Source organism: Pholcus phalangioides, unplaced genomic scaffold (genome assembly GCF_987345545.1).
Source record: "Pholcus phalangioides strain wild (caught in Gottingen) unplaced genomic scaffold, Ppha-v1.0 ptg000037l_1, whole genome shotgun sequence".
NCBI lineage: Eukaryota > Metazoa > Arthropoda > Arachnida > Araneae > Pholcidae > Pholcus > Pholcus phalangioides.
This window is the reverse complement of record NW_028301624.1, coordinates 1-72089: the sequence shown is the minus strand read 5'-3', so window position 1 is coordinate 72089 and position 72089 is coordinate 1. Positions and strand designations below refer to the sequence as shown.

General features: G+C 35.7%; 2 protein-coding genes and 1 long non-coding RNA gene across 4 annotated transcripts; 1 reads left to right on the top strand and 2 right to left on the bottom strand.

The window, feature by feature from the left end:
- Nucleotides 1-20129: 20129 nt before the first annotated feature.
- On the top strand, nt 20130-63345 carry LOC149065854 (uncharacterized). Of its 2 annotated transcripts, XR_016195587.1 has the most exons (8): nt 20136-20382; nt 27536-27669; nt 32581-32721; nt 42065-42089; nt 47407-47538; nt 52782-52845; nt 53083-53204; nt 61703-63345. It is a non-coding gene; the product is annotated as an uncharacterized LOC149065854 (long non-coding RNA). The 2 variants fall into 2 exon arrangements; XR_016195588.1 differs by lacking the exon at nt 42065-42089 and having other exon boundaries at nt 20130-20382.
- LOC149065855 (uncharacterized) lies at nt 39659-40923 on the bottom strand. Its single transcript, XM_089253313.1, has one exon. It carries the CDS (start codon nt 40836-40838, stop codon nt 39747-39749), a length of 1092 nt encoding a protein of 363 aa, XP_089109439.1. The 5' UTR covers nt 40839-40923; the 3' UTR covers nt 39659-39746.
- A 3646-nt stretch (nt 63346-66991) lies between the features above and the next one.
- Nucleotides 66992-71251, bottom strand: LOC149065853 (uncharacterized). The gene is made up of 3 exons (XM_089253381.1): nt 71009-71251; nt 70391-70669; nt 66992-68581 (listed from the first exon to the last, which is right to left on the bottom strand). Exon 3 carries the CDS (start codon nt 67979-67981, stop codon nt 67088-67090), a length of 894 nt encoding a protein of 297 aa, XP_089109507.1. The 5' UTR covers nt 67982-68581; nt 70391-70669; nt 71009-71251; the 3' UTR covers nt 66992-67087.
- Between the last annotated feature and the right edge of the window lie 838 nt (nt 71252-72089).

The window sequence follows — 72089 nt, the reverse complement described above, 5'->3', positions numbered from 1 at the left end:
ACGGATAGCGTGCGGAACCTTTATCTTGAAAATAAAAGAGCATTCAGAGAGTATAAAAGTGGACGAGGTTACCTATCATTGTTTACTGATAAAAGAATACTGTTGAAGAAAGCGATAAAGGATAGTAAAAAGGAAGTTGAATCTAGGTTGGCAGATAACATTGTCTCTGACCCAAAATCATTTTTTCGATACGTCAATAATGGATGTAAGGGGACAGTTGGTCCCCTCTCGATAGGAGGCTCTAGGGTAGAGAGCAATGTAGCCATGTGTAGTGCTTTCAATGACTTTTTCGCGTCGGTTTTTAATGGAGATAATGATATTCGATATACGGGTGTTGTATGGGGTAATAAAACCCTGAACGATATTCAAGTAGAAGACGTGGAGGTCCTAAATCTTCTAAGAAATGTATGTGCAAGCAAAGCACCAGGACCAGATGATATCTATCCCAGGGTCCTCAGGGAAGGTGCTAATGAATTGTTGGGGCCAGTCGCACAGATATACAGCAGTAGTGTTGCTGAGGGTATCGTCCCGAGAGATTGGAAACTGGCTAACGTTGTTCCGATATTTAAGAAGGGTAGTAGAGAAGTGGTGTCAAATTATCGTCCAGTGAGTTTGACGAGCTCCCTCTCGAAAATTTTGGAAATTATCATCAAAAGGCAGTTTGTGAAGTGGATAGACGAGAATAATGTATTGTCGGATAATCAGCATGGGTTCAGGAAGGGGAAGTCATGTGTAACTAACCTCCTTTGCTTCTATGATTACGTGACTAAGGCTTTGGGTAAGAGCAAAAATGTCGGCGTTGTTTACCTTGATTTCCAGAAGGCATTCGATCGGGTCTAACATGGCAAACTCTTGAAGCGTTTACACGAGATTGGAATAGGGGGCAACTTGCTGAATGGGATAGAATCGTGGTTAAGACATAGATCGCAACGAGTTATGGTGAACGGGGAATTCTCTGGTTGGACAGACGTCACAAGTGGAGTTCCTCAGGGAAAAGTCCTTGGCCCCATACTTTTTTCACTTTTTATCGACAAACTCGATCAGGGTATCGATGGGATTACTAGCGAATTCGCAGATGATGTGAAGCTAATGGGGGTAATCGGGAATGAAAGCGATAGGGAGTTGCTCCAGACCAACTTAAACAGGATTGCAGCATGGGCAAATGAATGGAGCATGACGTTTAGCGTAGATCGACCGACTAAGGCTACGCTAATCGCACGGTCGCTCATTTTGGTTCGAACAACCCACGGTTCCCTTGCGAGTTGAATGGTGTCACTATCCCGGATGCAACTAGGGTCACCGACTTGGGAATTCTCATTGACAAGCGACTTAAGTTTTCTGAACATTGTTCAGCGGTGGTCAAAAAATCGAATAGAATGCTTGGTCTCATTTTCAAAAAGGTCTCTTCGCATTTTCCTAAAGTCATTCTTCCGCTTTTTTGAGGCTTAGTTCGTCCTGGACTGGAGTATGCTCTAAGGTTTTGGAGACCATACCTACAGAGGGACATAGACTTGGTTGAAGGGGTGCAGAGAAGATCTATGCGTGTCCTTATTGGCACCCAGGGCTTGAGTTATGAAGAGAGACTTCATTTTTTGAATATGTTTACATTGGATGAACGCAGGTGTCGAGGAGATATGATCGAAGTGTTAAAAATTTTCAATGAGATGGATAGGATGGACCATGGACTTTTAGTACACCGCCAATCGACTGCTTTTACAAGGGGACACCAGTATCGATTGGTGAGGGACAATGCAAGGTTATGGTGTCGCAGGGAATTTTTCTCTAATAGGGTTATTAATAAATGGAATAACTTACCCCCGTAGGTAGTAAATTGTAACACAATTGACACGTTTAAAAAGAAATACAATAAACATGTCGGGGTAAATCGAGAAGATATCCATTCTTAGAATAAGACAACCATAAGTATTCTTTATGGTCATTGTATAATATTTTATCATGTTTATAATTTGTGTTAATTGCATTTTTAATTGGGTTGCTGTATTTTTTAAATATATGACATCCATATTTTTATGGGCATCTTTTTATCAGCCACCTCGTTGGGCATTTTGTCTGTTTTGGCGTTGTATTTGTACGTATCATCTCTTTGAAATTCAGATTTGAATGAGCAAAAATCGTAGGATTTGAAGATCAGCGGGATCAAAGGGAAGGGGGTATGCAATGTCTATCGATTAATGTCTATCTGCAATGTAATTGCAACGATTAATTAACCAATGCAATCGTAGCTTCCACTTTTAGTGAATTACTGCCCGCCGGAGAAACACGTGATGCAGGGGTGGCCAAGCCGTCGCGCGTGTGCCGCAATTGGAACGCCATAGTATTAAGAGTGGCACGCGGACGCTTAAAATACTAATTATATGATAACTTTATATTCAATGTGTTTCTATTTGGTTTTTTCTTTTTGGTCATAGTTGCTGGATGTCCCACGTGTACGTGATTCAGGATCGTCCGCATGAGGGGACAGCCATTGCATAATGCAATTAGCAATGTATATCCATGAATTCTCAGGGGGTGGGGTAAACCCTATTGCAATTTTTCTGGGGAAGGGAGTGGCAAATATCCTGAGACCTCAGGTTAAGGTATTTCAGAATTTAGAACTCAAAAGAGTGATAAACCGAACATTTTTACGAAAATAAGACAGCCAAACAATATTTTGCAAGGACGCAGACCGTATTAAAATACGTCAAGTGGCACGTGCATCGATAGTTATCTCGATTATGGTACAGGTTGGGAAAACAAGTGGTTGGCCACCCCGGTAAAATGCATGTAACGAATTGGGAAATTTCATTGAAAGAAGATAGAAAAAAGAATTGATTGCATTAATAAAAATAGTAATAGAAAATGAAGCACCCGAGGAGTAGAGAATTATCATCTCTAAGCGCGTTTTTGAAATAAATAAGAAGTCTTGAAAGAAAAAGAAAAGAAAATTCTAACAGAATATCGGTGCCTCTAGACCAGTGTTTCTCAACCGCCGGGCCGCGGCCCGGTACTGGGCCGTGACATCATTCTTACCGGGCCGCGACTGATCTGCCATTGCCTTTCCCCCATTCATGCTCTGTTAATCATGTGTTTGACCGGGCCTTCCACTTACAAAAATAAATGAAACCGGGCCGCGGGCTTCCAAAGGTTGAGAACCACTGCTCTAGACTGAAGAAATTCCGGGTAAAAAAAAGTGTTCACATGCTACAGATTAAAGCATTTCTCTGGTACAAGATATTTTCCCTTTTACCGGGGTCTAATACACACAATGAGAATAACATAGTGTATGAAACAAAGATTTTTTTTAACAGCTGGCTGTTGCGAAGTTGTTATTTTGGAAAGAGAGAAAATTCAACTGCCCCTGCGGGGAATCGAACCCACGTCCTTTCACTTTCCGGTTGAACGCCCTAAACGTCATCCTTGTATAATTCGCCATCTGGTGGCAGCGTCAGCAGTTGTGAGCTTGGCCTGAGTCTGGTCCGGCCGTCCATGTACGGTCCCTTTCAGTGTACACGAGCCCCAAGGAAAGATTGAGAGATTCGTTGCCTCTGTAGTCTAGTGGTCTAGGGCGTTCACCCGGAAATTGAAAGGACGTGGGTTCGATGGGGCAGTTGAATTTTCTCTCTTTCCAAAATATATCTTCGCAACAGCCAGTTGTTAAAAAACCTTCGTATGGTAGCGGACAGTGACGTCATCCTTGTATAACATAGTGTATATATATACATATACACTATGCGAATGTAAATTCCTTCTGTAATGGCGTGCTTTTTTTTGTTTTTTTAATACCATCTACGTATCTAACGTAATAGTATCTAGAAGTTATTGATTTTTTGAGTTACGTAAAATAGAGATAACGAGTTGCCATCTCACAAGAATGAAAATTCTCAATGATAACTGGAAGTGAAAGTGAGAAAAACGGACAGAAACGGAAAGTTATGAAACGATGGCTGGCGACGGGGCACAGTTTTATGCAGATGATGATGAGGATAACGGCCACACATAGCCCTCCATAAATATATAAATAACGAAGAAGATTCACAACTTTTTTTTCTGTTCTCGTGGTATTATATGTAAAAAAGAATCTTGAAAGAGAGAATATTTCGTTTGCAACGCATTTCCAAGATGAGAACGAGACTCATCAGTGAGATTCCTGAATAAAGATTGTACTATATCCAGGAATCTATGGCTTACTGTGTTTTACTATGTGTATCATTGAACCAAAAAAAAAACAAAAAGCTCAGCTCAAACCACTGGTAACACTATCATTCTCCAGAAAATCACGTTGTGTGTGTGAACAAAAAAATAAATTTTGAATTTATTTTTCAACTATATTGCCTTCACTTAAAGATACATGTATGTGAGGATATTTTTGTTTCCTCGAACAACTTTGGATTTACTGGGAAACATCAGAAACAACGAGACAATCTGATCTGCATCACTTGATCCGTATGATATACGATTGCATCATTTTATATTCAAGTCAGAAATGCGTGTTGGTTGCAGTGAGCAATCGAACGTCATAAAAAAGACGGTAAAAAGACACTAACGAGACATTTCTGTATATATATATATATATATATATGGAAGGAATAGAATAGTTAAGGAATAGAATGGGAACATCTCTATTTCCACCAAGCAAAGAAAGGTTTGAGAAATAGTGGCATTTACAATATGATTCATAAGACGGAGGAGAGATTCGTGTCATTTATGGAATGTCAAATCCTACGTAATGGTGTCGTCACCAACTTTGATGGTGTTGAAGTGGCTTAATGAAATACTGATAATTTTTGTACTTTAGAAATTGTCGTTTTCTTTTCTTCTCGTCCAGTTTATGAAGGTTGATGAAATGAAAAGATGACGAGATTTCCTGATGAATAGAAATACACCAGAAATATTTCTTTCGGCCTGAAGGCAGAGATCCCTCAGTTAAGTAAGCAGATATACGTATACGCGTTTTGGGCTATGAGAGCAATCAATCCTTTACATAAAGCTGGGCAGTGTTCTCGGTGAACGGGAGCAGACTTTTCCTTACAGCCCCCCCCCCTCCCTGAAAGAGTTATTACTATGCAAAACAAATGTAAACTTTTCTGGGGGGGCCCAATTCAGCTCAGGGCTCAGGGACAGTTCCCCAGTTACCCAGTCTAGTTACAGCCCTGACAAATCATCAATCTACGTTCTTTTAGATGCTTTTCCAGCAAGACAAACAAGTGAAGGTCCACGTAGAGTGGTCCGGACTGCGGGGTGAGGGGGGGGGTGTTTTGGTACTTCTCAGCGAAAATTTGAAGAATACCTAGAGGATGGCCAAGCATTGGCGTACGTAAAGGGAATTATAGTGTTATTTTGCTGGAAAAAATGTAAACACCCCCCCCCCTGAGAAGAAAACAAATTGAACCCTCCTTCCCCCCCCCCCACTCCGCCGACACAGTTAATTCTGCTTACGCCTTCGTGGCCGAGCATAACAGATTGAATAAGATAGCTTAGAGCCACGGATGATCAAGTTCATCTGCGGTCGAAGAAGATAGTTCAGGAAAACGCTCCCGAGTGGTCCGCGCCGGCATACTTCATAATTATTCAACCGTTGTCGGTTACATATTAGTAATATCTATATGGGTTCAATTAAAAATATACCTTCATACTTAGGTTCACTATACATCATTCAAGAAAATACGGAAAATTGTGATTGTAAATACGGGATATCGCTAAATTTTGCCAAAAAATGCTATTTATTGCCTTTAATGCAATTTCATTATTTAAATTTCATTTTACTTTTGAAATCGCTGAAAGGTGGGAAAATAAAGGACTGCTGAAAGCACAGTAAACATAATGTATTTCATGAAAAAATATTCAAATAATCTGATGACCATATTTCATTTAGAAAAATACGGTGAACTAGGATATTAAACAGGATAAAATACGGGACATAACCAATTGTCATAAAAATGTTGCCGGAAGTAGGCACAATCACTGATTTTTATTAAAATTGCTGAAAAACTGCGGAAAAACCGTTGAATCTGAAAAATATGTGAAATGAATATCTACATGTTTTGCCATAATTAGCATGGTCTAATTTATACAGTGCATTATGAAAACGCTGTGTATTCACGACTTTAGTGAATGCCACAAATTTAAATAAAAGCAACGTTGAAAAAAAACGAGACAAACGTATAAAAAAAAATTGAAACAATCAAAATTACAGGAATATCCTGCAATACGGGACACACAAGTGGTCCGTAAAACTGTTTCAGAAATTTTACTGGTCCTTTTGTTCAGAAAAGTTAAGAAACACTGCTCCAGGCCATTCGCATAATCACCGACTTTTTATTTTTTCTCCATGATAATATGCAAGTAACGTCACATTTCACTATGGCTATTTCCTTTTGACATCACAGACCATAAAGGGGCGTTTTGTAAGGCCATGTGCGTTAAATCACTAACGATTATCATTTTGGAAACTTATTGTGGCAATATGTTTTATCCCCCTAATGGACGATTCCCGTTTCTTTCAATTATATCTACATATGCGAGGAAGTTTTACGATCCGAATGATTCGAATCGCTCACTGATCTTTCGGTGAATTCATGTCTGTCATCTAAATTATAATTTCAGAAAATTTGTATATTCTTCATCCTTTATCTATCCTTCCCACAGATCAATGTATAGCTCTACCCTCCCAGACTCTTGGCAACAGACCATCAGTTTCTAGTACTTTTTAGTTCTTCATTGCAATGTTCACGAACTTTTTAAAAACGCAACCTTCCTGTTAAAAAGAATTTATTTCGGACTCCCCCCCCCCTCCCTCCCGCTCTACCTCCTGCCGTAGTTAACTTCATTTTTCCACGAAAAAATACGCCAACTTGACGATGAGCAAGTGGTTACATGGCCTCCTTAGGGTGTACAGAACTCTGAAGGTCGATATTATGTTAGGAATCCGGCATAACTCCAAGAGTTCATATATTTAAGACCCAAATGTAATAAAAAACCATCCGCTGATTATAATTACGCCGCTCAACTCTAGATCCAATTATACCTTTGACAAGAAGATATTCACGCGCGCGCAACTTCTTGCGTGCCCATACATATCGATACATGAGATACGTCAAAAACGTTCATCAAAATTAAAAATGTGATATGCAATAGTATACAAAATTTCATACATTTGAAATACATTTCAATATACAATAGTATACGAAAAAATTCCACCAATTTGGCAAGCGTAAGTTAAACATAATCAGTTACCTTAGAAGTTGTCAATTATAAGTGGAGCTTACACAAAAGCATTGCGTCATACAGATTAAATCAATATGGTCAACAAAACCTTAAACTAAAGTACAAGGTTCACACAAATTTTCAAACTAGCACAGAATCGATTATTGGCCAAATAGGATAAATTTCCAAAGAATTAAAATTCATATCAAAGTACTAGTAATAAACTATAATTAGTTCTGGCTTTGTGGGCAGTTGACACAACAGCCAGTTGTTAAAAACCTTCGTATGGTAGCGGAGAGTGACATCATCCTTGCATAGTTGTGACTTGATGGCCCATTGTTCAACCAATCAGTGCAATGATAATAAGTATTATAAGATTAAATATATTGTTCCAGATAATTTTCCACAAGACTTCGAGGTTGCAAAACAAGAAGCAGTTCGACGGACAAACACAGATTCATTTACAGAACAGCAATTTACACGTAGTTACAAGCTAACCAGAGAGCTAACAACTTTCTCGCAAAGTTTAAACACGACTGACTAAATCTCCTTGTCCTGCCATCTTGTGAGTGCCAGACTATTTATAACCCTTATCGAAAGTTCGAGAAAAAGAACATTCCACAAAATTCTATTTTACAGTTTCCTAGTCATTGGCGCCACCGTACAGTCTGTCTGGAGGGGGGGTTGAACCATTCTCCGGAAGGGCGGGGCTTTCTAGAATGTTCTTCTAGCCCTCCGCCAATCGGACCTTTTTCCGTTTAACCGAAACCGATATCAACCGATTTCGATATTTCTGAGAGCCATCGAACAAATCGCGCCATCTATCGCCTACAGACCGTAACAATATTCTACGGAAATAAGGCCATGTGACAAAAATAATATTCTGTCAACTTGACAGCATTGAAATCAGATGATTTAACATGCATTACGGTAATGAAAAAAATACAATATCTTAAAAAATGTGTATTTAAATATCTACTCTATAATATAAAATCACAAACTCGAAAAGGCCTGTTTCTAAACAACCTAAATTAGTGACGATTTTATGTTACGGAAATGGGTGACGTTTTTGTGTTACGGAAGTCGGTTACGATTTTGGATCGAGTTTTCATTTAACTCCTGAGGACATCGGGAACCACATGACCTGTAGGCATCAAGTTTTGTGCATGTGCCCAGAGGTATGTATACATCACCAGTGCTCCCAACACACAGGGTTCGGGTACCCAGGGCGGGGCATTGGACAGATCTCTTTATGGGGAAATTGACAGGTTTCATTTTGAGTCGAGCGTATATCATGATGCTTCGATTATTGCGATACATCGCGTATTGTGGTGCATTACGTTTTATGCTGTATTGCGGGGCACTGTAAATAGTGGTTCATTGCTATTTTTGGTGCATTGCGTATTGTAATGCATCGCGTGCTGTATTGCTTATTCTAATGCATTGCTTATTATGGTGCTTTGCTTATGTGATGCATCGCGTATTATACTGTATTGCATATAGTTATATGTATTGTGGTGCATCGCGTGCTGTATTGCTTATTCTAATGCATTGCTTATTATGGTGCTTTGCTTATGTGATGCATCGCATATTATACTGTATTGCATATAGTTATATGTATTGTGGTGCATCGCATGCTGTATTGCTTATTGTGGTGCGTTGCTAATTGTTATGCATTATAGTGCATTGCGTACTGTATTTCTCATTGCAATGCAGTGCTTATTGCGTATTGTGGCGCATTGCGTATTGGGCGGTATTGCTTATTGTGGTGTACTGTAAATAGTTGTGCATCGCTGATTATAGTGTATCGCTTGCTCATTGTGTTTCAGTGGTTATGGCGTATTGTGGTGCTTATTGCGATGTATAGTGCTTTATTGCGTATTGAACTGTATTGCCTATTATGGTGTGTATTGCGTATTGTTACGCATTACGTGTTGTAGTGCATCGCGTACTGTATTGCTTATTATATTGTGGTGTATTGCGTTTTGTGCTACATTGCGTATTGTACGTACATCGTGTGCCGTATTGCTTATTATAATGTAGTGCCTACTGTTTATTGTTGTGCACTGCAATATGGTGAATGTGGTGCATTGCGTATTGCTATGCATCAAAGCAGTATGCACATTGTATGGTACATTACGTATTGTGGTACATTGCGTATTGTGGTGCACCGCTGATTTTGGTGCATTGCGTATTGCATGCATTACGTAGTACACGGTGTTCCGCATTGCTTATTATAATGCCGTGTATACTGCTTATTGTGCTGCAGGCCTTATTGTAGTGCACTGCAATATGGTGTATTGCTGATTGTGGTGAATTGCGTATTGTTATGCATCACGTATTGTAGTGTATTGCATGCTGTGTTGCTTATTATAATGCAGTGCTTATTCCGTATTGTGGTACATTGTGTATTGTGCTGTATTGCTTATTGTAATACATTGTGCATTGTGCTGTATTGCTCATTGTAATACATTGTGTATTGTGCTGTATTGTTTATTGTAATGCATTGCGTATTGTAGTGTATTGCTTAATCTAATGCAGTGGTTATTGCTATTGTAGTGTATTGCTTAATCTAATGCAGCGGTTATTGCTATTGTACTGTATTGCTTAATCTAATGCAGCGGTTATTGCTATTGTACTGTATTAGTTATTGTGGTGCACTGCCAATACAATGCTGATTTTAGTGCATCGCATGCTGTATTGCTTATTATAATGCAGTTCGATGCAGTCTGTATTGCGTATTGTGGAAATAGCTTATTGCGATGTTTCGCTGATTGCAGTGCATTGCTGATTTTGCTGGTTGTTGATTTTTACTGTTATGCATTACGTACGGTAGTGCATAACGTGCTGTATTGCTTATTGTAATGCAGTTCTTATTGCGTATTGATGTGCATTGCGTATTATTCTGCTTTGCTTGATGCGATACGTCGCGTTTGCGTATTGTGGGGGATTACATATTATACTGTATTGCTTATTGTGGGGGATTGCATATTATACTGTATTGCTTATTGTGGGGGATTGCATATTATACTGTATTGCTTGTTGTGGGGGATTGCATATTATACTGTATTGCTTATTGTGGGGGATTGCATATTATACTGTATTGCTTGTTGTGAGGGATTGCATATTATACTGTATTGCTTATTGTGGGGGATTGCATATTATACTGTATTGCTTATTGTGGGGGATTGCATATTATACTGTATTGCTTATTGTAATGCATTGCGTATTGTAGTGCATCGCGTGCTGTATTGCTAATTTTGCTTATTGCATATTGGGATGTATTGTTTATTGTGGCGTACTGCAAATAGTGGTTGCATTCCATATTGTAGTGCATCGCGTGCTGTATTGCTTATTGCAACGCAGTACTTATTGCGTGTTATGGTGCATTGCGTATTATTGTGTTTTGTTCAATGCGATACATTGCGTACTGTGGTGCATTGCATATTGTGCTGCATTGCGGTGTATTGTGGTACGTATTATGGTACTTTGCCTATTGCATGCATCGCGTATTGGGCTGTATTGCGTATTGTGGTGCATTCCTTATCATGGTACACTACATATTTTGCAGTATTTCTGATGTTGGTGCATTGCATATAGTGGTGCATTACTAATTGCTGCATTACCGATGGTGGTACATTGCGTTTTGTGCTATATTGTGGTGCACTGCATATAGTGGTGGATTGAGTATTGTGCTTTATGGCCGATATTGATGCTTTGCGTGTTGTGATACACCGTATATGGTGAATCACTGCTTAATTTGCTGTATTGCTCATATGGTGGTGCATTACATATAGTGGCCCATTACTTATTGTGCTGTATTGCCTATCGCGGTGTATCACGTATGTATTGCGGTGCATGGAGTATTCTGTTGTATTTATGATGGCAGTGCATTGCTTATCGAAATCAGTGTGGGAAACTGGCAATGAATAACTATTCGCAGGCATTTGCAGTGCCTGAGGAATATTTTGCTTTATAATTAAAGATGTGACGAGTAGTTAGCTCCATTGGAGGAGTTGGGGGGGGGGGGTAGGACGCCGTAGGCGTCATGGGGACTTTGCTTGCCCCCCTAATATAATATAATTAATATTTCACATACAGGCTCTTATATAGGATCCCCACCAGAAGGAATGAAAATTTGCAATTCCATATATATATGAAAATACCATTTACCAAGTTACAGTCAGTAAAAATTCAGAGCAGAAATATCTTTAAAAATCTAGATAGACATCACACATTTTAGTCAATAATCAGTCACGTCAATTTCTTGCAAGTTTCGGTTCTTAATAATCTCTTAATATCTTAGATTCCAATATTAAAATGATTTTTCATAACACCCATAGTTCAAATCGTTCTAAGGTTATAAATCTTCTGTTCCATTTACATGCAATCTCCTAAACTATGTATACTAGTACGGGGGGGAAATAAAATTAAAAAAACATGTTATTCAATGCAGTGAGTGCACTAAACCACCGCATAAAAAATAAACAAAAATTAATTTATGTCTCCAGCTTGTGACTGGATATAAAGTCGTCTTCGTTTTCCATTGTAAGAAAATTATCAAAAGCGACAGACCTATTATTATTATTATTAAAAAAAAGTTACGTCAATTATAAATGCCATAATGATTCAGCATATGCTCCTATTGAATGTTCACGTAATGAACACCTAATGCACACACAAAAAAAAAATACTACTTTCAAATGCCTAGTTTCCCTGATCAGTAACACCAGGTTCCATTGTGCACATGCTGGTACTTACGAATAGAATATATTTCTAATTTCTATGCATCATTAATTCGTCACGACATAAATATCATTAATTCGCCATACTTTTTAGGCGTCAAAAACAAATATATATATTTTTTAATTTTTAACAACGTGATCAGCACGTATTCTCAAGAGATCGTTGCGATCTGTCCAGGGAATTTGTTAGTGTTAGTAGTAGTAGTTATTAATATTAGTTCCACATGAATTGCATTTAAATATATGCATAATCATTAGATATTTATTTTATTTAATATATGAACCTGTGTAAGGCCTTAGGCTCTAACTTCGCAGGTGCGCAATTCAAACAATCAATAAAATTGGGAAAAAATAGCGGGGAAGCTGCCAACCATTAATATAAAGAGTCAACTATAGAAGACGGAACTTCTTACGTAAGGGTACATGTATACTTAAGATTCAAATCTTATCAATCACTACATCATGGTCATATGACAAAACAAAGAACACTCAAATTATTGCCAGTTCAACTATAATTGCATTTATGACATGAATGTCGCTCTCCACTTGTTAATACAAGATATACGGAAGACTGGATGTTGTGAAGATATTTATTATTTGAGATGTTAATTTTTTAAGGAAGGAAAAAACTCATCTCTGCCTCTACCGGGAGTCGAGAGACCCGGGTTCGACTCCCGGTAGAGGCAGAGATGAGTTTTTTCCTTCCTTAAAAAATTAACATCTCAAATAATAAATATCTTCACAACATCCAGTCTTCCGTATATCTTGTATAATTGCATTGATTCTTTTATAACTTTGATGTAAAATTCTCGAGCAGCCCTGTTTCTAAACAGTATCTTCATATTCAGATTTCTGTTAGGCGCTGGAATTGTGCTTTCCCTTTCATATTTCCAGTACGTATAGTGATACAAGTAGTGTTCTCGTCTTGCATCTCTTTGCCCACAGAAAGCACAGAAGCTCTCTTTATCATGGTGCCACCCCTGGGAATATCCAAAAGCCCCGTGCTCCGTGAGGTACTGGTTGAGATAAAAGTTTCCCTTTTACTCCTCTTCACACAAATTGATGGAGATAAACTATAAGTAACACGTCCTTTTTTTGAGGTTGCCATTTATGGAGCTTATAATTGTTCAACATAGTTTTTAATCTGTGTTTTGGTCAACCCTGTACTTAGGTCAATGTTTAGATTTTCAATGCCTTGTTTGGCCATTTGATTGACTAATTCGTTTCGTACGTTTCTCTGATGGGCACGTGTCCAGTGTAAACGTATTGTAATCTTTTTTACAGTTGCTCAGAATTTCATTCTTAGTCGTAGATACATGTTTAGTAGAGTTGAGTGCCTAAAGTGACGCTGAAATGAAATGCGAATACATGAATGCAAAATATTTTTCTGTTCCGCATTGGATTAATTTATATTTGCATGTGATCCGAACATGATTGAAGGATGATTCTTTCCGGATTAATCCAATAATAAGTCACGTTCGAACTCTCTAAACGAGATGCCACCACCGAACCCATTCCCAGTGTCTAATTCAGGGTTTTCCTCCTTTAGGACACATCCTCCTTTTTGGTGTCATTTCAAGCGTCCTCCTACGTTTTAGAAAACTCGTCTTTTCGTCCTCCTTTTCAGGTTTCCGGAAACATTTTCTTTTTATTTATTTTTTTCCGGCGAATTTTTCTTTTTTTTTCACTCTGAAACGTCTATCTCTTCATTGGCATGAGTGTGTGTGTGTTTTTTCCCCACACATTTTTACACTCTTTGACAAATGCCCTCGAAATTCGCAGATGAATCGAAGTTGCCTCCAAGCAGGGCAGATGCTGTTCTAACCATGGCCCAGCTTACTCCAGGATAACATGAAAAAAAAAAAAACAGTCGGAAAAACAGCTCTGAAAGAAGAAAACTGTAATATCAATTCTTAGAATACCATTGTTGCTCATCAACAGCAGATACAGTGTACTGAAATGAGGAGGGGGCGGGGTTACTTATTCCATTCAGAATAAAGGAAATAGGATGGAAACAACACTAAAAAAATGCTGATTCCTCTGGCAAAAAAAAAATTCAACACTCCCAAAAGATTTAAAAAAACTTCAGAGGGTATAGAAGAGAAACACCTCCTTGCTCCAGGTGAAGTAATAACACTGACCAGAAGGTGGACACGATTCATTAAAAGTCTGTGCTAGACATATATGTCAAAATGTCGGGATGTTTCAGTCCAAGACTATTGTATTGCTTTTGGGCCGTCATCATCCTACTTTTTTCTTTCAAACTGAGCACAACTCAGGTCTATCACCATCTATGGCCGATTTACTACCTAGTGAGCTGTGCCGGAAGTGTAACTGTGTGTGTACCTAACAGTCTTTCCGAATGAAGTGTAATTTTTGAATATTTGTGCCGTTGTAGACCTGGTGCTCTCTGTGGGGAGAGAGCCCTTGCTAATATAGCTCTGGTATTGTGCTCTCTTACTGTGTTATACGGGTCACACAACGCGATTTTACACTGGAAATCAGACTGTTTAAGAGTCCCTGTTACAGTTGGCCTATTCCTCCAGCAACGTTGTTTTCAGTTCTTGGATCATTATGGGGGGGGGGGTGGAAGGGGTGTTGAAGAAATACACTAAAATTGCCTCCCAAGAGCATCCTAGACATACCCTATAGCAGCATTTTTCAACCTATGGTCCGTGGCCCAAAAGTAGTCCACGACGATGGCACAGGTAGTAATCCGCAGGTAGACCTGGTAATTTTATTCCAACTGACCGAAAAATTATTGAATTTTTTTAATTGGATTGTAACTACAAGAATATACTCATGGTTTAAAATAGAAAATTAGACCTTCTTCTTTGGATGACCATATGTCAACAATAAAAAATACGGGAAAAATACGATTCTAAATACGGGAAATAATTGTATCTAAAAAATAAATTTATGAAGAATTTGCTAATTATTGCTGAAACTGCTGAATCACTGAGAAGAATTAAATTATTTTTTTTCCTGTTACTTAGTACATGGCATGTAAATATCAACATAGGGATATTGCTTTCGCATTATATGATAATGAGAAACCGGGACCAACGGAAATCTATGTATATAAAAATGAATGTATGCCTGTTTGTCCTTTATGCATTACTACACCATTCATGCGATCAACATGAAACTTTGAGAAGTTGTTGAGTACACTCCCGCAAAGGTTTCTATCATAGTTTCTTTTTTTGTTTTTTTTTTTTATTTTATTTTCCTTTCCTTCATTTTCTTGACTTTCCTTTCTTCTGAGATCGCAGCAACACGCGACGAGTAAGCTAGTTAAATATAAAATAACGAACTAGGCCCACTTTTGAGGTGGATATTCATGCAATAACATTGATTTCAAATTTTTATTTATATCTTCTCAAGAGGGAAAATGAGAATTAATGTCGCCGTGTGTCTTACATTTGCATCAATCCTAATATAGTTCAGGATGTTTTTAAATTAATTATGGGCCCATATGAATTACATTGAAGAAATTCCGCAGCTTTAATCAAGCATTTTTGGAAGGAAAAACAAGCAGATCGATAACTTGAAGTTGCAAAAAAAAATTCGAAATTTCTAGCTCCCATTAAAAAAAAGAAAAAACGATTCATTTCTATGTTTCTTTAATTTAGATTTGTTTCTTTCATGAATCACACAGTAAGTCGCCATATTGGTTATCTTGTATGTCCTTCAAAATATCCCTTGATCCAAAAAGCCTCATTGCAATTAAAGATACTGCGCATCCTTAATTGCATTACCTCTTGTCCTAATATGGAATAACTTTTTATCTTTTCGAACTAGATGTATCTGCAAAATATCCACTATAAAATCCGCTGAGAAACAGCTATTTCGACTAAAAGTCTTATACATAGAGTGACCATACGTCCCGTATTTCCCGGGACAGTCCCGGTATTTTCTATTTTTTTGGCCGCCCCGACTTTTTAGCGAAAGTGTCCCGGTTTTTCCCGTATTGTACACGAAGCCTACTTCAATCTTTATTCTTTATTGAAGTCAAAGATTGAAATTGTTTTTCAACTCATAAATTACGTTATGATAAATACAACTATAAATGAGAATATTAATCTCCCATATTTATACAAATACAAATACAAATACAACGCCACAACAGGCAAAATGCCCAACGAGGTGGCTGATAAAAAGATGCCCATAAAAATATGGTTGTCATACGTTTCAAAAATACAGCAACCCAATTAAAAATGCAATTAACACAAATTACAAACAATATATACACATGATCAAATATTATACAATGCCCATAAAGAATACTTATGGTTGTCTTATTCTAAGAATGGATAGCTTCTCGATTTACCCCAACATGTTTATCGTATTTCTTTTTAAACGTGTCAATTGTGTTACAATTTACTACCTCCGGGGGTAAGCTATTCCATTTATTAACAACCCTATTGGAGAAAAATTCCCTGCGACACCATAACCTTGCATTGTCCCTCACCAATCGATACTGGTGTCCCCTTGTAAAAGCAGTCGATTGGCGGTGTACTAAAAGTTCATGGTCCATCCTATCCATCCCACTGAAAATTTTGAACACTTCGATCATATCTCCTCGACACCTGCGTTCATCCAATGTAAACATATTCAAAAAATGAAGTCTTTCTTCATAACTCAAGCCCTGTGTGCCAATAAGGACACGCGTAGCTCTTCTCTGCACCCCTTCAACCAAGTCTATGTCCCTCTGTAGGTATGGTCTCCAAAACCTTACAGCATACTCCAGTCCAGGGCGAACTAAGCCTCGAAAAAGCGGAAGAATGACTTTAGGAGAACGCGAAGAGACCTTTTTGAAAATGAGACCAAGCATTCTATTCGCTTTTTTGACAACCGCTGAACAATGTTCAGAAAACTTAAGTCGCTCGTCAATGAGAATTCCCAAATCGGTGACTCTAGTTGCATCCGGGATAGTGACACCATTCAACTCGTAAGAGAACCGTGGGTTGTTCGAACCAAAATGAGCGACCATGCACTTATCTACGCTAAACGTCATGCTCCATTCATTTGCCCATGCTGCAATCTTGTTTAAGTTGGTCTGAAGCAACTCCCTATCGCTTTCATTTCCGATTACCCCCATTAGCTTCACATCATCTGCGAATTTGCTAGTAATTCCATCGATACCCTGATCGAGTTTGTCGATAAAAAGTGAAAAAAGTATGGGGCCAAGGACACTTCCCTGAGGAACTCCACTTGTGACGTCTGTCCAACCAGAGAATTCCCCGTTCACCATAACTCGTTGCGACCTATCTCTTAACCACGATTCTATCCAATTCAGCAAGTTGCCCCCTATTCCAATCTCGTGTAAACGCTTCAAAAGTTTGCCATGTTGGACCCGATCGAATGCCTTCTGGAAATCAAGGTAAACAACGTCGACATTTTTGCTCTTACCCAAAGCCTTAGTCACGTAATCATAGAAGCAAAGGAGGTTAGTTACACATGACTTCCCCTTCCTGAACCCATGCTGATTATCCGACAATACATTATTCTCGTCTATCCACTTCACAAACTGCCTTTTGATGATAATTTCCAAAATTTTCGAGAGGGAGCTCGTCAAACTCACTGGACGATAATTAGACACCACTTCTCTACTACCCTTCTTAAATATCGGAACAACGTTAGCCAGTTTCCAATCTCTCGGGACGATACCCTCAGCAACACTACTCCTGTATATCTGTGCGACTGGCCCCAACAATTCATTAGCACCTTCCCTGAGAACGCTGGGATAGATATCATCTGGTCCTGGTGCTTTGCTTGCACATACATTTCTTAGAAGATTTAGGACCTCCACGTCTTCCACTTGAATATCGTTGAGCGTTTTATTACCCCATGCAACACCCGTATATCGAATATCATTATCTCCATTAAAAACCGACGCGAAAAAGTCATTGAAAGCACTACACATGCCTACATTGCTCTCTACTTTTGAGCCTCCTATCGAGAGGGGGCCAACTGTCCCCTTACATCCATTATTGACGTATCGAAAAAATGATTTTGGGTCAGAGCCAATGTTATCTGCCAACCTAGATTCAACTTGCTTTTTACTATCCCTTATCGCTTTCTTCAACAGTCTTCTTTTATCAGTAAACAATGATAGGTCACCTCGTCCACTTTTATACTCTCTGAATGCTCTTTTCTTTTCAATATAAAGGTTCCGCACGCTATCCGTGAACCATAGAGGGTGTGATGTACAAACACGCTTTTTTCGAACAAAGGGTATGACGTCGTGCAAAACAGAGGACAGCTTCGTACTAAATTCTTCCCATTGACTTACCACCCCTACTGATTCCAACCGGTCTTTGAAAACTTCCGCTAACCTTCTTCGCAAAACATCAAAGTTAGTTCTCCGAAAACAAGGAACCAGTCTTTTGTTATCAACCTTACCCGAGGAAAAGTTACAGTGAAATCTGACGATACGATGATCACTGGAAGAAAACTCTTCCCCCACCGAAACATGTTCAACTAGATCCTCAGAACTAGTAAGAACTAAATCCAAAATAGCAGTACCCCTAGTGGCTTCTGATACATGCTGATACAAAAAATTTTCGAGCACCAACTTAAGAAAGTCTCTTTCATACTGATTTCCAGATGAAAGGTTCTCCCAATCAATACCCGGGTAATTGAAATCCCCTAGTATGAGAACCCTCTTTCGCTTACACATGTAGGAAATTTCATCATGCATTTTGGCGATGTAGTTTTGATCCCTATTCGGTGGATTGTAACAAACCCCAACAATAAGCTTATGACGTCTTTTGTTCTCAAGTTCAACCCATATGGTTTCATTATCACTTCTCTGCACGTTACACTCTCTAGCCTTCAAACATGATTTCACGTATATCAACACTCCACCCCCTTTCCTATCAGATCTATTTCTCAAAAAAGTATCGTATCCGGAGATGTGTAAGAAAGATTCATCCCCATCGTTTGCCCAAGATTCTGTAATGGCTATAAGATCCAAGTCCTCCACAACTATCATAGTTTCTAAAAAATCTTTCTTGTTACCCAAGCTCCTGGCATTTATTAACAAACATTTTAATTTGCCCGGTGGTTTGTTGTCAATCGAGAAGCCATCCAAGTCAGAGGTGGGTAATTCCCCGTCAGTACTGTTGTGATTATCATTAACTAACCCGCATTCCCGACTACGTGGTCTGGGAGTAAAAAACCTGACCTAAGACTATCGTAAACCTCCCAGACCCCTCTCTTATTTAGATGGATCCCATCCGAACGAAGCCACCTATCGGTAAATGCAGGAAGCTCCAAGAACGTGACCCCAAGTGAGGAGCAAATGTCCTTCAGGCCTATATTGAATTGGTGGATCCTACTCCTATATCCCCTACTACCCCTTGGCAGCACTGGAATCACTGCCACATCTGAACCCCCCTCCCTAGCGGATAATAGTAAATCCCGGTATTCTGACAGAGACTCACTAATATTCGCTCCTACCTGATTTGTTCCCACCCACAGAATCACCCGCAAGGGCAACTTTCGGCGATGAAAAACGTCTCGAACGTTGCCAATCTTCCCCCCAGGAAGACAACAGCGCTCGAAACCCTGAAAATCCCTACACACTCGGTTCCCAAGTTCCCTAACCATAGAATCGCCGATGATTAAACCCCTATCACTATCCCCCTCTACCTCATCCACGACCACCCATTCGCCCTCTAAAATGTCGTTGTTCGTGGAGATTGCTTCTTCATCAACAGGTGGCTCGACGACCAGAGGGTCCGTTATAACCGGGCCCTCTAGCACCCTAACTTTTTCCCGTAAAGCTTCGACCTCGAGTTCCAGCCTTTTTCTAACCAAGCACCCTTTACAATTGAAACTAAAATTGTAAGATTTGTCTTGGTGAACGTTTTTATTGTGGAATTCATTTTAATCCACTACAATTTGCAGTAATGCTTCATTTCCCGCCTTTGTGATTTTTCGTAACTTCGGAAATATTTGGCATCTTTGTTCGGTTTTAGCGTCATTTTTGGCGATAATTAGCAATGTCCCGTATTTTCCCGTATTTCGAATCGCGATTTCCCGTATTTCGCTCGAGGAAATATGGTCAGCCTACTTATACAGCCAACAATCATGTGTGATTCAGTAGTCCCAGTGTTGTCTTTCTTACTTATTTAGTGTATCCCTAAGAGAAAGTACTTACCTTTTCTCGAATGGCAACATGCTTTTATTGTTTACTTTTTCAGTAATAATGTCATCTGATTGCCGTCGACAATGATTAATAATTTTTTTCTTTAATGTAGAAAATCTCTACCAGCCGCAGGGAGAGGGCCTTGCTGTAGCCAAAAACCCTGCTAAAACAAAACCATTGATTGATTGATTGATTGACTGATTGCCATCCAGTAATATAAGCTGGATGCTCATTGCAGTCGATAGTCCTGCATAATTCAGTCGTAATGTCTTCTGCCATGTGAGTCTGTTAGCGTATATATTTACGTAAATAAAAAAGTGATTGCATGATGCTTTTTTGATCACAACTGCTGACCTTTATTTCTATTAAGGTATCGGACTACCTTTCTTGTCACTTTTCTTTAAAATGGTTCTCGAGTGAACTTCAAATACATTTTTTTATAGAAAGTGTCTCGAAATGGTGAAAACAGTGACAAATTTTGGTGTATCTATTATATTTTCTATGAAAAAGTGATATTCGAAGTATGATATTCGAAACACGATTGCAAAAATTTTTATTAATGAAATGCTTTTTTGTGATTTTCACAGTGCATTTAGCTAGTAATGTTGCAGGTTGGTTATGAACCAAAATTTAAGGGATTGCATGATATGTTCATAAGTTACACCAAAATATGTTTAAGTACATGTGAATTTTTGAAATTTCATCCTACATTTTGTCTATAAAACACTGTAATTCAAAAAATATATGTGATAGACCATAGATTTTGGTTCATAACCTCAACAATATGTAATACGCGAATAAAGACTTTAAACGTGTTTTACGATTCCAAATTTTGTTACCTGCTTAATCGCTTAATACGTGCAAACAGGCCTTAACTCAACTCTGTACCGAGTAGTGTTGCAATTGTGATTGTACTAAATTTTTTTAGCCAAAATAAAAACAATTCACATTTTTGTGATTTTCATCAAAGGTGTCCTAGCCCTGCCTCTAATCCTAGTTATAATCTACACATTTATTTTTATCAAAAACTTGATTGAAACAGTGTTAAGACCTCATAATAACTTCATGGAGATGGAAACATGTGCTTATACATTTTTATTCATAAGTTAAATAAGCTGATTACACATGTTTTTCAATAATAAATTTCATCTAAATTCAATCATCCATACAGTGGTCATAGTGATGGACTCTCATCGCAAGGTCCCTAGTTCAAACCCCACCGTCGCCGCACTGGTGGTCGGCTGAAGTTGGTTTTCTGTGGTTCTCCAAACTTCAAGGTGTGAATGCGAGTCAATCTCCCCTTTAAAAAGTCTAGCCAAAGACAGCAACAGACGTACAAATGTAATTCAATCATTACACTTCACTTCTGAGATATAGATGGCAGCACTGAAAAATCAGGCACAACACTATTTATGCTCTCAGACTGTTAGGTACATGCACTGACTTCCACACACACATACTTCCGGCACAACTTACTAGGTAGTAAATTGGCCATGGATGGCAATATACCTGATTTGTGCTCAGTTTGAAAGAAAGCCATCCACACAGGAATCGGGAAGAAAGTTTTTTCTTGAAAATGTACACATTTTGTGGTACCACTTAAAGTATTTCAAACACTTTACCAGTTTTAATATATTTATAGTCACGTTTCTTCATTTTATTTTTGGCAGGTTTTGTTAATGATGTTCCAGGCTGATCTTCCAGGCAAAAGTTGATTTCGCACTGTAGATCTAAATGGTTCTGAAGAGTTTTCTGGCACTCATGCAAGATGGCAACTCTGTACATGCAGATTAGGGAGGGTAAATTTCAGGCCCTTTCCCTTACGTAGGGAATTTTGAAGTTAATTTAGCAGGAGTGAAGCCCATTTGGTTCTGATGGCACTGGGCCTCTATCATATTGAGATAGTCAGTAATCACTAATCAAACAAAAATTCGCCGCCTGAGATTCAATAGCATTAAAAAAAAATTTTATTGATTCTTACGAACTGTTCCTATTGTGTTGAATACTTACATTGATTAGGGTTACCTTTCTATACCACCCTATTGGGACATAAAAGTAGTATGGTTCTGAAAATGGTGTTTTGGTTGAACTTTCTTTATGAGTAGTGGAAGCTTTCTTACTTTGTCTTCTTTCTTCTGATATTACAGGATTCCCAGCAAAGTCGGGGAAACAGAAAATGGTCAGGGAAAATGTTAAATATTTGTCAAAGGTCAGGGAAAATTCCTAATATTTGGTAAAAGTCTGGGAAAATCTGAAGGGAAAAAAATTAAAAGGGGGATGAATTCCCATTCCAGTGGTTGGTCTTCACTTTTTCTCCCATAGAAGATTATCTCTTTCAGATCCTCTCTGGGAGAGAATAAGGAAGCCTTATCCACAATCTTTATCTGCTTTTTCCTCTGGATCCCCTACTGAGAAACACTGGTGTACATGAGCAAAATGTCTTATCAGTTGAAGGGTGAGATTTTACATACTGGAAACCGATGCTGGTCAAGGTCACTGAACCTGCTTTTTCAGTAAAAGGATGAAGGGGGGGGGGAGGTCTAAGGAGGAGACACTCTTTTCCATTGTTGAAAACAAAGCCAATACCAGCTCTAATTTCTTTTCTATCTTTTCTGAGAAAATGGTATTCTCTTGTTTTTTTTTTGCTCTCTTTGTATAAGGCTCCTTTCACACGGAGCGGACGCTGGTCCCCATACCCATTCACACGAGCATTAAAGATGCGGGTGAAACGGCCACATCTTTAGTTTGAAATTTGTGCATAAAACTATTTTTTTACAATTTTTGTAATTATTTTTCTCCTTCAACCTTGATTCAGAGAGAGAGAGAGTGCCCATAGGCAGCCTAGAGCCATTCTTCGGTGGTTTAATCTAAAGCCCAATAGAATATGGGAATAAAGATGCCTTCATTCCGATCTTCTCAAGTAGTCGATGGGAGAAAATATCTTAAAAGATTTTCAAAAGATTTTGAAAAAAAATCTGGGTTTTCGGAAAAATATGAAAGAAATTCCAAAAACATCCAATGTTCGAAAAATCCAATCCAAAAACATCCAAAACAATTATGTTCCAAAAAGAAAATCAGGAGATATCTCAAAGACTTTGCAAATAGAAAAAAAGGGAAGGGGTGGAGACTTTTCAAAATATGTGCTTTGAAATATTCACATCACAATTCTGTCTTGGGCTGGGATTACACTATAAAAGTTTTGTAAAAGCTCTTTGATAAAACATGAAAATTCAACCAACAAGATCACCGGTTGCATTTGCTTGAATGCAACCGATGCGCCTATTGGTTGAATTTTTCAACTTTTATAAAATATCTTTTATAAAACATTGTAGTGTAATCCCGGTCTTAAGCCCAGATTACACTAAAAAAATTTTGCAACTGATAAATTTATTAGTTGTTTTTTAAAACAACTTTCTTAAACCTTTTAAATTGAAATCCCATCCTTAGATTAGTCACTTCTGAAATATAAAATTTCAATTTTTTTTCAGTTTACAGACTGAATATTGAGTAAAATATACGTGTAGGTATCGAGGGAACTACCAAAAATATTCAAGTGCTTAGGGCCTTCAAACATCTTAATCCGGCCCTGAGTGAACGCAGTATGTGGTTAACGTTGTTTAATAAAAGTATTTTTTTTCTAAGTTTAAAAAATTAAAAAAAATAATAAATATTTAAAATAATTTTAAATATTTATAGTTTTTAAATAATTTCAAATATTAGAAAAAAAATTTCATTTAAAAGTTATTAAAGTATTTAGTCAATTAAATAGTCGTAATGAACAGAACGGCTTATGTATATAATTTTGGTCCTGTCAGTGGCCGTTGTTGACAAGTTTTATTGTATAAAATTATAAATTATGGACAAAAGGCAGTTAAAGTTGCTATACCTCCATCTCAGAAGGAAACGTAGGGATAGACGTATGTGGGTACATTATATTTAATGAACAGGGACCCTCATATGGTGTTTTTAATTGTATTTATGGCAAATAATGAGAAAAATTCCATGCAAAATCATCTTTAAAAGTAGCCAAAGATGCGAACGAATTCGCTCCGCATCTGCATCGTGTGAATAGCTCAGAATCAGGGGCGTAGCCAGAAATTTCGTTCGGGGGGGGGGGGACCAAAGTGACAGAACAATGGATTTGGCCATCTTTTTCCCTTTTTTCGGTCATTTTCTCACATTTCTGGGGGGACCAGACCCCCAAGTCTCCCTCCCCCCTGCTACGCCCTTGCTCAGAATAACCCAATTGTCAAAACTTGTATGTGCGGATGCGGAGCCCTCACTTAGGTTTTAACACCTGCGGATGACATCCAGACCCGCATGAACATTTCCTAGGTGCAGGAAAATTTTGGCTCGTCTGAAAGGCTCAGTATATTCCAATTGTTGAAACTTCTTCCGGACCCACGTCCGCATCTGCTACGTGTGAAAGATGCAATTCAAATATGTCAAGATGGGGGAGTTGGGGTTCTACCTGTGGGTTGTATGGATGGGATGAAACAACTCCTCAGTAGTATATATTTTTTGTTTAGAATTCTCCTCCTTGCTACACACAGTTCACCAGTTCACTGACATTACAAGACACCACAAATGGGTGAAATTGAAAGAGAATTGTTTTCTCTGCATTTTTTGTAGTAAGAAATGGGTTGAAAATGTATAATGTTCAGAAAGAGCTATAGACATTTTTGACAATGTGAAATTTATGTAGAACAACAAGTCTGTTTGAGGTAAGCCTGCTACCTCTGTTGGCCTGGCAGTAAAAGAAGTGTGAGTTTTTTAAGACTGTCCCTCCAGAGTGCAAGTAATTTCTAAAAGATTTCAAATCTCCAAACATTTTGCTTTTTTTTTGTTTGAAGTTCTTTTCAAGATCTCGTGCAAACTTATCGCAAGATTGGAATCTGGTAAATTAGAGGCTGCAGCTTCTGAAAAAAAATTCTTGAAATTGATCTGGATTGGAAAGCCGTCCCTGATTTTAATTTTCCTCAATAATCAGTCAACATGTTTTTTTTTTAATCTCACACCCTTAAAATGCTCTTTTGCACCCCTGGTTAAGAACCACTAATTCTAGGTTTTGTGACTCTGATGTTACCCAATAGCATTAGATTGTCTTCTGTATTTTTAGGACATGTAGAGGCATAAACAATGTTTACGAAGCTCTGCAAAAAGCTAGAAATAAAAGTGTGCTTTATTTATCAAATTATGACACTGGCATTGAACAGTAAAATGTAAACAAATCCCTTTGAAAAGATAGACAGCACAGTAGAACCATCCAGTTCACCTGGACTTATTTACATTGGATCTTGCACCTTATACATTTTGCACTGTGATTTTGAAAGTGGTCTCGAAGGAGCATCATTCTTAAAAAAACGTGCATGCCTTCGTAACTTTCTGTGCACTGAGGAAGAGAGTTTACACACTGGACTCTGGAAGACTCTTCAAAAAATAATGTAACATTGTAAGGAGAGACAGGATAGAATTATCTGTGGTTGCAAGTACACTGTTTTGTCCAAAAATTGTTTTTGTTACGAAGTCATTTCTGTCATTTTGCTTTAGCTTCAGTCAATCTTATAGGAAAGCGGTTCTTAACTGGCACTCCGTGGAGCCCTTGGGGCTTCTTGTGCACTCTCCAAGGGCTCCGCGGCCGCTTGAGGAAAATATAAAAAAAATAGTAAAATTTAAAAAAATTAAATATTTTTAAATAGTTAAAATTATCAGTAACTTTGAGTAATTAAAAAATTGATCTATGGTTCTCCACCATAGAATTTTTTTACTTAAAAGGGCTCCGCGAGTCAAAGAAGGTTGAGAACCGCTGTTATAGGATATTGAAATAGTGGCGTGAAAAACAAATTATTTTTGAATTTTTTTACATATTTTAAAAAATGAATTTCTGAAGGTCTTTTTAAATATTATGCTATGATTATGTTTAAGGGGGTACCGCCATCCCACTTTTTCTAATTTTTTGAGTGGGAACCCTGTGTATGTGGTTTTGGTCGGGGAAAATTTTGAGTCATGGTCAGGGAAATGATCGAGTGATTTTGATCAAATTTATGATTTTGCTGGGAACCCTGTATTAATTTCTTTTGCAGTACCAGTGGCAATTTTTTCTCTTTATTATGTCTTGCATTAAACAATGGAGTTTTTCTCGGTAAGCATCATGGCTTCCTAACTTTTCTATTTCTCTCGTTTTCTTTGTCTTTCTACAGCTGAGGCTGGGAAGCCATCTTTAATTTATTAATACAAAAAAAACTTAATTTGAAAACTAAATGGTTGGATTTAAAAAATAAACTGACTAAGTATCTTACAAATATAATTGAAATTTTTAGAAGGATTTCAGATATGCTATATCTGTTCATAATAGTATCATACATTGTGAGTCGCAAAAGTAAATTTTGTGTATTTTTAAAAGTAAAACTCCAATTTAAAAAATCATTTCTTATTGGAGTTGATGCTATATTAAAAAATGTTATAAATTATGGTTTTTTGGCATGAAATTTAAAAAAAAATTGTGACTCCCGTTACTAAATTCTTAAGTGATATTTAAACTTCTACAACATAAATATAGTCAAGAGTTATGAACTGAGTATTTTTATTTGTTCTATAGACATAGATATAAGTGTGATTGTTTATTTTGGAAAACAAAATATAATAAACTGAAATCTTACTTCATAGCTCTCAAAAGAAATCATCATAAAAAATATAATACATGAAGATGTTGCCAGATTCAAATTTATAAACTTTCAACTATGTGGAATGTAATTAGATCAAGACCTCATTCAAATTTAAAAAAAAAGGTTTTCACTTAAAGATTCTCTGTTTCTGTGGAATTGTCCAATGCACCAGTCCCTTCTGTTAACCTCTTAAATGGTTTGCCATGCAGTGTACAGGCTATCCGAACTTGGCCCTAACTGGTACCTGTACCTTGTACGGGCATCAATATTTTCTCCTTTTCTTTTTTTGGTTTGCCTGTATTTTTAATTCTTGTAAATAGATTTATTTTTTTTATTATAACATACAAACATATATAAAAATACATTCAACATACACTTTTGACCTCAAGAGACATGCATGTCCTTCCAGTAGATCTATAAGGGTTTCTCCATGGATTACTTTTCTTAGCAACAGCCTATTATGGTAGTATTAATATTTTTCAACAGACGGCGAAACTTGTCCACATCACTGAAATGCTTTTCATCCGGGTTTTTCTCAAAATATATATGCATGCGCTCGCAGCGCAAGACCATTCTATGAAAAGCATTTTTCTCTACGGAAGTTGCAATTTTTTGTTCTGGTGTTTGCAGTGCTTGTAAGTTCAAACTGGTAATACTTTTGGAAATTATGGATGAAGTGAACGACGAAAATATGTTCTTGTTGGATGATGAACTGAATTCTAATACAGATTCAGAACTGTTCTCTAATTATATGGATTATTTTTCAGATGACTCGTGTAGTGAACTCAGCTCTGATAAAGAGAGATTTGAAATCTGCCAGAATCTGTACCAAGATTGATGTGAAAAATCCACCACCTTCGTGACCTCGGTTCAATTTTACTGGTATTTCTTCTATGCACATGTAAGTTGACGACACTTCTAACGTTCCATAATTTTGTGAAACATTCATCTATTATTTTCTCATGTGTAAAATTGTAGAAGAGAAATATGCCAAACAGTGCATCCAATCGAGTGTCATAAGAAAGTTCTCAAAGATTAAATTTTGGAAGAAACAACTCTGGAAGAGATGCATGTGTTTTTCACTCTAAATATATTTCAAAGAATTGTAAAGAAACCTGGAATTAATCATTATTGGAGCAAAAGCCATTGAACTTTCACACCTTTTTTCGGTAAAATAATGTCTCATCGTCAATTCCTTCTTGTGCAACAATGCTTGCATTTTTCTCATAATGCAGCATTTGACCCATGAAATCATGAATGCCCTAAATAAGTAAAATTTCAGCCAGTTCTGAAACATCTCAATAAGAAATTTAATGAAATGGTGACACCAGAGCGAGATGTAACGATATATGAGAGCCTTATGCTATTCAGAGGATGACTAGGATGGAAACAATTTATTTCCCTCAAAAGAGCTTGATTTGGAATAAGATGTTTTATGTTGTGAGAATCAATTTCTGGTTATGTCTAGTCAATAATAATATACACAGGTAAAGATAAAATTCTGAAACGAGTATTCTCAACTCTGCATTTCATCACAAGTTGGTCTTGACCTTAATGGAGCTCAAGCTTCATAAACACATAAAAGATACTGTCTTACGATAGACAATTATTATTCATCAGACAAATTAGTTTCATGCCAAACAAAGCCTGTTTACATGAGGCAAGTGCTTTAGTTGGTAACTTAATTTTTAGTTGCCAAGTACGATACAATGTATGCAGACGATAAGGGCCGTTTACACAGCTTTAGTTGGCAAGTGCACAAGTGATTTAGTTGGTAAGTGAGATAAGAACGGTTCTATTTTTTCTGGTTAAGTAGACCTATGCGCATGCGCCAGTGAGCGTGACCTGCCGCTCTTGGAGGGGTCTTTTTGCTCTCTCACGGAGGGGTCTATTTTGATCTCAAGCGTGAACCTGTTCATGCTCTTTCGTCTCCTGAAGTTTCGCTAGAATTCCGCGGAAATATTGGATGGTGAGGTGGCCAGAGGACATAACCTTCAAGTTTGTTGAAAAATATCTTCGCCATAAATGTTGGTTGAACTATAGAAATTAAAATTACCTTAACAAACATGCTAAAAATTATTTGATGTTGGAAGAAGCTATGGAATATTTTGTCGACGTGATGTCAGGAGTTGAAAAAAATTGAAGATTCAAAAATATATATCAGGTGGGGAGGATTTATATATTAAAAACTGGAGGGGGGTTTCGAATATTTCTCTCGTCCAGAATGAATTTGCTGCCATCTGTTATAAAAATACATGATCAAATATTTAAGATAAAGATATCATCTCTGTAGATTAAATTAAAAAATAATAATGATTTCGAAAATTTGGAAATAATTTTTGTTTAATGAATTTTTATTATTTAATTTTCAACCCTTAGAATTTCCTATGAATGCCAAGAATTTTCTCCCGTATTTTCGGCTCACATAATTCATAATTTATCTCTTCTTTTACTTCGATTAAAATATCATATAATCGATATTTACAACTTAGAGAAGAAATAGAGAAATCTTATATTTCTTCTCGATGACTTACATAACTTTATAATATGTTGTGTATTCTTTTTTCCCCTGTGGCGTCATCTCTCGCCCCCTTACGTGCACCTCCTGATGCGTGGGTGGCAGAGGCCAAAAAAGGGGACAAGCGAACTGTTTCCCTTGAATGACCTTCTTCTTGCTCAGTGTGTTGCTATCGCGCAAGTGAGAGTTTCTTCTTTGTGGAATTAATATTGTTAACCTATGTAAATAGTTTTTTAATATTAAATGAACTTAAATATTATCAACCGTTTCTTCAATTGGAGTCAGAATATACATCGTCCTGAACGTGTACCACATAACTATACCCCTCTTGGGTAAGTGAATGTGAATAAATTTATATTCTTTAAAAAAAATATCATATAATGTGGCTGTGATCACAGTATTCGTAAGTTCTACCTGATCATCTTCATCCATCGTTACGAAAGCTATGAGCTTTAAAAAAAGCATCTCTCTGAAAACTTTCTGTAATATTTTCTCCTTTTCTTGATAATTTCAAAATTTTCAAATTTTGATCCATGCAGTCTACTCTTCCCATTGTATTATTATAGTCTGAATGCCAGATAAATAAAAAAATATTAATATTATTCTCCCGCACGCTGTGCGTCTCTCTCTCTCTCTCTCTCCGTGGATATGAGTAGACTGAACATAGCTGCCAAGTCTCCCGAATTTTAGCTTCATCGCTCGACCTCCCGAAAAGTTCTTAAATCTCCCAAATTTTTACAAAAATCACAAAAATCCCTAATTGTCACTAAATATTCCCTACTTCATTAAAAAAAATCCCCACTTATGGAAACAGTCCCTAAGGTGGAATTGCATCCCTCTTGTGGAGCATGAAGCCACTTTTTTTTCCCTTTCGAAATGACGTCACACGTCGTAAATGGGGAAATTCCCTTTTTAAGGAAGTTTTACAAACCCTCTGATGGTAACAAGAAAGTTGTTTGTCTTATTGTGCAGGGAAATGGCTTAGCAGCCAATAGTCCTGGATAATAATTGAAGATTATAGTGACGCGCATATGGTCAAAATTTCTTTTGTTGAAGTTACGTACGTGCGATATAACAAAGCATGAATACTGATAAGCAAGAACATATTTAATCAATTTTGAAGATACTTATTCCGATGAATTTCCTTTCATCAAACGTTCCAGAAGAGGGCCGACTTTTCCTTTTTGTACAAGTTGTGTTACGGACATAAACATCGGTCATGGAAAGACTGCCATCATCACTCGTGAAATGAAAAAAAAAACATCAAGCAAGTGTCACAAAAGGTCAGTGTTCTTCAAAAATTGACGGTGTTTTCCTTCATCTTCCAATGATTTTGGGGTCATTCGCGCAGAATGTTTGTTCACAGCGTTTCTGATTGAACACAATATTTATTTTTACATCATTGAACTTTTGGCCTCCCATTTCACTTGTTTTTTGAGTAGGAATTTTATTCCCAAGGGTTTAACTTCCATGTGTGTAAAATCCCTATTTTATTTGGAAAAATCCCTATTGTATTTATTAGGGAGTGGTTTTAGCATAAAATACGGGTTTGCGAAAATCTCCCGAGTTTTCATTTTCAAAAGTTGGCAGCTATGACTGAAGCGCGCATGCGCTAACTGCGCTCACCTCCATAAAAATTATCCAATGAGCATCTACTTACCACTTATCGTGTGGACACTTTCAAGAAGAATCGGTAAGTTAAAATTAAGTTACCAACTAAAGCACTTGCCTTGTGTAAACGGGCCTTCAGACAAATACGACACACTAAACCTCAAGAGAAAAGAAGTTCCAAGGGAAAGGCAGGCAAAATAAAAAAAGAGAAATTATATCATTTCAGAGACGAAAGGTTATTGTGATGAAGTGGATGGATAAAAAAAATGTTTCATTACTTTCCACAATTCAAAATACTGAAATGGAACAAATGCATGTCCAAAATGAAAGAGGAACCAAAAATTGTTATGGAGTATAATAATACAATGGGAAGAGTAGACTGCATGGATCAAAATTTGAAAAATTTTGAAATTATCAAGAAAAGGAGAAAATATTACAGAAAGTTTTCTCCAAATTTTTGACATTGCTATATGGAACTCCTATGATGTACTACTGTAAGAAAGGAGGGGAAAAACACAACTAGAGTTTAGACTTGATCTCATTCACAGCATTATTGAAAAATATCATTCAAGAATAAATTTTAGGCGTGGACGACCAGGTTCTGAGCCGAATCCTCTGAGACTGACAGATACACATTTTGTGGAAATCATTGTTCCTACAGATAAGAAACTTGAGACCTGTAAGGCAATGTGCAATTTGAAAAGAAATGGAAATAGAACCTGAAAGAAACACTATTTCTGCCCTGATTGTGACTTAGGATTTTGTCTTTCATCATGCTTCAAAATGGTACCACATAAAAAAAAGACTTCTGAACAGTTTGGAGAAGTGTAAACTTCAAAATTTATAGTAAGTCTAGGAAATTTTGTAAAACATTCCTCATTACATAAAGAGTGCACTTTCAAAAAGCAAACATCTAGGGGTTTTTGCGCTCTAAAATAAAAAAAATTGTGTAAAAGCATTAAAAGTGAAAATAAAAAAGAAATTCTCCCATTTTCTTATTCTAATAAGTATAGTATTTAATTATATGCAATAAAAAAATACGACTTTTTTGTGAACATTTCTGGTAAAAAAATTGACCAGCTAAGGAGTTAAACAAATTTTCTCTGGAATAGAAATTAAAACCAAGACTTTTTTTTAAAACGATACAATCTTCTGGGCAAAAAGACTCTGGGTTCAATGAAAACATGATTGGGAAATTAAAGTTACAATGTCTAGTATGCAAAGTATTAATTGAAATGGAAATATGAAATATATAATTTGAAAAAATCCAAATGCAACTCTGAGAACAAATTCCAAATGAAATATTCTAACAAAAAAAAAAACAATGTAATTTACTGTGAAAACATCGTGTATGATACAACCTGTTACAAACAAAGAAAAAACCAAAGTGCTAACAGAGACTTGATTAATTCAAACACTGTGGTCTATACAGAAGCCTATTGTTACTAGTGACCTCTAAGGGTGACGTCACTTTCAGACATGATGAATGTCAGACTATATCATGCGTGTTATAGAGATGAGGCAAAAATTATATCTTGAATACAAGAATTAATTACTGTAATCACTTTTTTCAACCCAGGATCTGTAAACATTGTCTAATAGACTACTAAATTAGTTATTGAGTAACACTGATTTAAGTTTAGTTATCTAGGATTAAAACTTGTTTTTTTTCCACTTTCAAAGTCAAATGGGGGCAAAGAGACTTATAATGGCGTTGAAGTCAACTTGAATGAGGAGCCTATTATTTGGAAGTCCCAGTTGTTTACTCTGACTGGCGTGCAGCTTGAGCAGCAGAAAGTGATGTTGAAAGGCAAAATCCTTCAGGTATTTATTCGTATTTATCTCCTTTAATCATCTACAGCACCAAAAACGTTGTTCAGAGTTGTCTTGAGTTTGATACTGTCTCAGTCTTTTTGAAATACCTTCTTACATAATCACAGAGTTACACCAGAAACCAGAACAAAATGATCTCTAAAGCATATTGCTATTGCAAAAAGCCTGACCTTGAGTGTTTGGTGCGCCAATCTCTCTGGTAAAGAATTAAAAAAGTGTAAAATGGAGTTTCTCTGAAATTGGCTATAAATTGTAGGTCACCAGGGTATGCTGTCATGGCAAAAGTCACAAACTGGAGAAAAAGCCATGGGAAACAAGATAAAGTCACAAAACAGAAGAAAGGGTCCCAGTTTTTTTCAGGAGTCTGTTTTCAGATTTTTCCAGCCAAGTTCCTGTACTCTATTTTATTCTAAAAAATCATGGCCCCTTATTAAACATAACATTGTGAAAGTGTGATAGATATAGTGATCATGGAATGGTGATTGGCCGAAGATGGTTTTATCTAGTTTTCTAATGTTAGAATGTGAATTTGTGTCAGCTTCATCAAAAAAGTCACCTCAGCGAGCAGTGGAAAAGAACTGGATGTTTCTATTCCAAATCTTGATGAAATGTTTCATTTTGTGAGTGAAAGAGCTATTCTCAGTGGCTGCTTGTAATAGAATATTCTGGGGGGGGGGGGGCAAACAAAATTTCATTCTAAGATACTAGTAGTTAATTTCCACACAAATATGATTTTTTAAATTTATTTATTCCGATTAATTAGATAACTTGTGTATTGAAAATTTTTAATATGTCTGTCCAAATGAAAAAAAAATTTCATGCTCAACCTGGCAGTATAGAAGTAAGCAGTCAATACGGTATGCCTGACCACAATTTTTTTTCAGAAAAAGCTGAATTTATGTAGGGTGTCTCAGTACCAGGTTTAAAAACTTGTAGGAAGGGTAGGGTGCACCCAAACGACTCAGGGATGACATAGCAATGCAGAGTGTATGATACTATAGCATACACAGAAAGCACACCATGTTAGTGAATATGCATTTTAACAAATAACAGAGGTCAAAGAAGGTGTTCAAAGTGTCATCCATGAGTCTCACATCCCGGCACATGAAATTCCGATCAGCATTCTGGAAGGTTCCGGGAATGTTTCAATGTCCAATGCATGCAGCCAGTTCATCAGTGCCAGTATACAAGTTGAGTAACACCCTGTATAAAACATAACTGTAGATGGAACATACAATTTTGTGTTTTACCACTTTTGTCCAATTCACTTCTATATGGGTCATTCCCAAAAAAGTGTACAAACCGTTTCCGAGACTAATTTTTTTTACAAAATTTTGGCTGTCCCAGCTTGAAAAAGTGTTAAACAAAGAGAGTTGGTGCAAATCTGGAATTTTTTTTCAAAAACTTTGAATCGCATTTGATAAATGTGCCATAGATGAATAAAATTGACAATAAAATTTTGAATTTTTTTTTTCTTATGGAAAACTATTTTCTTGTTCGTGTCCTGAAATTTTTCCCATTTTAAAATGTCCACTCTGTTACGGTCATGTGGAAAATAAATTTTTATTCCAGATTAAATCTGATAACACTTTTGAGCTCACTGAAAGGTTTACTTAATCAGCAATTTTGGATTTGACTTTTGCAAAATGACTTAATGGAGATGGCAACTGGCCATAAATGTTTACAAACACGTTATCAGACAGCTCTAACAAAATAATTCTAAATATAAGTGTTGTACAGATAAATAAAGCCAGGAACTCATTTGTAAAGTGGCAGGAGCATAACAGTCGGTAAATATGTTTTTCTAATGGGATATTGGTTGAAATAATACTCGAAAAATAAGTAAATGTTTAAGTAATACGTTGAAACAACATAACAAAGAAATACAGAGTAGCCACTCCGCGGAGCCCCGTGTGAACTCCTCAGGGGCTCCGCGGCAGCTCGAGAAAAATACAACAAAAAAAAAAAACCAGTAAATTCGGAAAAAATAATTATAAGTATTTTCAAATAATAATAATAAATCTAACTCTGATGAATGAATGAAAAATAGGCTTACAGGGCTCCTCCATGGAAATTATATACCAGAAAGTGCTCCATGAGTCAAAAAATTTTGAGAATCGCTGTCATAGAGGAAAGATGCCTAAAAAATAAATACAAACAATTCTTGGATATTATAACATCAAATTCTAATCTCTGGACAAAGCAAGTTAAAAAGAAACTCAAAAAAAAACAAAAACAATTGGATCACTAAAGAAGTAGTTAACAGAATAAATGACAAAGAAAGATAGTACAAAAAATATAAAAAGCACCCAAATATTGTTTCATATGGATTAGAATACCAGAAATATAATAAAGATCTGAAAATGTGTATTAAAAAAATAAAACAGGAGCACATTAGGGATACATTTAGGCTATGCGTAAATAACAAGAAACAGCAATGGAAATTTATAAATCACACAATATTTTAAATAAAAATATAAAGCACAATACACTTCCAATTTTTGACAGCAATAAAATCTAGCAAAAAAATTCACTTCAAAAACTGTAATTGTGAGGAGGAGCAAACAATAGCTAACTCTAACAACTTGATGTATTTTTTCGAAATTAATGATAATGAGATCAAAGAGATTATAAAAAAATTAAAGATTGACAAAGCAAGTGGATATGATCAAATAACCCCTAAGATGTTGAAAATAATTGCCCATTATCACATAGACATAATAAAAACCTAATTAACTCATCTATACTAAATGGATTCTTTTATAGGGAGTTAAAATATGTCATTGTACATCCCATTTATAAAACAGGGGAGACATAACTTATTGAACTACAGACATATCAATTCTTCCCATTTTTTCAAAAGTAATAGAAAAGTGTATGAAAAACAGCTCATTATTTTCTTAAATTATCAGAACTATCCAGCACCTAACCATTAACCGATATGGGTTTCAAAAAGGTAAAAATACAGAAATGGCCATGAATTACTAAGTAATTATTTGAACACCGGATTTAACTATAATAAATATTCAATAACAGTTTTTCTGGATTTAGAAACAGCTTTTTTTTTATTATGTGGATCTAATGATACTAACAGAGAAATTGCCATTAGCTGGTATACCTGGTAATGCATTAAACTGGTTTAAAACATATTACTTTAATAAAAAACAAGCAGTTAAAACAAGTGAAGAAATCATTACATTTCTAGAAGTAAAAAAAGGAGTACCCCAGGGATCAGTTCTTGGGCTGATTTTGTTTCTTGTTTATATAAATGGCTTATTCAAACTGAATATAAATGGTAAATTAATTTCTTTCGCTGATGACACACTACTGTATGTTGAAGATATCAAAATTACAAATTTACTAAATAAAGTTGAAGAGGATCTATTCAAAATCAACAACTGGCTTTAAAAAACACTTAAACTAAATATACAAAAAACAAAATACATATGCTTAAAAACAAGAAATATAAATAATTTAACTAACATAAAAATCAAAATCCATGATCACTGTCCGTGCCAATATATTTCACAATGTAACTGCCATAAAATTGAAAGCGTTCAGGAATACAACCACCTAGGAATAATAATACAAGATGACCTAAAATGGAATTCGTAATGTGTTTCGTTTGTAAATGGAATTCGTTTTATATAGATTAAAAACACAATAGACAATAACTTTCTAAAAGATTTATTTTATGCTTGGATATACTCAATAGTAACATGGAATCACTGCTTGGGGAGGTGCTTATCAAACAAATATACAAAAGCTTGATAATATATATAATAAAATAAGGTCCCTAATAACAAACACCACAGCAAACAATTATGCAACAGAATGTCACAAACTAACTATAAGACAAAACTATATTTATAGACTAATAATATTTTCATTCTTAAACAATAAATGGCTAGAAACAAAACAAAATAGAACCTCATCCAGATTGACTAACATATATCAGAGCCAAGAAAGGCTTTTGTTCACAAATCATTGTAAAATAAGTGCTCATCCAGAGAAAACACAAAAACAACGAAGTCGAAGGAATCATAAGTCATAAAAGGGGGAAAAAGTAGTGAAGAAAAAAAAAATTGGCTTAACTCAGTGGTGGGCAAACTTTTTCTAGGAGTGGGACAAAAAACAGATAGAAAAAATTTTGGTGGGCCAAACATATTTGGCCATTTATTTATAATTGGAATTTTTATGCTTAGAAATGAAGTGAGGAGATGTGTTCTATACTTTGAAGGCTGCCATGGTTTGCTAATGAGACACATTGGTTTACAACTATGAAAAAAAATTGTTATAAGCACAACATAGTGTATATTATGTTCAATTTTTTGCATATGTAAAGAGGTTTTTTTTAATCAATTTCTATTTAAAATTCTCACAATATTTTCCATATCAAAAAATTGGAACAACTCCTTGAATTAATTTTTTAAAGGCATCTAAATTGAAAAGTTCTATACTACTATTTTGAAATCTGCAGCTGGCTGTAGTTTGCCTATCACTAGCTTGACCAAAGAAACAAAACAAAGTGGGTTAATACGATTAAATAGTCGACGTTTGGATTTACCCAAAATTCCAAAACGAACACGGCTATGCGCGTTTCAGAACTATATGAAGTTCCTTCATCAGTAGCAGAAACAAAGAAGAAAGAAAATATTGAAAAAACTTCTTATAGCGGGAGTTACGCGCTGTTGTAGACAAGAGTCAAATTCAAAATGAACCGGCAACAAAAGAGCAAGAGGACGGAAAAAAGAAGAAAAATGGCGGAGCCAATCACAACCGAGAACGTGATAGTGATGCTGATGGAGAAGAATAATTATTGTAGAAACTGTTGCCAGATTTTTGAGAAGGGTGGTGTGCTAGATAGGTCGTTGACCAACAGGTTTGTGTTTTTGTTGATGTGGAATGATTCGAAGAAATCCAAGTCAGATGGTGAGGGACATTTTTGGATGATTTTGGCAGACGAGAAGTCAAATTTATGGTCAAAGGACCAGCAGTGTTGGGCTATGGATGAGCGGTTAAGGTCTTGGTTGATTACGTATCTTCTATGCTAATTTAAAAGGTATTTTAGGGTACGTTTAGTTTGGCCTATATGATAATCCACATTGGCATGAAATGCTGTAGATGCCCCAGTTGTTGAGTGTGTCAATGGGATCTTTTAGTTGAGAGAAACAAAGTTTATTGATGGGGGGTGTGCAACATCCCTTATGGGAGTTGCTTGCCCGGTTCGAACTATCCAGTAATAAGGTGGCAAACGACAAGTGGAAAATGATTGCAAATAAAACTTTCGCATGAAATATTATTTATTAAATTCAATTATAAGTTAATCAATTTTAACAATAGATTAGTATAACGTGGAGCCCTCTATTTGACATTAACAGAAAGATACTGGCTCACCAATTGATGATCATCAACAGTCAAACTTTTATGCTGATCAGACATCCGATGTTGTTAGTCACTTCGACGTAGCTTTTCCCCGCAAGTATCAGTGAAGGTTTCTTGGTTGAGAGCCGGAACACCTTGATCAGCTCCAGGGGGCCTCTCGGTTGAGGGCCGGACCACCTTGTGTAACGTGCCGATGATCCCCCGGCGTAAAAGTCCGTAGTCGCCGTCACGTGATCTGTTGTCATAAATATTACTAATCTGCAGCTGTGATCGTATGGCGACGATCAAGGCCGATCGTGATGTCCGCCTGCGATCGCATGCAAATGAGGTGACCTTGAAGCCGATTGGCTTGATCAGACACGTGCGGTCGGATGTTTTTCCTTAAATACCGGCCGTACGTTGTAACAGGTCTGATTCAGCGTTCATCTTTTCTTGTTCTATTCAACTGAAGCCCTCTAGTAGGACGGTTCACCGTCTTGCTACCGTATCCATTGGCCTTAAGCTGATTTGTTAAAATGCAATAATTTACATTGTTTGAATCCGTTTTCCGGCAGGTCCGGAATCAAAAATATTAAATAATCTTCACAGTCAAAGTTCTTCATTGCTGATCGAGGTGGTCCGGCCCTCAACCGAGAGGCCCCCCGGAGCTGATCAAGGTGGTTCGGCCCTCAACCGAGAGGCCCCCCGGAGCTGAGCAAGGTGGTCCGGCCTTCAAACGAGAGGCCCCCTGAAGCTGATCAAGGTGGTTCGGCCCTCAACCGAGAGGCCCCCCGGGGCTGAGCTAGGTGGTCCGGCCCTCAACCGAGAGGCCCCCTGGAACTGATCAAGGTGTTCCGGCTCTCAACCGAGAAAACTTCTTTGATACTTGCGGGAAAAGGCTAACAACATCGGATGTCCGATCACTATACAAGTTGACTGTTGATGATCATCAATTGGTGAGCCAGTATCTTTACTGTTAACGTCAAATAGAGAGCTCCATGTTATACTAATCTATTGTTAAAATTGACTAACCCTATAATTAATTTGAATAAATAATATTTCATGCGAAAGTTTATTTGCAATCATTTTCCACTTGTCGTTTGCCACTTTATTACTGGATATTTCGAACCGGGCAAGCAACTCCCATAAGGGACGTTGCAGTTGATCAGTTCCAGGGGGTCTCTCGGTTGAGGGCCGGACCACCTTGATCAGTTCCAGGGGGTCTCTCGGTTGAGGGCCGTACCACCTTGATTAGCAATGAAGAACTTTGACTGTGAAGATTAATTAATGTTTTCGATTCCGGACCTGCCGGAAAACAGATTCAAACACTGTAAATTATTGCATTTTAACTAATTATGAGCCTAAGGCCAATGGATACGGTAGCAAGACGGTGAACCGTCCTACTAGAGGGCTTCAGTTGAAAAGAACAAACCAAGGATGAACGCGGAGTGAGAGAGCGTTGTTACAATGTACGGCCGGTATTTAAGGAAAAACTTCCGACCGCACGTGTCTAAGCAAGCCAATCGGCTTCAAAGTTGCCTCTTTGCATGTGATCGCAGGCGGACATCACAATCGGCCTTGATCGTCGCCATACTATCACCACTACCGATAAGTAGTAACATTTATGACAACAACAGATCACGTGACGGTGACTACTGACTTTTACGCCGGGAAATCATCGGCACGTTACAGGTGAAAACCACAGAAAAATTGTATTTTCGAAGGATTTTAGCGATGCGTTGGCTGGTTTTTGGGAAGAAAGGCAAAATGATCAAGTTTTTGTGTTCAGGTTTAGGCTTGGTTTTGGAAGTGTTTTTAATCAGTTCGCTGTGTAAATTATCAATGAGAGAGCTACGGTAGCCACGATCGACTGCTATTGCTCTAAGGATATTCAGTTCCGCATCGAGTAACGTCGGGGAAGAGCAGATATTAATGGCTCGCTTTACGTATGTGTAGAACGAGGCATACTTTTGTGATGGAGGAAGTGCAGAGAGGTTGTGAGGGGGTAGAGAAACAGCAAACGGTTTGCGAAATACCGTGGTAGAGAAGGTTTGTTCATGGCAAGTGACCAATACGTCTAGGAATGCAATTTGGTTATTGTTTTCTTCCTCTATAGTGAATTGAATGCAAGGGTCAATGGAATTGAGAGTATTTAGAATATGGTCAATGTTAGCATTACGGTCAAGAAGAACGAAGCAATCATCAACATATCTGACATAAAAAGGAAAACGAATATCACGGAAGAGTTTTGTTTCAAAATAGTGCATGTAGATGTCACTAAGTACAGGACTGAGAGGGTTTCCCATGGCAAGGTTTTCAGTCATACAATAGAATTGTTTGTTGAAAGAGAACGTATTTTGGTTGAGACAGACCCGAGTAAGGTCTAACAGTTCAGAGATTTCAAATTGGGAAAAATGGAATTCGTTAAGTCTGGTCTCCAGACCTCGAAGAGCGCCTTCTACAGGGACATTCGTAAAAAGAGACTTTACATCAAAAGAGGCCATTTTTGTGTTAACGGGATTGAAGGTATGGAGTTTTTGCGCGAATTCAACTGAATTTCTCGTAGTGTGTGTGTTATTGCAAGAGAGTGGTGAAAATATTGAGACAAGGTGTTTCGCAAGCTTGTAAGAGGCAGTGCCGATATTCGAGACTATGGGTCGGTGTGGAATATCGGGTTTGTGGACTTTGGGCAGTGTGTAAAACCTGGTGCAAAACGCAACCGATGGGGTGAGAGCTTTTTTCATGGTTTGAGATAGAATCTGACAAGATTTTATGGCTGACTTGACCGTGCTAAGTTCCTGCGAGCTGGGGTCTTTTTGTATGCTTTGATATGGGCCACCATTAATTAGAGTTGAGGATTTCTCAACATAATCCGATTTTCTTTGGGTTATCCAAAGAAAATAGTTTGGATACTACAGAAAAAACACCTTGGAAAATATTAGTCTAAAACTGACATATTTTGTATGCATAGCATTCATTGTATGTGTGGGTGATATAACGTTTCCTCACACAAAAAGGAGCAAATTTTTTCAATATTCAAAAAATTTTAAATTTCATCGCCACAATAGTTGCAGTTCTTATCTATAGATGACACTGTAAAAAGAATTTCCGATTCTAGTGTCACCTTTGGCAATAAAGATAACTATTCTTAATACAAAGTTTTGTTATTTAATAAAATCCTGTCCTTTTGTGCAAACTAAATCATCTATGTTTTTTGAATGAATTACTATTTAACGAGCCGGGGGAGACATAACAAACTGCATGGTACTTTTCTTTACCTCTTTACTGATACATCCTTACTTACAGAGCACTCACGAAAAGACGCTATTCCTCGAGCACTGAAATATGAACTGAACTTTTCTTTCAGTAGAATCTCTTTTGCTGAAAGCTCGGAATTATTCTCTTGTAAATGGAAATGACATTTCACTTCTGAAAATATTTTTGCAATCAAGCAGTAATGAAACCCACAGGATATATAGGCCTATCAGTTTTGAGACAATAAATTAACATTCAGATAGCGTAGAGTACCAAACTGATGCCTAGAAATTCTCTTGGGAAGCCTTCATGTCATTATTACGAGCCAACCCAGGCTATTCTGCCAAATAATGAATGTTAAATTGCCAGATCACTAAATAACAAGTGTTAAATCACAGAAGCTATCAACTAAGTCAAGGAAAAGTCACAAAGTTAACCACAGTCATCAAAGTAGCTAAATAACTGTTGAATATCGCCAAAATCGCTAAATAAAAAGTATTAAATCATCAATGGCACCAAATAAGTCAAGCTAAAGTCACCAACTTTTCCTTTAGGTATGTGGTAAATGTCATAGGTGCAACAAAAATTATCAGATGATCAAGCTCATTTATCTCCATTTTTGCATAACTTTTTACTTGTGTTGTCTTGGGTAATATTGAATTGCCTAAACCGTTTTTCTTCTATGTTTTAATTGAGCATATTTGTTACTTAACAGGATGGTTCATGTCAAATTGGCAGATGTAAGTAATTTTTTATGTGTGCTACTTTAAACAGTGCTTCATGCCATTTTACTTGATTGATACATTTTTTTATTGCATACAAATTATTAGATTTCTGGATAGAGTAATTTGCATAATAATAGAAAAGAAGGTTTTCTACTTCGAGGTGGGAGAACTTACTTTTGTCATTACCATTTCATTGTAAAACATGACACTTTACTAGAGTGTTTTTTCTCCCCTTAAACTTTACTGCCCACACAACATCGGAATTTCTGTCAAGGTCTATTGCTATCCTTGTTCTGCACTATTCATATTTTCTGACAAAGGGTGGGAATTTTGGATAGTGAAGGTTGAATATCCTTATATATTAGCAAGGAATCATATTGCTGGTCTTGGTTATTGTGGCCATATCATAGCTGCCAACCCTCCCGAATTTTAGCTTCATCTCTCGACCTCCCAAAAAGTTCTTAAGTATAAAAGTTTTAGTATAAAATACGGGTTCGCGAGAAAATCTCCTTAATTTTCATTTTCAAAAGTTGGCAGCTATGTCATATGTATGCAGTACAGAGATAAAAAGTACAGATATTTTTCACTCTACAAATTTACATTCAACTTTAAATCATCAAAGCTGCCAGGAACTATGACAAACCATTGAGAGATGATGCTGTTAATGAATCATTTAGTGGTGGTTTTTTAAGTCTAGATCTTGCTATACTGTATAGTGGACATCATCTATCAAGAGTGACAAACTATGAATACTTTTTTTTGTGGAGTCTTACACTCACTAAACTTGACTGAGAAAAAGATGCCCATAACAAATATGGATGTCATATATTTCAAAAATAAAGCAACCCAATTAAAAATGTAATTAGAAACATTATAAACAATATATACACATGATAAAATATTATACAATGCCCATAAAGAATACTTATGGTTGTCTTATTCTAAGTATGAATAGCTTCTCGATTCACCCAACATATTTATCATACTTCTTTTTAAACGTGTCAATTGTGTTGCAATTTACTACTTCCGGGGGTAAGCTATTCCATTTATTGACAACCATATTAGAGAAAAATTCCCTGCAACACCATAACATTGCATTGTCCCTCACCAATCGATACTGGTGTCCCCTTGTAAAAGCAGTCGATTGGCGGTGTACTAAAAGTTCATGGTCCATTCTATCCATCCCATTGAAAATTTTAAACACTTCGATCATATCTCCCCAACACCTGCACTCATCCAATGTAAACATTTATACAAAAATTGCCACGTTTTTAAGACAAATAATTTATTTGTCTTAAAAACGTGGCAATTTTTGTATAAATTAAAACCAGGCAAAGTTACTCATTTTTTGTGACAATGTAAGCATATTCAAAAAATGGAGTCTCTCTTCATGTGCCAATAAGGACACGTGTAGCTCTTCTCTGCACCCCTTCAACCAAGTCTACATCCCTCTGTAGGTATGGTCTCCAAAACCTTACAGCATACTCCAGTACAGGACGAACTAAACCTCGAAAAAGCGGAAGAATGACTTTAGGAGAACGCAAAGAGACTTTTTTGAAAATGAGACCAAGCATTCTATTCGATTTTTTGACCACCGCTGAACAAACATGTTCAGAAAACCTAAGCCGCTCGTCAATAAGAATTCCCGAATTGGTGACCCTAGCTGCATCCGGGATAGTGACACCATTCAAGTCGTAATAGAACCGTGGGTTGTTCGAACCAAAATGAGCAACCATGCACTTATCAACGCTAAATGTCATGCTCCATTCATTTGCCGATGCTGCAATCCTGTTTAAGTTGGTCTGGAGCAACTCCCTATCGCTATGATTCCCGAGTACCCCCATTAGCTTCACATCATCTGCGAATTTGCTAGTTATCCCATCGATACCCTGATCGAGTTTATCGATAAAAAGTGAAAAAAGTATGGGGCCAAGGACACTTCCTTGAGGAACTCCACTTGTGACACCTGTCCGACCAGAGAATTCCCCGTTCACCATAACTCGTTGCGACCTATCTCTTAACCACGATTCTATCCAATTCAGCAAGTTGCCCCCAATTCCAATCTTGTGTAAACACTTCAAGAGTTTACCATGTTGGACTCGATCGAATGCCTTCTGAAAATCAAGGTAAACAACAGCTACATTTTTGCTCTTACCCAAAGCCTTAGTCACGTGATCATGGAAGCAAAGGAGGTTAGTTAGGAGGAGGGAGCTCGTCAAACTCACTGGACGATAATTGGACACAGCTTCTCTACTACCCTTCTTAAATATCGGAACAACATTAGCAAGTTTCCAATCCCTTGGGACGATACCCTCAGCAACACTACTCCTGTATATCTGTGCGACTGGCCCTAACAATTCATTAGCACATTCCCTGAGGACCCTGGGATATATATATCATCTGGTCCTGGTGCTTTGCTCGCACATATATTTTTTAGAAGATTTAGGACCTCCACATCTTCCACTTGAATATCGTTGAGGATTTTATTTCCCCATGCAACACCCATATATTGAATATCATTATCTTTGTTAAAAACCATCGCGAAAAAGTCATTGAAAGCACTACACATGCTGACTTTGCTCTCTAACCTAGAGCCTTCTATCGACAGGGGGCCAACCGTCCCCTTACATCCATTATTGATATATCGAAAAAATGATTTTGGGTCAGAGCCAATGTTATCTGCCAACCTAGATTCAACTTCCTTTTTACTATCCCTTATCGCTTTCTTCAACACTCTTCTTTTGTGAGTAAACAATGATAGGTCACCTCGTCCACTTTTATACTCCCTGAATGCTCTTTTTTTTCAAGATAGAGGTTGCGCACGCTATCAGTGAACCATAGAGGGTCCATTGTACAAACACACCTTTTTCGAACAAAGGGTATGATGTCGTGCAAAACAGAGGACAGTTTCATACTAAATTCCTTCCATTGACTTGCCACCCCTACTGATTCCAACCGGTCTTTGAAAATTTCTGCTAACCTTCTCAGAACATCAAAGTTAGTTCTTCGAAAAGAAGGAACCGGTCTTTTGTTATCAACCTTATCCGAGGAAAAGTTAAAGTGAAATCTGACGATACGATGATCACTGGAAGAAAACTCTTCCCCTACCGAAACATGTTCAACAAGATCCTCAGAACTAGTGAGAACTAAATCCAAAATAGCAGTACCCCTAGTGGCTTCTGATACATGCTGGTACAAAAAATTTTCGAGCACCAACTTAAGAAAGGCTCTTTCATACTAATTTCCAGATGAAAGGTTCTCCCAATCAATACCTGGGTAATTGAAATCCCCTAGTATGAGAACCCTCTTTCGCTTACACATGTAGGAAATTTCATCATGCAATTTGGCGATGTAGTTTGGATCCCTATTTGGTGGATTGTAACAAACCCCAACAATAAGTTTATGACGTCTTTTGTTCTCAAGCTCAACCCATACAGTTTCAATATCACTTCTCTTCACGTTACACTCTCTAGCCTTCAAACATGATTTCACGTATATCAACACTCCACCCCCTTTCCTATCCGATCCATTTCGCAAAAAAGCATCGTATCCTAATAAATCTGTTATTTAAATGATTACTTAATTCAGTGACAGCCATTTCTGTTTTTTTGAAAGGGGTCACACAAGTATTATGTAAGCAGATTTTCAGCCATTTTTGACCCCTCCTCTTGTCAGCAAAACACTGACCACCACCCCCCTCCCCCCCTGTCAGCAACATTTTGTCAGCAGCTTAGAATATTTCATATCTTCAAAAAGGGGTGGTTGATGACGTAAACAACCTTCAAACCCCCCATCCCCCAACCCTTGTCATAAAAACTCAGCAAATCCGAAACCCCCCCCCCCGATGCTGATGTAATACTTGAATGACCCCAAAGCCATATTGGTTAGGTGCAAATAAATTTTTGTTATTCAAAAACTGACAAGTTGTTTTTAATGCATTTTTCTATTATTTTAGAAAAAAACTGGAAGAATTGATATCTGTCTATAGTTCGCCAAATCATTCATATTCCCTGCTTTATAAATTGGGTGTACAAGAGCACATTTTAATTTGTCATAAAATAATCCATTCGTTATTAATGAGTCCACAATGTTTTTAATAATATCAAAGTGATAAAAGGGGAGATGATTTTAAGCATTATAGGCGTTAATTTATCGTAACCACTTGCTTTATTATCTTTTAATTCTGCTATTCCTTTTAACGTTTCATTAGAAGTTTCTGAGTAAAACATAGAGTTAATGTAATTATTGTATATACTTTTTGAGTATTGTGCAAGGGCAGTTTGTAATTTTTTCCGTATCATCCAAATTTCTTCTAATAAAGTCATGATTAAAACTTTCAGCTGTATCTTTAGGATCTTGGAAATCTGGTAGGGTGTTTTGTTTCACATTTTTGTTCCGTATGTTTTCATTGATGCGTTTCTCCATTGTAGTCTTTTGTTTTTTTCACATGTGTCAAACATATCTTTAATATATTTTTGCCTTGTGTTTTTAATGATTTTTTTTTAATTTCTGTCATAATTTTCATATTCTATCTCATAGGATAATATGTATGGGTGCTTCTTATATTTTCTATATAATTTTTCTTTGATGTTTATTTTTTCTATAATTTCTTTACTTATCAATTTTTTTGCACATTTTTATATATTTTTTAACCTTCTTGGTCCAAAGACCTGAATTTAGCATCAAAACATCCATGAGATGCTTGTATTTATTTTGGATACATTCCTTGCCCAAGATACTTTTTAGATTTATGTGAGAAATAAAATTTTCAAATTTATAATTTATTACCGTTATTTGCTGATTTAACTAATTTTTTTTCTCTTAGTTCCCTTTCCAAAAAAATTATATATCCAATTATTGGGTAGTGGTCAGTTATGTGTGTTTTATATACCTTAAATTGCTGAGTTGTATTTTGTTTTGTTCTATAGAAGACATGATCAAGGCATGTTTTAGTTCCAGTAGTCTCTCTCATTATGTTTTCATGTAAGCTTATAAAACCATTTATTGACATTATGTCCAGGTATTGTGATGTTTCTCTATCTTGACTATATAAGTTAATATTGATATCTCCAACTATATTAAATTATTATTTTTTGAATTTTTCGTATAAAACTCTAGTTCTGTATTGAATTGGGAAAAATTGTGTATGAGTGAGAGCAATAAAGTAGCACTATTTCTGTTATAATCTGAGAGACTTATACATAAATCCTCTGCTGTTACAAATTTGAATTGTTTTTCCTGTATTATTTTGATGTTTTTGTTTATATGATTACCCCTACTGTTTATGAAACAATTGTAATCAATCTAATTTTCCCTTTCATTTATAAAATAGCTATGGACTCCATCGCTCTCTATCCATATTTCACACAAACGAATCACATCAACAGGTTCATTTAATGATCTTAGGAACACTAGTAAATTATCATAATTTGTTCTTAGACTTTGAATGTTCAGTATCAAGAATGTGAGTACCTTCTTTGTTTTGTTCGCTGTATTTATTGAGATTATTTATTATAATTATGTTATTACATATATTCTTGAGAATACTCTTTGGAAGGATTTCTATAACTGGAAAATATTCTGAATTACTATTATTAATAACTTGAGAATAATTCTTACTATTTTCGATAATATTCCCCAGTAATGTATAAAAGCAGTCCTTCTAGAGAATATTCTCAAGGAGATTATATATATAACTATTATAAATAACAGGAGGATATTCTCATCAGAACTTATAAGAATATTCTCAAGTTATTTATAATAGAAATTCCTCCGAGAATATTCTCCTAAAGATTATTCTCGAGAATTTCCAGGATTGTTTGGTTTAAACCACGTTGGTTTAAACCTTGGTTTTAACCAAGTGGTTTTTTTCAAAAAATCAAATAAAAGTTACCTAAATATCATTTTTTTCCCTTGAAAAGTATCATATTAGTTCATTATTAGCCAAAATGTTTCATTTTTACCACATTTTATATCCTTGGGGTATATTCTGATGGTATATCTTTAAATGACATAAGATTTTATAAGTGGTTTTTTTGAAAAAGTCTCATAAAAGTAGCCAGAATATATATACATTTTTCATATGAAGTATCTTAGTCGTTCAAAGTTATATATAAAAGCCAAAATTTCTCATTCTTGCAACATTTTCTAACCTTTGGCTACATTCTAATGCTCTATCTTTAGCAAATTCATGAATAAGGATTGCATTACACATCTAAATGTAGTGGTGTATTATCTCACAGGGTTTCTTTTTCCCTTCACAAAGAAGCAGCAACAGTAGTGACACCATCATGCTAGGGGCAGGTCGTCCTATAATCCAATAAAGACACCAGCTGTCCTTAAAGGACAAAGACTAGTGTACTAGTTGTTACATTACCTCACATACATTTTCATTTTCTTTCCCATAAGAAGTAGCACATCTCCTACTGTATATCTCCCAGTCTTAATATTCAATAGTTGTTTTTTTTATACTTTCACACACACACTGTTAAGCCCAGTTAATCAAGATTCTACTGTATAGTAGTAACAGATTTATGAAAAATAATCAGCTGTATACAGGGTGATTATAATTTAAGTTTTGATTCCAAAACTATACAATAAGTACTGGTCAGAATTTGAAAATTTGCATTGATATTTCTTTTTTTAGTTTAAGTTTAGTTTTAGTTAAGTTTTTCTTTAGTTAAGTTTAACTTATCCTTAGGATAAGTTTCTTTCGCAAAAGGAAAAAAAAGTGCAAAATGTGTAAGTAGATGATGCTGTACTTGGCCAGCAGTATAATCTATTTTGTGCAACCACATCATTTCGGCACTTCCACAGCATCAGTGTGTGGATAGAACTTCTATCAAGATGCACATTGCAATTCCAGCAAAGCAGCTGCTGAAGACCCATTTTGACAGGGTGCACCTTAACCCTTGCAACTTCTGGCTGTGGGGGTACCTCAAAATGTTATAAACAGTGGTCAGATTGCAAACTTTGGTGAATTGCAATCTCCAACGCATTCCCTATATGTTAGAAGTTCCTCAGTAATATTAACGGGATGGGGAAGGGCGCGCGTTTGGTTTAATAAAGCTGAATTGCAAGCACATCCACATTATGACCATGGCATACTCCGATTCTGTTGTTGAACAATAATTTTTGTGCTTTCAACCTCATTGCCAGAACACGCAGTGGACAACATATTTAAAATTTTTTAAGTTGTAGTTATTTGTTCAATTACTTCGTTTTTTGTGATGTTTCCATGAATTATGAAATCGTGAAATGCTATAATTAAGGTATCATTCTGCCATGACTGGCTATCGTTTCCATTCTGCGAGCAAATTTCCCACATGTTGGATGATGTCATTAATTTTACATTTTTAAGTATTTTTTCCCCTTTATCAAATAAAGTTGAATTTTTTCAGGAATATTCATGTCAACAATTTGTATAACAAAGCAGTTGAATACATAAGCCTATTCTAGGTTTGTAGCATTCAATTGTCTTCTGTATTTTTAGGGCATGCAAAGGCATATACGACATATACAAAAGCTGAGCGAAGAGCTTGAAATGAAAGTGCTTCATTCATCAAAAACGATTATGTTGACATTGAACAGTAAAATGTTAATAAATCTTTTAAAACGAAGATGGACAATGCAGTAAAACCATCTGGTTCACCCTGACTTATGTACATTAGACCTTGTAATTTACAAACTTTGCACTGTGCTTTTCAAAGTGGTCTCAACAGAGCATCATTCTTAAAAATTTACACGCCTTTATATTTTGCTGTGCATTTTTTCAGAGAGTTGACAGACTCTGCACTTTGGAATACTCCAAAAAGAATGTAGTTTTTATTGTGAGGAGAGACAGTAAAAGAAAATTACTAGTGGTTGCTAGTGCACCATGTAATTTTGGTTTAGCTCCAGTCAATCTTATAGGAAAGTGAAATATTTGCTATGATTTTTTTGTTAAGGATTTTTATTATGCTACGATTATATATATATTTATCATAGCTGCCAAGTCTCCTGAATTTTTCGGGAATCTCCCGAATTTTAGCTTTATCGCTGGACCTCCTGAAAAGTTCTTAAATCTCCAGAATTTTTACGAAAATTGCACAAAATCCCTAATTGTCCCTAAAAATTTCCTACTTCGTTAAAAAAATCCCCTCTTATGAAAACAATCCCCAAGGAATTTTTTGTGGGGCATGATGCCTCTTTTTTTTCCCCCCTTTCGAACTGACGCCACACATCGTAAATGGGGAATTTCCCTTTTTAAGGAAGTTTTACAAACCCTCTGATGGTAACAAGAAAGTTGTTTGTCTTATCGTGCAGGGAAATAGCCAAGCAGTCAATAGTCCTGGATAATAATTGAAGATTATAGTGACACGCATATGATCAAAATTTCTTTTGTTGAAGTTATGTGCGTGCAATATAACAAAACATGAATACTGATAAGCAAAAACATATTTAATCAATTTTAAAGATACTTATTCCGATGAATTTCCTTTCATCAAACGTTCCAGAAGAGGGCAACTTTTCCTTTTTGTACAAGTTGTGTTACGGACATAAACATCGGTCATGGAAAGACTGCCATCATCACTCGTGAAATGAAAAAAAAACCATCAAGCAAGTGTCACAAAAGGTCAGTGTTCTTCAAAAATTGACGGTGTTTTCCTTCATCTTCCAATGATTTTGGGGTCATTCGCGCAGAATGTTTGTTCACAGCGTTTCTGATTGAACACAATATTTATTTTTACATCATTGATCCTCCAATTTCACTTATTTTTCGCTTAGGAATTTTATTCCTAAGGGTTTCACTTCCACGTGTGTAAAATCCCTATTTTAATTTGACTTCAGTTTTTGAGTAGGAATTTTATTCCCTACGCTTTAACTTTTATGTTTGGGAAATCCCTATTTTATTTGGAAAAATCCCTATTGTATTTATTAGGGAGTGGTTTTAGCATAAAAAACGGGTTTGCGCGAAAATCTCCTGAATTTTCATTTTTAAAAGTTGGCAGCTATGATATATATGTTGTCTAAGGAGGTACCCCATCCTATGTTTTTTAATTTTTCGAGTGGGAGCCATGCCTTTTGATATAACAACCATTGAATATAACATCCATTTTCAATGGAACGATGGGGTATGCTATAACGAGCATAGACTGCTGTTATAACCAGGCATACTTTATAACAAATAATTGGGTTATTCTTGCTTTGCTGTTCTATTACCAAGTTTTTTAGTAATATTGTTCCTGATGAATATTATATTCTTGTTGCTTCAACCATGTCAGGTTTCTTAGAATTTTAAAAGCATCATTTTGGTTAATTTTTGCATTTGCAAAGTTTTTTCATAATCGTGGTCATCTTCATTTTGATTGGAAGAAGAATTTTTTATTTTATGTGATGATTTTTTTTATTCTTCAGAAAAAAAATTAAGAAAACTGACTTTTTTTTTTTTGAAAAGTGTTTTGAAAAGTGAAAAAGTTTTCATGTAATTGAGGTTCCCTCGCATTTTTCAATTTGGTGATTCTTGTATTGATCATCCTAGGAAATTTCAGGCATTCTTCGTTAGAATTTTGCACTGGACTATTTTTCTCTTGGTCTTCAATATATAGTGTGATCATGAAACATGGCCTTTGACCTTGTATGGCCTCCATCACTCACCAAAAAAGTGAGTTCATTCTTCAGTAGGGAGAAATGAAAAAAGAGGACTCGGCAGCAACCCTGAAGAATATTTCCTTTTTTTTCCCCATATCTCCCTATTGAAGAATGAACCTTCTTTCTTCGTCATGAAGGCATACAATATCAGAGGCTTCTTTCTGTGGTCACACTATAGGGCATACCCAACACTTTCAGGCATGCATCAATCCCCAGTTTATTCTCCAAAAGAATGTTTAGGAAGTTCATGTGTATAGTCCACTAGTAGTAGCTTTTTTATCTGGTGTATTGAATGTGGCTCTAAACTGTGGGCCTGGTCATGGCCTCCACAAGGGTGGGGGCTGGCAGGACCCTGGGATGATTCTCATCATTTTTTGTTTTGTTCATACTATAAATTCATTGTAAAGGGCCCCCCTAAAAGTATGATCTGGGGGCCATAAAAGATTCCAGCCTAGGGGCCTCTACTCCAGGATGTTGGGCTATGCCCCTGGTCTAATTAGCCCATCAGAAAGCATGAAATGACTGGTTTGGGGTGGGAGAGAAACCCCTTTTTCTTTTAATTTGAAAATTTTTTGATGAAAGCTTAGTTTTTATGTGTCTTTTTTTTTTTTCCTAGTAGTTTTACGCACACAAAAATACAGTTGAACTCGGTTAAAATAAGCACAGTTGTAACGACACCTCGGTTATAACAAAATGTCTATAGTTATTTTTTTAAGAGGGTTTTAAATTATTCATTTGAGTGGTCCATGCCATAATATGCTTCAGTATTGATCTCTTTCTGGTTCTGCGACAGCATGGGTGGTTTTAAACCTGTTTATGACATTAGACAGAGTGAGAAATATCTTCTGTAAGTATATTGCAGTTGGTGCTCATTATAATGACCCACATTCATCCCATCGAAAATGAATGTATATTGGAAGGTGTTATACTAAAAAGAAAAACATAGTTTATTCATTATATAAAAACATTTAGGACTTAATGGTCGCTATAACTTGAGGGTCATTGTAATGAGTGTGACTTAATGTTCATAGATTTTTTTTTTCAAATTAAAATTAGGAAATTATTTCCAACTTTCAGGTATAATAAAGGAATTTCTCTAAATGGTGATCAAAAAGTCAGTCTTCTCATTCTATCATAGCAGGTAATTTTTGAAGTTTCAATTCAGTATTTTAATGAAGAATCATGCAATTTGGCATCAGGCTTTTATCATTCATATGTTCATATCATTCACTTCAGGTTTTTATTGTTAGGTTTGGTTCTTCTAGTTCCTTTATTCATTTTTGATTGAATGATTTTTTTATGCATAAATATGTTTATGTATCAAAGAATTGGATAAATGTCTTTATTAATTTATGACTTTTTATTTTAACTCTTTCAGACCTCTATGAAAGTATAGTCAACTCTTCTATTACAATATCGCCTGTTATCTTGCTGCAAATGTTGCATAATGTTTTTCCATCATTTGCTGCAAAAGTGGAACATGGTGGATTTGAGCAACAGGTAACAAAACTGTGTTCATGTCTGGTTCATTTGCCTTCTTTATGACATGAAATATAGAAGAAATACAGAAGAAAAAAAGATTCTATTGAGCCATTTCACTAAGGGTGGGCTATTATCAAGGTTTGATAATGGCTTGCTCCTGACTGAAAAGAAAAATTCTGGGGGGAACTCTGGTATATAATTTTGCAACTTGAATGCTCAGTTGGTAGATGTTGAATTTAAAGAAAATTCATGATGAAGGTGGATAGCTAATTCACATGAAATTACTATGCAGTGGGGGGACTCCTGGTATACCAGTATAATACATAGTAACTTACATGCATTAGCATTATTGAATTACACACTTTCATTTTCTTGTAATCTTAGAAGTTATTTTTTCATTTTAACACATTATTCACCTGTCAACTCATGTTTTTGTACTCATTTGTAGCCAGTGTGACCAGTGAGCTTTTCCCTGAAAAACTGGTCTACAATGTATTAATTGAAATGATAATGGTTCTTTTTTTTTTTATATATAATTTTTTTTTTAATATATTTTTTCTCAGATTACTCATAATTTACTTGAAATATAAAAAATGCCACAGAATCTCCCTTACCTGGTCAAAGTGAAATTACAACTTAACCATATATGCTTTTCTAAACATTCCCATGAGAAATTTTTAATACAAATAAAATGCCACAACAGGCAAAATGCCCAACGTGGTGGCTGAGAAAAAGATGCCCATAATAAATATGGATGTCATATATTTTAAAAATACAGTAACTCAATTTTAAAATGCAATTACAAACAATATATATACATGAAAAAATATACAATGCCCATAAAGAATACTTATGGTTGTCTTATGCTAAGTATGGATAGCTTCTCGATTTACCCCCAAAATGTTTATTGTATTTTTTTTTAACGTGTCAATTGCATTAGAATTTACTAACTTCTGGGGTAAGCTATTTCATTTATTAACAACGATATTAGAGAAATTCCCTGCAACACCATAACCTAGAATTGTCCCTTACCAAACGATACTGGTGTCCCCTTGTAAAAGCAGTCGATTGGCGGTGTACTAAAAGTTCATGGTCCATCCTATCCATCCCATTGAAAATTTTGAACACTTCGATCATATCTCCTCGACCCCTGCATCAATGTAAACATATTCAAAAAATGGAGTCTCTCTTCGTGTGCCAATAAGGACACGTGTAGCTCTTTTCTGCACCCATTCAACCAAGTCTATATCCCTCTGTTGGTATGGTCTCCAGAACCTTACAGCATACTCCATTCCAGGACGAACTAAACCTCGTAAAAGTGGAAGAATGACTTTAGGAGAATGCAAAGAGACCTAAGCATTTTATATGCTTTTTTTTTTGCCACTGCTGAACAATGTTCAGAAAACCTAAGCTGCTCGTCAATGAGAATTCCCAGAATGGTGACCCTAGTTACATCCGGTATAGTAGCACCATTTAACTTGTAAGAGAAATGCGGGTTCCATACAAAATGAGCAACCATGCACTTGTCAATGCTAAACATCATGCTCCAGTCCTGTTTGAGTGTGTCTGGAGCAACTCCCTGTCGCTTTGATTCCTGACTACCTCCATTAGCTTCATGTCATCTGCAAATTTACTAGTAATCCCATCGATACCCTGATTGGGGTTATCTTTAAAAAGTGGGAAAAGTATGAGGCCTAGGACACTTACTTGAGGAACTTCATTTGTGAAATCTGTCCCCAACCAGAGAATTCCCCGTTCACCATAATCCGTTGTGACCTATCTCTTAACCATGATTCTATCCGATTCAGCAAGTTGCTCCCAATCCTAATCTCATGTAAATGCCTCAAAAGTTGCCCTTTCCCAAAGCTTTAGTCATAAGATCATAGAAGCAAAAGAGGTTAGTTACACATGACTTTCCCTTCCTGAACCCATGCTGATTATCCGAAAATACATTATTTTTGTCTATCCACTTAACCAATCACCTTTTGATAATAATTTCCGAAATTTTCGAGAAGGAGCTCATCAAACTCACTGGACAATAATAGGACACAGTTTCTTTACTACTTTTTTTAAATATCAGAACAACATTAGCAAGCTTCCAGTCCCTTGGGATGATACCGTCAGCAACACTATTTCTGTAGATCTGTGCGACTGGCCCCAACAATTCATTAGCACATTCCCTTAGGACAGATATCATCTGGTCCTGGTGCTTTGCTTGCACATACATTTTTTTAAAAGATTTTGGACTTCCACGTCTTACACTTGAATTCCGTTGAGGATTTTGTCACCCCATGCAACACCTGTACATTGAATATCATTTTCTCTATTAAAAATCGACACGAAAAAGCCATTGAAAAGTCACTACACATGCCCACATTGCTCTCTACCCTAGACCCTTGTATCAAGAGGGGGGCAACTGTCTCCTTAAATCCATTATTGACATATCTAAAAAATGATTTTGGGTCAGAGCCAATGTTATCTGACAACCTAGATTCAACTACCTTTTTACTATCCCTTATCACTTTCTTCAATGCCTTTCTTTCATCAGTAAACAATGACAGGTCACATTGTCCACTTTTATACTCTCTGAAGGCTCTTTTATTTTCAAGATAAAGGTTACAGACACTATCCATGAACCATAGGGTGCGCTATGTACAAGCATGCTTTTTTCGAACAAAGGGTATGATGTCATGCAAAACAGGGAAAGCTTCGTATTAAATTCTTCCCATTGACTGACCACCCCGACTGATTCCAACCAGTCTTTGAAAACTTTCGCGAACCTTCATCTCAAAACATCAAAGCTAGTCCTCAGAAAACAAGGAACCAGTCTTTTGTTATCAATCTTACTCGAAGAAAAGTTACAGAAAAACTAATGAGACTGAGATCACGGGAAAAAAACTCATCTCCCACCGAAACATGTTCAACAAGATATTTGGAACTAGTGAGAACTAAATCCAAAATAGCAGTACCCCTAGTGGCTTCTGATATATGCTAATAAAAAAAATTATCGATCACCAACTTAAGAAAATGTCTTTCATATTGATTTCTAGCCAAAAGGTTCTCTCAATCGATACCTGGGTAATTGAAATCCCCTAATATAATAACCCTCTTATGCTTACACGTGTAGGAAATTTCATTATGAAGTTTGGCAATGTAGTTTGGATTCTATTCAGTGGATTGTAACAAACCCCTAAAATAAATTTATCATGTTTTTTGTTTTCTTGCTGAACCTATATACAGTAAAACCTCATTAAGTCGGCACCCTGATAAGTCGTCATTTTTCTTCAGACCCTTGCAGCTCTCATAGACTACAATGTTATTAAACCTTCGTTTGCTCGTCGCTAATTTCGGTTAAGTCATCACTATGAAAAAGTTTGAGAAAGAGGAACAGACTATTTTTATGGCTCCCATTAAAAAAAGAGCTTGTTAACAGCATCGCCATATGCTTAAAAGTCACCATAAAATACTATAAATCCAAACGGAACAGTTTAAGTAACGAAAGTTACGCTGGGGAAATTCATTTGCCAACTAAGGTTTTTGGAACGTTGAGGACTGACTGTTCAAGCTGGATCTCATTTCTGCCTGGGCTCCATTGGAGAAACTGGACAAACCGCGAGACACCCAAGCTCTGTCACAAGAAGCGAAACGGTGAGGCCAAGTTGAGGTCTTCTGTTTACTTTTCCCTGCCCAGGGCCCCTCCACTAAGTCAAAACTGTTCAAGATTATTTTGTAGTTGCATCATGAAGTACTGATGAAGAATTAAAATACTAAAATTAAATTTGATGCATATGTAAAATTAATGTGCAATAGAGAGTTCTGTTATGAAGAAAAGCTACCTATTCTAACAACTGCTCTATTAGTCTATAAATTAAAAATTACTAGTATAAATCAAAGTGTACAGTACATTTTTCCACAATAATTTAAGTAATAAGAGATAAAAAAGTTAAAAAATTGCTATTATTTTTTCTTTCACAATCTATAAATTTTATTAATATTGTTATTTTGATTCATATTTTAATAAATGTGATATTACTTTAAATTTATACGATTTTCATAACATTGCACATTAAAACTGACGGAACTCCTCTTAAGTCGTCACTCCGCTTAAGCCGTCATAATTTTTTGATAACTTGAGGTGACGACTTATCAAGGTTTTACTGTAGTTTCAATATCAGTTCTCTGCACGTTGTACTCTTTTTGCCTTCAAACATGATTTTACGTATATCAAGACTCCATCCCCCTTTCTTATCTAATCTATTTCTTAAAAAAATATTGTATCCGGAGATGTGATGCGGATACGATCCAATAATGAATTGGTACATGCAGGAACATGTGTTGTAAGTGTATTTGTGGCCCTAACATATTTGTGTCCAAACTGACACTGAAGGTCAGCTGGTATAAAGAAATCCCATGTAAATTAGGGCTATTGAGACCTATACAAAATCAACTACATAAGTTTTGTATATTCAATTTTCCAGAGAAATTTGGGCACGGTAGCCCAGGTCGATAAGATACTTGCTTAAAGTACCGAAGTATGTTTAGAGGTGTCGCGAGTTTGATACCCAGTTCAGAAAACTTTCCTGACACAGGGGTACAACAGAAACGGTGACGTGACCGTAGAAAAAATTGCTACCGCAGGGAGTCCCCATCGAGGGGTTAGCGCACCAACCTCTCGAGTATAAAAAACAAGCCTGCCGTTTGGAATTTGCAATAAATTGTAGGTCCTGGTCTAATTAGCCCTCGTCTGCAGAAAATGACCATGGTGTGACAAAAATGATCAAATGATCCAGAGAAATTTTATTTCAGTCTAATTCAGAGATTAGAATTATACATCTCAATTAAAAATCAGGAGATTGTGTAGTGCAATGATTTGTACACTATGGGTGATTGTATGCACATATGCTTCCATTACTTGAGTAACAAATTGAAAAATCATGATATTTAAACTGAATGTACAGTTGAATCCTGTTGATTTAGTGCCGACCCTGCTTAGCTCCAGAAATTTAACAAATCTCCTATGAATAGGGATTACACGAGATCAATTGCTATTCATGTTAATCATGGAAACACCTCTCATGAAAGAAATTAGAAATATTTATAAATGTGCATGAAATGCTAAATTCACACGGTTTTATGGTATGTTTATTATATATGTTGTATGTGAGTTTTGCTTAAAAGCTTTTAGTTAAAAGTGTGAGTTACTCGCTGTTGTAGACAAGAGTCAAATTCAAAATGAACCGGCAACAAAAGAGTAGAGGAGGAGGACGGAAAAAGAAAAATGGTGGAGCCAATCGCAACTGAGAAAATAATTATATTGTAGAAACTGTTGCCAGATTTTTGAGAAGGGTGGTGTGCTAGATAGGTCGTTGACCAACTGGTTTGTGTTTTTGTTGATGTGGAATGATTCAAAGAAATCCAAGTCAGACGGTGAGGGGCATTTTTGGATGATTTTGGCAGAAGAGAAGTCAAATTTATGGTCAAAAGACCAGCAGTGTTGGGCTATAGATGAGCGGTTAAAGTCTTGGTTTTGCTTATGTATCTTCTATGCTCATTTAAACAGTATTTTAGGGCATGTAGACTCTTGTCTACAACAGCGAGTAACTCCCGCTATAAGGAGTTTTTTCAATATTTTCTTTCTTCTTTGGTTCTAAAACACATATAGCCATGTTCTTTTTGGAATTTTGGGTTAATCTAATAAACATAAATGGTGCTCGCGAAGCAAAAAAGGTTGAAGATCCCTGCCTTAAATCATATAATTTGTATGTGTTATTCTGGTCAGTATTTATCTGTTGCACCCCCATGCATAACAAAATTTTGAACAGGTTAAATAAAGCAGATTTGAATTTCTTTGCTCTCTGAAAATTTTCTGCCTCTAATTCAGCTGCATATCCCTAAATACAGATATAATAATAAAGGGCTTGACAAGTCGATATGGCAACTAAGAAGTTAGAATTTTAGCCTATGTGTCAGAGACAAACAGTCAATTTGCTCATGTGTCTGAGGCAAACAGTGAAGCAAAACTCAGATGAGCATCATATTTTTAGTGGACTTGTGGTGGAGTCTGGATCAACTTTAATATTGCATGCCCACTGAAAAGCCCTTTCAAAATTGTAGGAGAAATACTACTGAACTGGCATAATGTTTGTAAAATTTGTTTTGTACGTAAAAGAGTTTTTTTAACAAATTTTTCTAGAGCAGCGGTTCCCAACCGGGGGTACGCGAAAAGAAAATGGTAATGGCGGCCATCCATCTAAAAAAAGAACAAAATAAATAAAAATGATTAAAAATAAATTTTAAAAGTAGGTAGAGGTTTTTACTAATATTGTCAGTTGCAATATATTGACTTTCCCTATGAATGAAATCTTCTATAACAGAGGGGTTGCATCTGCTGGAAGGTTCGGCCTTCCCTTGTCCCGCCCGCTCTCAACCTATGATCGGAATTTGTGAAATCCTTCCTCTCGGCTCACTTTTCTTCTGCGTTTCAGATTTGATTGTTGACACATGCCGGGCTGTGCATAAAAGTGAAGAATTAATTTGTGTTGTGTTTAACTTTTGTTGTGGCCGTTTCTATTGAGGCGTGTGCGTGTTAATCCCAATTTTCTATGTCAACTTTTCTACCAAGCACGTACTACTCACATGATTTGCGCTATGGATCAGTGGCTAAAAACTAGATCTTTGCGGAAGCGGACTGAAACACCGAAATGAAATACCGTGCACCTGTAAACGTGAAAACATATTTTGAATCTTCCAAAAGTGATTCTGTCAAAGCTACCGAAACAACCTAGCTATTGTATTGGGAGACGAGGAAAAAATCACACTATTGGTGAAAAGATGCTGTCGGATGCATGTTTGCAGAGGAAAGTGCTCTTATAATGAGTTTAATACCTCTGTCAAACCATTTTTTCCATCCAAGTCGACGAAAGTACCAACATTGCGCAATATTCTGTGATACTTGTAATTGATAAGTACTTGAAAGAGAAAAGTAAATCTTTTTATTTGTCGCCCATCGAAGGGGTCGTACGACTGTTAAAGACTTATTTGAAGCAATTAATCATTATTTCCTTAAAAAAATAATTCAATGGTCAAAATGCATTGAGCTCACAACAGATGGAGGAAAATCCACAGAAAGTTACTACTCAGGCCGTTGTGCACGCGTGGCAAAAGTCGCTCACAAAATGAAATGGACTCGTTACTATATTCACAGTCAAATCCCTGCATCAAAACCGTTGCCTCCAAATTTGTGAAACGCTCTTGATGAAGCGGTCAAGGTTGTCAACGTGAATCCTACCAACTACAGTTGTTTATAAATTTCGAAGATATGGACATCCTTCACAACGCTTTGCTTTTGCACACCAAAGTTAGGTGGTTGTCCCGGAGTTAAGTCCTGACGTTGCTGTTCGAACTTTGGCACGAGGTAGCCCTTTTTTTTAGGAAGTGGTCAAAACACTTCACGATTTCTTGTCACAAGCTGGGCTAAATTTAATAGTCGGCCACTTGAAGAATTAAAATCCTTGTTTGAAAAATATTTTTCAGAGCTAGGGAAATGGGTGTTCGGTGGATATCTAATCTTTTCAAAGAAGTCTATTTTGAACCGGCTTCTTTGTTGATTCCAGAAAAGGAGAAATCGCTAGAGCTCGCATCAGATACCCCTCTGAAGATCCTCTTCAATGGGGGAATGGCGAACTTAGTCAGTTTTTGGGCTTGCCACGGTGAGAATACGGTGAACTTTCTAGAAGAGCCATAATGTATTTGTTGCTGTTTGTTAGCACAGAGCTTATTGAACAATACATTTTCTTCGTATATTTACATAAAAAAACAAATATAGAAGCAAATTGAACACAACTCCGGATTTGAGTTTGTATTTATTCTCTTTTAAGCTTAATTTTTCAAAACTGTAATTCAATGCAGTCCCAAACATCACATTAATTTTTTTCCAATCTTCGTGTTAATTTGTTAGCTCTTTTTTTTTTTTTCTTTTTGAAGTAAGCAAAGAAATGAATTTATTTAATTTAATTCAGCATGTACCTTGTTTTGAAGTTTTTCGAAAACTGTACTGGTCAAAACAGATTTGAGGGGGGGGGGAGTCTGGAGGATTCGGGGTACGTGGAAAGGAACCGAGCCAGCTGGGGGTACGCGGACTGAAAAAGGTTGGGAACCACTGTTCTAGAGTATCAAAATGTATGTAGTCTCTATATGTGTGTTCCTTACAAGTATTTTAAATATGAATGTTTTGATTGTTATAAGTAGGGCCAGTCTAAGTGTGTACACATGCACAAAGATTAGCATTCTGACATGCTCTGATTGAAAACAGAATGTGGAATAAGTAAAAAAAAAAATTTTCAAAGAGAAAAATAATTGTTTTTCCCATAAACTTCTCTTGTCTATTGATCCCAGCATTGATGAGAGTTGTTTTTTAATGGTCTGTAATGCTTTATTGCATTTATATAAATGTATGCGTAACTGTGCATTTTGTGCAAAATAGAATCAAGAAATATTTGTTTATAATTTTCTTATAGGAGCAGATTCTAGAGATTCAGGGCCCCAAAGAATTGTTCTTGAGAGCTGGTATATAATTTTTATATGTGTTTCATGATATTTATATCCCATCCAAACATTATTTCAATTACATTTGTTTACAAGATTTCTATGATCTGTAAAATTTGAGCCATTTAATTGCAGAAAATTTATTATAACTTTCAATTTATAATTTTGATTGAAATTTCCAACAGTGTGAATATTACATTTTGCATATGTATTTTTACATGCTGAAATTGTTAATGTCTAAAAAAAAACACATGATTTAACTTATGAAGATATCTCATTCAATCATATTTCAGAATGCTCAAAATTATCCTATTTTAATCATGCTATAAAAAGTTAAAAACTGTTAGCTATAGAGAATGCTTTTAGCAAAATGAACAAATGTCAATTTTTCTAAAAAGTATTAATACAAATTCATTACGATTTTAAAGTATAAGTTTTCATGCTTCCTCCCCCATGAAGAAGCCGCCCAAAAATGCCAATTTCTTTTCTGGTTTTTTTTAATGAATTTTTTTCAAATAGATAAGACAATTTAAATATATAATAAAGACAATTTATTCATATAATCAAAATACAGAAATACAGATACAAAATATTTTGGAGCTAAGCTGGCTTGTGAGTCCTGAAAAAAAATTAATATATGTATGCTGGTAAAAGTAATAGTGAAAAGGAAAAAAGAAATCCATGTATATAATATTACGCAAAAAAAATAAGTGGCAACAGGAATGGGGTCGATACATTTAAAAAAATTTGCATTTAGTGAGATGAAAGAAAGATATTAATGATACAATTTTATGAACAATAATTACATTACAATTGTATTTTTATAAAATCTGCATTGCTGTTCACAAAAATCGACTTCAGTGCAATAAAAGCAATATTATTAATCCCAAAAGACCAAATCAAATTTCAGTTATCCCTAAACCGAATAAAAATATTTTATGTAAAAACTTCATTTACTTAGCCTCAAAGTAATACAATAGCCAACCTATCGAAATCCAAAATGAAAAAAAAAAAGAAAAACCTCCTTTTCAAAATATTGTTACAAAATTTTGTACTTTCCATTACTAATATTGAACAATATTTTTAAAATATCATATCTGATGTCTTGTTTTTTTTGTCATCTATTTTTAACTCTAATTTTGAAATAACACTATAATGACTCATATTTTACTAAAACTCACACTCCTGTTTGCCACATAATAATACAGTAAAACCTGTCTTCAACGGAATCGCAAGGGACCGAATGTGTATTTTGGCATTGAAATCACGGGACCACAATTTTTTTCTATTGAAAGCAGGTTTCCGCTTAATACAGGTTCCATTAAAAACCGGTTTTACTGCATTAATATTTTACTCCAATATATATTTTTTTTGTTTCTTTTCAAAAAATTTTCATCTTCATAATATCTAACAAATTTTAACAATATTAATTAAAACTTTCATTCATATATGATGAATTGTATTTATATAAATTTGTGTGAATTATGTACATCAAATGAATTGTATCTTTTCATCCATGATCACCAATATGGATCGTATGATCCCTTGGTCTTTTTATTGTCCTTTGAGATATATACCTATGAATGATAATAATAAATAAAAATATCAAAACAGATAGTTTAAATTTTCTTGAGTTAACCCCATGATTTTAAATTTTGTAAAAAAAAAAAAATTATGTGCATGTTCAATTAAGATGTGGTGGTTCAATTATAAATTGTGGAAGTTAATTACATATTTTAGGAGCTAATTACAGGGAAAAAAAATTTAAACATTTTATTTGGTTTGGGTACCTGTATAGCATCTGAATTATATCCTACGTTTACGTCAGTTCAGATTGAAAAGACCACTTCATTTAATAAACATTTATAGCCATTAAAATGTTGAAGTATCTTTAACCGATTGAAAAGTAGAAATGTATGCATGAGTCTATTTTTACTCAGAATGATATGCATAAAGAACTTGTGTGTGACAAAAAGTGCATAAAGATTGCGGAAGTATCAGGATTCTACTAACACAAAATAAAGTAGTAAAGTAAATCAATATTTAATCTTGATAAAATAAAATGTCCTAAAATGTGTGTGTTGCGATCTGTCATACTATGGTATTTTTTTGTACATCAAAATCATTAAAGTACCACAGTTAAATAGCATAAATTAAGTTTTACCTACATTTGATTTTAATTTATTATTTTTGAACAGTATTTATTGAGTTAAGATTGTTCTGCGTGCTATTAATGAAGTTTACTGAAGAGCTTTCAGGTTAACAAAGCTAGGTCATCTGCAAAAGCAATAATTTTTCCTTTTGAATTTAAGTTACACAGGCCATTTATGTATGTTAGGAATAATATATGATAGAAAACATTTTTCTTCCCATTCAGAATGCATTACCCCTAACTAATTATAGTCTAACTTAATTATAGGGAATATACAATCATGTAAACTACAGTGTGAAAACGTAAACTTTTAAAATAAACAAAATAATATAATATAGACTTAATTCTTACAAAAAGTTATTGAAATTTATTTCATTGATAAATGATTACACAAATTGATAATACTTGGAACACCTTGGTGAAGTAAATTATTAATTTTATCACAGAAAATTAATAATTTTCCTAGGGCATATATAATACAGAGTCGGGATAGTTGAGAGTGTACTGTATGAAGAAAAGGGTGGGCCGCACAGAGGACGGAAATGTTTCTTAATTAAGATGGTAATCTCTGGTAGCCCGCAAAGAATAAAACAAATAGTTATTATTAGGAGTTTCAAGGAGGCTGACCAAACTCTATCCTGCATTCGTAGAACCAATCAATCAACTTCACATTGTCGCTGCTTTTTTATTTTTTCAAGCTATAAGTTTGATAGAAGTAACGCGGTGCATTTAATACAATATCAGGACCATCTTAATATGTTCACAAGAGAAAATTTGACATTCAAAGAGGCATACATCAGGACTAGACAAATTCCAGGTGCCATTGCAACTAAAAAATTGGTATTTGAGCTTGTGTTTTCACTAATTGCAGGCTAAGAGCAGCATAAAATGTTATGAATTTATAGCGGCATATCTGCCAACATTGAGAATTGATGAAAATTCATATTTAACGAAAGAAATTGTTTTTTAGAATTGACGAAAATTCCAATTTGAAGTTGAAAGAAATTATTTTAAATTTAACAAATAAAATAACTTCAGGATCAATGAAAATTCATATTTAATAGAAAAATAATTTAAGAATGAATAAAAAATGTATCTGGTTATATGTAGTACATTACTGTAGTGTTTACATGAAATCATCGTAAATGCCATCTTATAATTCCAAATAACTCTGAATAAGCCGGTGGCTAGCGGGCTACATGGAAAATTTAATTTGTTCCACAATTTTTTCCCTGGTGCGGTAGCCCAGGTCGATAAGATACTCTCCTAAAGTACCAAAGGATGTTTAGAGGTGTCGCGAGTTCGATACTCAGGGGATTCGTCATTGATTGCTTCCTAAAATGTTCAAAATTATTATTTTTCTGATTAATCGAAACATTTAAACATCTGAACGAATTAATAATAAATACATTCATGCAAAATGACAACTTCAGTAAAGTTATCTTTTATGGTTACGCATTTTAATTTAGAACATAGTTTCTCTCAAACTTTTAGTTCCATCAACCCCTTTTTCAAAAAAATTTCTGAGGTGACATTATTACGTTGTTGCGCAATTAAATTTTAATTATTTATTAAACTTCAAAACAATTAAGCTTCATACAAACGAAATTTAAATGTATCATTTTAATTGCTTAACCAGCGATGTCGGTCGTGATATAGAAATCAATTAAAGCAAAAAAGCCAATTCATAACTACGGAAAGGTTCATATTAAGAAGCCGCTTAAATATAAATTATAATAAAAAAGCTAGGATAATCTCTCTCATCAAAAGCTACTCACCCACCATAATTCTTTGCCCTTGGGAACATCTCGACAGGAAAACTCTTATATTCTATTTTATTTCATTTTTAAATTGAATTTCAAAGAAGCAAAATTCTGGTCGGTCCGGCTAGGAAGGGCAGAACCTCCCTACCCTAAAAGTTCCTGCCAAGAAGTGTGTGATATGATACCTTAGATACTAACACTTAGAAATTGTAAGTTTTTATTCTTGCCACATTATCAGCCAATCAGAATCAGGCTACTGTGAAGTTGTAAAGTGTACCTCTTGCTGTTACGTTTGGCAACTTATCGCCAAACATCAGCATCTATTAACAATTTCGCTATTATTTTGTCATTACGTCTCATTTGCTCACATGATATAACGATCATAATAATTATATTGACATGCAATAAATACAGTGGCTTGTCGAAATACAAGTTCTATGTTTGGTTTCCTAATGAATCTATTCCCAAGTAGTCGCCTGACATTAAAAATGATGTTTTTTGAAAGTCATGAAATACTTTATTACTGACGTCATAAAATAGGTAATTATGTCTATTTTGAAGACATCATCTGGGCACCATTTCATGACGTGATTAAATGATGCATTAGTAAATAATGCAAACCCCCCCCCCTACAATATGTATCGCATTATAAATTATTCATGTGGAATAGAACTAAAAAAACAAACAAGTATTTGAAGGAAAAAAAATGTTTTATTCAGTCAAATATGCATATTATATCTCTACACAGTGGTTCAATGGACGAAATGGATTATGAACTGTGCAACAATGGTAAGCTTACAAAATAATCTTTCAAGGGCGGCAAAACACATTTGGAAACAACATCCTCCAAGGATACTTCAGTATATATATTTGCCAAATCTTTCACAACAAAAACATTCAGTTTAGAAGATGGGAGGGGATATATATAGAAATTTTCCTGTTTATACTATATAAATCCTAGACCTAAAATACTTAATCTGTCAGCTCTCCTCAATACATTGTAAACCTGAATAACTGATTTTTCTTTAGTAAAACAATAACAATTAGCGGGACTTAGAGAGGAAATTGAAATACAGAATTTATTAAGGAATGACAATTTTTTATATTGATGTCCAATAAAATCACAAGGAACTGACCCCAAGTTATGTTCATTTTGCATCTCAAATAAATCAGACTGCATTTGATTAGAAGGTTCACCATGTTTGTCATATTCATTTAGTCTTCGACAAATTTGTTCAAATGACTTATTGCCAGATTTAATGCTTTTCTTTAAACTGCCTAGAAAACTTTCAAATACAAAAGCTGAGAAATTATCTAAAACACCCAATTTTTTCACATCATCTGCAAGGTGAATCAAAACATGAATATTAAATACTAAAAATGATTTGCCATATAATTTTTCAGAGTGGCTTACAAATTCCCTAAGAAAGTTATTAGCAGAACTAGAATAATTCACCAAAGTGTGGAGAACATAAAATGCTGATACCACAATGCAATAATAAAAAATGCTCATATATGGAAGAATGAACTAAATTAAGCAAAACCACAGGGCCAGCATAAAGGAGGAAGGTTCGTAGCTCTGTGGCTTTCCACCTGTCTATTTCATTCAGTCTTCTAGGCTTTCTTATGAATTCTGCTGGAAAAAATGTTTTGGCATCTAATTTTAATGGAACTTTGCCACACAGCCAAAAATTTAACAGTTTCTGCATAACTCCTAAACACACACAATGCATATAATCCAAAGGGAAATGTGAAATCATGTCAATATCAAGAGCTAAAAGTGAAGTTCCAATGTGATGATCTTTGTCTCTTTGTGCTCGAAAATATTTGTCATTGCAATTTGTCGCATTCAAATCTGCTGAAACAACATTTCTACCCTCTGGAACATACGTCCCATTACAGGTGCATTTATCACATGAAGAGTATCTCCCATGACCCTTTACACATTTTAAAAATGCACGTGCAGGAGCATCGCAAATAAAAGAATGCAGCTTAATTCCAATGGTCCTGCCCTTGAAATTAAAACCAACATCAAACAAATACTTTAGTTCTAAAACTAGATGATTTAGAAATTTTTCCAGAGGCTTTGGTTTCGAGGTGCCACAAAATATGCCAACTACAGGAGTGTTTATTAAACAGTCATTAACTGACATCAAAATAGGCCAAAATTGCACCCTGGAGCTTTTGAAAAGTGGTAAACCATCGATGTTGAATATTAATTGCAAGGTATCACAGGGAACAATAGAATGTTTAGAAAAAAATAAAATCAAACGCTTCTCCACACCAAAATAGCAAAACTCGCCATTATCTAATTTTTCTGTGTCTAGGGTACACATTAAGGGGTACCTAACAGAGATAGACTTGTTTTAATCAGATTAGGATGATATGGAGAAAGAAGTTTCAGCAAATCGGTTATTGTTACACCAGGAATTTTATATTTGACAGCCCACTTCTTCAGGCCATACTGAAGAAGCTCGTCACTGGGCTCTTTGTCTCTCATAATTTCTTCTGCATGTTTTGGTGCTGTGCAAGAATCACTAAAAAAAAAATTACCACTCAAATACTTACTTCGATTTTCAAAATTGTGTTTATCATAACTATGTATCACTGGATTAATTTCACCATCATTGCAAGTCTCTTCTCTAAATTGATCTTGATTACTTTTACATTCATTTTCTTGACTGAATGAATGAACGCCAGGGGCTCTGTGATTTCCTTGACTGATTTTTCAAAAATCTATCAATTACTTGGTTGACTCTTCTTTTTGTTTGTCTCTTACTGATAATTCCTTTTTTCAGCATGTTGCAAACGAACTACAGCTATCTCAAAAATTCACAGTTGTTTTTCAATGACTTCGATTACCGCATGTTTTAACCAAAGTTTAATATAATTCTTTATTGTTACATCAGAATCGCCTGTGCCTTTTTTCACAGCTCCTGCAAAATAAAGGTACAAGAAAAAAAATTTTTACTTGTAGAATTATAATAAATTTTAAATAAATAGATAACTAAACAAAATAATGATTTCATGAAAAATATCTTGTACACGCAGATGGTAAAGAAAAGGTCCTAGAATGTCCAGGCTGTTCAATTTGATGCTAAGAGACTTGACTGAAAGAACACCCCATGCTCTGAAAACATAGGCTCTTTCTTTTATTTTTCACTGAATCTTTTATTTTACATGAAGCAGTTCATAAAAAAAAAAAAATTATGCAGAAAAGGTAGAGAAAATATTGCCATTGATCGTGTTTCCTTAAATAGCAATAACTGGATAATTATTTAACTTTGAGGTGACTCAATGGTATACGTATCTCGTGATAGTGATGTACGTGTGAACTTTTGCATCTGCTTATCCGGCATCTTTAAAGTTGAATTTTTAACTCAATTGTTTTGCATGAATGTTAAACGCTTAAAATATAATACAGAGTCGGTTCATGCGACAGTCTGGTCTCAAGACAGTTTTGTCTTCTTTCGTCCTTTGTTACTTGCTGGATTAGCCAGGTGCAAGCAAGAAGCAGATGCAAAAGTGTTCGCCACGTGTACATCACTATCACAAGATACATTTACCGTTGAGTCACCTCAACTTATTCATGAAAAAAGAGGCAAGTATTTTTATTAATCCTGGCTACTTTTTTGAAATATATGTATATACACAGCAGACTCTTGTTAGCCCGGCACATGTCAGACCACCAGGGTGTGCCAAATTACTAGACGTTAATTGAAGAAGTGCATTTAATTAACATAAACTTCCGTGCACTGACATGCATTAACATGTTTTCCTCTTCAATGGAGTGAATGAAACCCACCTAAAAATGCTGGCCAGATTACTAAGTCTGCTTAATTGAAAATTATTTTCACTTCACCAAACAATTTAGTTCAGTCTTCTATTATTTCTGATATATAAGCACACATTTTCAACATACACTTTTTTTAGTGTTGCAAAACATGAAAATCTCTCTCCTGGCGTTATGTAACAAAATGAAAGGTTTTACCATAAGTTGAAAGGGATAAAAATGTAAGAAAACCTGATTCTATGGCATATACAACATTACATGGAGACACTGCTTTAAGAGCACCTCTCTTGCTTCAGCAAAACTAAACAAATTAAAAATCTGTCATCCTTATTAAATTGATGGGAAAAAATAAACACGTAAAAATGTGTTCGACAAAAAAAAATTGTTTTGAGTATCAGTGCTTGGTCAAATTGAGAAGCATAAATATAAAGTCAAATGCTGAAACACGCAAAATGCTACATTTTCACCATGAATTTCAAACAAACATCTTTGCTGACTACATATCAGCTTTAGTTGACATTCATTTTTCGTTACCATTTTTCAATTTCATGAGAATGATCCATATGCGAGAAGAGTAACTTTTGCTGTAAATACCAATTTTCTTTGCTTAAAAACCTGATACATGATATTAAAAACTTGCGTAACAAAACATTGCATAGCGATATGGATTCAAATGCAACTTTGCTGTTTCTTCCTTTAAAGTTGTATTCACACGCCAACCGATCAGTCAATAAATGCCGTAATGTATCATTCACTGCTCGCACAACCCCTTTGCCCACTCTGGAAGGCAGGTACTGGAAAGCATATTTATTGAAATTGTAATTAGGAAGGACCAACTCCGTGTGACAAACTTGCATTTATAACTTCATTTGAATATTCTGGTTCTAAGCCCATTTCAGTTTCATAAAAATCACAGTAAGCATGCAATGATTAATTATCAAGATATACTTACCAAATTGAGAGAAAAAATTGTTATATCATCTTGCAGAAACTCTTCCAATAAAAAAATCTCATCTTGTGTGATAAGAGGAAGAGAAATGGGCAAATCTACAGGAATCTGTGACAATTCCACCTTCATGTTTTTGTTCAGTTGTTTCATGCATTGTAGGAGCTGGTTATTCTGTTCAGATTTCCACGAGTATACTTAAAATCGTATCAGTAGTTCGTGGACTAACAGGAGTGGATGAGGTTTTAGGAGTATTGAGATACTGACTTGCTTCTATCTCCAATTCTACAGATGGAAAAAAACTATTCAATTTAAGCTAATTACTAAGGAATTTAGATGAGAAACTTACAATAAAACGTGATTAAGCAAACAAAAAGTACAAAGCTTGGAGGCCCTATAATAATTCATAAATATAGCATGGTTATTTTTTTATCGCATTTCCCAGAACTGGAAACTCCACACTGCTCCTAATGTTATCTTCATATCAGAACCTGATCCATGAAAAATACAGTGGACTCCAGACTAATGTGGCGAAGGGCAGAGTTGGCAAATTTCTTGCCATGGTGGAAAAAACTGCAGTAAAAACCATGGAAAAAAATTGCTTATTCTACTTGTATATCCTACCTGTTAAGAAACTATTATTCTCATTCAATAATTTCTCTTGCTCAGGCTTCAAATATTCAATAACTGGCCTCGGTTTAGGTAGAGCAATTGTATTTCTCGCATTCTCATCATCACTTTCACTGTTGCTGAGAATTACTGGTTTACGTTTTCTAGGCCTGCGACAATCATCATCCTCTATCTCTGTGCTTGCAACGTCAGTTTCATATTCGGCTTCTTTGGCTCTTTTTTCTGGCTTTCAGCAGGTCATCTATTAGAGACAAGACCTAATTGTTGACAAGGTAAAGTATATAAAAGAAATATGCAGCATCATAGAACATTCAACATTACACTTGAATATATCATCCCCCTCATGCCAGCACAAATGTGCTATGTCCTTGGGAAGAAAAAGACGTGGGAAATGGCGTTAAAATGTTTGCTCTACTATGGAAGTTATTTTCCTAAAATGTTTCATGTATTTCAATAGGCAAAATGTATAGAGCAAAATAAGGTATCCAACCAGCTGATAAAAAAAAGAACATTTTCACATTCGGGCATGAGGGGGGGCGATATATACCACACAAGGCTGGACAAATCGTTAAAAAAAATCTAGGTGCCAGAACAATTTTATCGAAAAAGGTCCAAAATAATGCTTCTTTTGACTATTTCAGGGCATAGTGACACTCTTCTATGTTTGCGGATATGTTGCTATAAATTAAAAATATTTTGGGTTGCTTTCTCAGCCTGCAATTTCTCGACTGCATAAAGAATTTTCTGGCAATTTTCTAGTCCCCATGGTGACCCGAGATCTTTTAATTTTTTATACGTAGAATATGCTTATTTATACAACATGCAGGACCGTTGTTTCTTTAAATATACTATTATATTTCATGATATTTTTCATATTTGAATGGGTTTTTATTATTGTTTTCCATTCTGACGATTATTTTTTTTTCGGCGTCCACAGTGTCTAACGGCCTTGGCGACTTTTGGTCGGGTCGTCGGACATGTTTGGCGCCGAAAAAAAAAGTCGCCAGAATTTGCCAATCTCTGGATTATACAGCAGACAACACCTGTTCCCATGCTATGAATTCACTATAGATAG

Excerpts from the sequence above, each read along its gene's own strand:
- LOC149065855 (XM_089253313.1), bottom strand. The coding sequence starts at position 40,838 with ATGAAAAAAGCTCTCACCCCATCGGTTGCGTTTTGCACCAGGTTTTAC.
- LOC149065853 (XM_089253381.1), bottom strand. The coding sequence starts at position 67,981 with ATGTGTACCCTAGACACAGAAAAATTAGATAATGGCGAGTTTTGCTAT.